Here is a 72089-nt window from a genome sequence, read left to right as displayed (position 1 = left end):
ACAATTAAAACTAAAAGACATAAGGGATATAAAGATAACACCAGAGATTTATCATGATTTATTCTGATTTGGTTTAAATCACTTGACTTACTCCAGTCCCTCAATAGTTTTTTTTGTTGTTGAAATTTTCACTAAAACAAACTTCAAGTATCACAGGATTAACCCAAACAATCTTCAACAATAACTTGAGCTTTTGCTTAGGACAAACCTTCAAATAATAAACAAAACTTTTACACGGGTTATCTCAAGAATATTATCCCAAGCATTTTTTTCCAAATTTATCTTGTAACCTTACAAAGATATTACACAAGAGAAACACGCTATTGAATAAAATAAAACTCAACACAACACCAATACAACACAACTCTCAGAAGAATCTTGTTTACTCTCTTGACACTAAGGTAAATCTAATGAAAAAAATTATAGAGGAAAAGATAATAACAATGATTTCATTCAGAAAAGTTGTGTGAAATAAAATGAGGATAAGCCTCCTTTATATAAGAAAATAAATATGCCTAAGAAAGGAAACAATCCACATGCCTCTTTAGATGATTAATCGATTAAATATATGTGATAATCGATTAATCAACTCAAATATGGAAAGTTTGAGTTTCCATGTCATCGAATTGATTAAAACCCCATTTAATTGATTAAAAGGTGTTACAATTAAGTTTAACTTATTAGAGGAATTCCTTAATCGATTAACCACTGTAAAATACCTTCATAATCTATTAATCAAGCTAATAATTAATTAAGTGTGCATGTGTTTGAAAAGTTTTGAAGGTATTTTATCAAAAGAGAATAGATGTTTTGAAAAAACATTATGTGTGTGTGTGCGCATTGCTTTAGTACTTTGAGACTTACTGTGATATCTTTTATAATTTGATTGGTCAAACTACACTGCTAAGCACAAAACTAAATGAGCTTTCACACTTTTTCTCTTTCACAAATTCAGGTCTCCAAGTTCCTTTGCTTGATTCGTCATTGACTAACACTTTAATTGGAACTTGAACACATCTTACTGATGAGGCTTGAGATATCTTCTTCTCGATTATATGCCATCATCAAAACTCACTGTATGTTGCAGTCAACTCCCCTTTTGATAATTGTCACTAAGAACTTCACCAAACGTTGTTTGAATTAAGGTGTTGTCATCATTAAAATAGTTTGCGGTTGTCATCATTGAAATTTTTTGACAGTTGTCGTCATCAAAACCAACTTATTGTTATACCTACATAACACATAAATCCATATTTTCCCATTTTTAAGTAATGCCAGCGCATCTCTTAGAGAGGTGGTAAAATAGACTACGATAGATAAAAATATTTGAGTGATTAAAGTAATGCCACTTTCCCATTTTTAAGTAATGCCAGGAGACAAGTAAGTTACCAAGTAAGTGACACATACCACTGGTACTTTTTTGGTCCAATTTCCAACTAGAGAAATTGGAATCAGAGTACACAACTAAAGAACAATTTATTTATTTGGGGTACCATAAACTCATAAGTTATGTGCAAGTGAGATATCTCATAATGCGTTTGATTGCAAAGAGATGTGTTTCTTTTGGGTTTACTGAAAAATGAGCACACAAACAGAAGCCAAACATGATATCAAGATGAGATGCAGTAAGGTAAAGAAAAAAACTTAAATTACCTTAATACTTGCTTTCTTCAAGTGCTTTTCCTTCCATGTCCTTATTGCATTAAGTGCTCATTGGTGTTGATATTGGTTTTAATTTATCCATATTGAATCTCTTAAGTAACTCTTTACAATATTTGTCTTGATTGATGAATGTGACTTCGTTTGATTTATGAATTTGTAAGCCAAGAAAGTATCCAAGCTCCCCCAACATGAACATTTCAAACTCATTTTGCATCATATCAGAAAAGTCTGGTTAAGGAAGTGTCGAGTTATGACTCCCTTAGAAATATTCCCAATGATGTTTTAGATTGAATGATCTTTTATGGTCCTCGATTCCTTGGGAAGATCCTGATGATTAATGTTTGATCCAATAAATTTAAATTTGTTGTTACTCTACAAAGAACCTTCTCATCTTGTAGGATTAAAGTCATATGATTTGAACATCCACTGTCACTTTTTGAATTCGAGCTGTCAAGCATATATGTATCACAATTTAACTTTTTGACCTCTGATACCTATTTTTTTTTGGATCATTTAGTGTTAGTAGATTTAAGGTGGCTTAGCCCATTAGATAAATCTATTTGACGAATTTAAATCTTTCATTTTGCAAAAATAATAAGCATTAAATTTACCAAACTTTCAACAGTAATTTCATTTATAAACAAAGCGATTGGCTTTTTTAGCATGAATTATACTTATAAAAGACTTAGCATTACTCAATTGATATCTTAAATCTTCTTTGTTGTATAAAGCTCTTTGATTAGATAAGATCATATCAAGGTTATCTTTTTTCTTAGTGAACTTACTTAATGTTTCATGTAAATATTCAATTTTAGTTTTTAACGAATAACAAGTTTCATATTTTTTTTGTTTTCAAAACTTGTTTCGAATATGTATTTATTTCATTACTAACTCTATCATTTTCTTCTTAAAGGGCTTTCACATGATTCTTATACATTAAAATATTTCTTTTTACCACATCATTTTCTTTACTGAGTTTGGCACTTAGATCTTACATTTATTTATATGAAAGAGTGGTTACCTATTTTTCTTCGTGGTATGACATGGGACATAGGTGAATTTCTTTCTCTTTTCAGATTTATTGGAGGAGCCCGTGCCATTTTCGTCTTGCGCATTGTAAGCTTTCTCTGAATCATTTTGTGGTCTTTTGTATCTTTTAGATTTTCTTTGATTTTACGGACATTCTAACTTATGTAACCTTTATTCTTGTGTAACCTTTAATTTTCTCTGAAGGTTGGTCTTTCTTTACTCTGCTTTTGTAATTTTGAAGTTTTATTTTTGTGCCTTAAGAATTCCTTGAATTGTTGAAACATGAGATTCATGTCTTCATCACTTTGACTTTGAAAGTCTTCATCTAATGACTTCATATCTTTGACATTTTGTAACTTTTAGAGCAAGGCTTTTCTTACTTTTGTCTCATTTTCCCTTCTTAGCTATCCTTTTTAGTTCCATTTCATGTTCCTGCAACTTTTCAAATAATATAGTCAAATTCATAGAAGATGAATATTTAGATTGATAGATCCCTGTAACTTTAGATTGACAACTATAGTTTAAGCATCTAAGAACTTTTATCCAGATCCTGATTTTGAAAAAAATTACCTAAATTTATCATATGATTCACAATATGAATACAACATTTTTCCATATCCTGAATGTTTTCTTCAGGTTTCATTCTGAAAAGTTTGTATTGATGGGTCAATGTGTTCATTCTAGCCTTTTTTTAGCTTGGTTGTACCATCACGGGTAAGTTCAAGGGAGTCGTACAGTTCTTTGTCAGTATCACAATTAAAAACATGCTAAAACTCATCAATGCCTAAGGCAACTATAATGATAAATTTTTCTTTCAAATTCCACTGCACTTTTTCCTTATCCTCTTTGGTCTAAATTTCTATTCTTTTTTTCACAACACCATTAACTTGATGTGTAGGAATAAAATGATTATTTTAACAGCTTTCTAAATATCATAATTCATCCCTTTTATAAATAGTATCATCTTGTTTTTCCATAAAGCATGTCATTCTCCATTGGTGAGCGTTTGGAAGCATTCGAAAACACCCGGATGATGTTGGACGTGTTTGGATAGACCTTTGTTACTTTTTTAGCTTTCTTATTTGCATTTGATTCCTTCACAAAAATAAAAACTTTCCCAAAATATCAAATTACTCTAAGAATATCCTTAATCATTAGAAACATCATAGAAGTGATAAAACTTGCAAAATCAACTAAATTTAATTTTCAAAACACTAAACAATTATCGACTTTTATGAAAATAAGAGGGTAAACCATAGTAAAATGATGACTAATCAGTGTCGGAGGAGGTCGACATTTCATTTCAAAACATTTAATAATTGTAAACTCATGAATTGAAGAGTACATACGCCCCCCTTAAAATAAGTATATACCATATAAACTAATTATTTAACATGAAGAATGTCTCTATCAAAGTCAATTTTATCATTTCGAAACCTGATATTATTTCTTGTGTGAAAGGTTTTCCAAAGAATTATTATGATGAGAGTCATGATAAGATTGTGAATTTGAGAGCTTCAACTTCTACCAGTAAGTTTGAATAAACTTTCATAATTAGTTCTATCAATGTTCAAGCCAAACAATCACTCCATTAAATGCCATAAAAGTAAGGTATATTTGCATCTAAGAAATATATGGTCTATAGTTTCCACATCATGATTGCATAGAGAGAACCTCAAAACCATATTTATTCCTCTACAAATCAAGTTGTCTTATGTTGTGATAACATTAGCATTAGCTTTCAAGTCACTAATGACTTGGCAAAAGGAACGTAAGGATGCCAAATGAATTTCATCCAAGAAGGATCAATGTGATCTCTCTTGATACATTTGTATCCTAATCAATCATCATTCCATAAATAAATGCCATTCCCATTACCAACCATTCATTTACCATGTTCCTCGAGAAAGTAAAAGGAATGCTTAATATCATGCCATATTGAAGAAGAAACATGATGCATGATTGATTTTTTATATCTGAAGTATTTATTACTAAGCCTAGAAGGCCGTTGATTATTAACAGTCAACAAATTCTGACAAAGAGATAAATAAGAAAATTTGTTATTATCTTAATATCTCTTATTCCAAGACCTTCTTCAAACAAAGGTGATCAGATAAGCTTCCAAGATGTAGTAATCAAGTTTCTAATGTCTATGCTAGATGTCCACACAAAGTTTCTGATGCAAGAATCTATTTTGTTAAGAAGATTGATTGGTCATTCATAAATCCTAATATTATACATAAGTATGCATTGTATGACTGACTGAACCAATTGAACTCTACCAATCACATAAAGAAGGTATCCTTTCTAAGTAGCTAACATGGCAAACACTATATTTGCTATGATATGAAAATAATGAGTTCTAGGTCTACATTTGAATATATGAACACCAAGATAGTTAAATAGTGTTTGTCTCACAGTGAATCTATGGATATCTACAATGCGCCTCAGCCTAGATACAAAACTACCTCCACCATAAAGCTTACACATAGTTGGACTAATGTGTTGACCAAAATTATTACCATATTCTAAAACGAGATGGTTAATAACTTGAGAATTTTTATTTATAGCTTTGCAGAACATCATAAGTTCATATGCAAAAAAATGTGGCTAGGAATGGTTGTCTTACCAACAGATATACGTGCCAACTTACCTTGATCCATTATCATAGATAACTACCTACTAAGTTCCTCTTCAGCAATGAAAAAGAGTAAGGGATACAAAGGCTCTCCTTTCCTCACTCCTCTATAGAAAGAAAGAAAAAATCCCACAACTTTCCCATTTATCATGATTGATAGTTTGGGTGAGTGGAGAGTGGTAAGAATCCAATAAAAAATTGATAAAGCCAAATTGAATAAGAAATTTAATAAGATATTATCAATCTAAAGTATCAAAGGCTTTTTTGATGTCTATCTTCAAATCCATACCTCTGAAGGATTTCTTGTCCAACATTTTAATGAGTTCTGAAGTAACCCCAATGCACTCATAAATATGCATGTCCCTAATGAAGGATATTTGGTATTCTAAAACATTTTTATGAGCTAAGATGGTCAACCTATCTGCAACGATCTTAGTGGTGATTTTGAAATGAAAATTTACAAGTGCAAGAGGTATATACTTTTTAATCGAATATGCTCCATGTTTTTAAGGTATTAAATTCGCATTGACTAAATTGAGATTAAGAAGGATCCAACCTTGTTCAAAGAATTGATTCACTGAGTTAATCATACCAGTACCTTACTATATTCCAATAGGCTTGGGAAAAAAATCCCCAAAAGCCATCAAGGTCTGGAGCAGAATTATCATCCATATTGTGCACATCATTCTTAATTTCTTACGATTGAGGCATTCTAGTGACATATTCATTATCCATGTGAGTTGTAAGTCTTCGGATAGTTCTGTCCACCAACCAGTATAGCTGCAATTGTTTTATGAATTAAACAAATTTTTGTAGAAGTTATTAATATGATTATCTAATTCAATGCTCTCCTCCAAAAAAAATATTACATCATTCCCTCCCTTTGGTCTAAATGTAACAACTATCATTAGTGTAAATATGTATAAGTTCATCATGATTAATCCAACTAAGAAAGTCATTAGTGGAAGTTTTTTTGGAGGGTATCTACAAAATTTCTCATGGGAACCAATAATTGCATTAAATCATCTATCATGCACCAAGGGATGGGATTGGCATGTTGAAGATTAGTAACTTCATTCCATAATTATCTTTGAATCACATGGGAGTTACTTGCATATACAGTTGCAATGAAGAATTTAGTTTGGCCCCCTTCTATAGAAAAAATTACATGTTGTTCAGATAAACTTGACACAGAGGTAATCATATCTATTGTACAAAAAGACCATAGGTTTGAATCATGACTCTATCTAAAATTTAATGCAAATATCTTAAGTATGATTTATTTAAGACGCTCAGTGGGAAAATGAGCATAAGAAATCATTGGTTCAACAATCAAAAGCAAGTCATGCTTTTGTTGATCACAAATATTTTTAATAGTCAACCTAGTATCAAGATATCATACTCCTCTAGAATTCTAATAAATGGCTTTCATTGAGTGGTATTATATTTACCCGACATAGCTCAGGTGTAAATTTCCATTCTAGGATGAGTAAGTTTATGTATTCCCTACCCTTGTTCTTAACCAAAGTAAATTCTTCCTAATGTGGCCCAGGAGAATTATCTTCATCACCTCAAAGATTATTATTTTTCTCCAAATGCAAACCATCACAGTGATTTCTCACTAAATTACTACCATTATTTTCTATAACCATAGGGTCGAGATTAGGATGCTCCCTTATATCATCTCTCATATATTTATCAATCACCAAATTCTAATTCAAATCAATAGCAGTCTCTCATAATATTTCTTATTCATTCAGAGAGTTTGTTTCTGATAAATACTCCTCATTAGCATTAACCTCATTCTTTAGATGAATAGCCACAACAATATCACCCTTCTCTATGTCATTATCAATAGTATGATTTATTGCCTTATTTAAATATACAGATTCATCATTCACTATGACATTTACGGATTCATCATTATATTATGCCCTTCACCCTGGCATTAACTACTATAAGTTGTTTTTGACCTTTTAAGAACATTTCTTGTAGATTATTTAATCATAGGCTTCTCAACTTTCTTGCCTTTCAAATTATAAAATTTATTAATACTTAATCAACACGCACACAAAATGATCACAAAGAAGAGGTAAACCCCCGTACTCCAATTCAACATAGAACGCATAACTCTCTCATTCCACCAAAATATGATCATGCACTACTACAAATAATTAAACTTTCACCTCACCTAACAAAAAACCGAGGTGTAAACCATAAAAGTGTCATATTTTAATTTATTTTTTTAAATACCATATATTCCTTTAGTTGAGTTGGAAACCGAGGGGTAAAGTATTTAGAGGACACACCTTCGAATCCCAACAACTATATTTTAGCATCTTTTAATATTTTTAAATTTTTTTTATGACATATTACCCTAGTTTTGCTGAAAATCGAGGGATAGAGTATTTGCAGGACACGTCTTCGAATCCTAGCAACTATATTTTATCACATTTTAATTTTTAAACTTTTTTATGACGTATTACCTCGATTTTATTGAAAAATGAGGAGTAAAGTAGCGTATTCTTTTTATTTATGACCAATTTGATGAAAAATCAAGTAACAAATCTTTTTTCGTCCATTTATACAAATTGATGGTACATGGTTGTACGAGAAATATAAAGGAACGTTACTCATGGCAGTGGCACAAGATGACAACAACAACATTTTTCCAATCGCTTTTGCCCTTGTTGAAGGGGAGACTGCTGAGGGATGGAGTTTTTTCCTAAGAAATCTCTGATTGCACGTTGCACCTCAACCTAACTTATGTTTGATCTCCGACCGACACCCTTCAATCATCAGTGCATATAAAAACATTGATAATGACTAGCAGGATCCTCCTTCGATGCATGTCTTATGCGTTAGACATATTGCTCAGAATTTTATGCGGGAGATCAAAGACAAAACGTTACGGAAGAAGGTTGTCAACGCAGGTTATGCATTGTCAAAACCTTCTTTCAAACAATACCGCGAAGAAATAAGATTGTCAAGCGCAGATGCAGTACGGTGGATCGACAGTATTCCATTGGAGAAGTGGACTAGGGCATACGACAACGGTCAACGTTGGGGCCACATGACAACAAATCGTGTGGAATCAATGAACTCTATCTTCAAAGGCATCTGAAACCTACCTATAACTGATTTGGTGCAGGCAATATATTTCAGGCTAGGGGCGCTGTTTGAGACCATGCGTTCCAAATGTTGTTCAGTGTTGCAATCTGGGCAGTTGTTCAGTGATGCTTCAATGAAATTCATTAGACACGAAGTTGCCAAAGAAAACACACACGTGGTCATGGTGTTTGACTGTATTAAAGATTGATATAGTGTTGTTGAGTCCATGAATTATAATGAGGACATGCCGATGGGACAATACATAGTGGAACTAGATAGAGGTTGGTGCGACTGCGGAAAGTTCCAAGTCTTTCGTACGCCCTGCTCCCATGTCATTGCGGCATGTTCAAAGGTTCGAAGGGATCCATCCTACTTATCATCTGACATTTACAAAGTCATAAGCCTATCAAATGTTTACAAAATTAGTTTTTCAATAGTGGCAAAAGAGAATTATTGGCCAGAATATCAAGGGGACATTGTCTGGCACAACGAAGTTATGCGAAGAAAGAAAAAGGGTCGCCCAAACAGCACCCGTATTTGAACCGAAATGGATACGGCGAACAAAATGATTAGATTATGTAGTTCATGACGTCAGTCAGGTCACATTCGTACTAACTGTCCTAGTGTTGGAACGAGCACAACAAGATAAATTTCATGTACCTCTTTTGCAATATATAAAAAACAAAATTTATTTTATATTATAAGTTTGTGAGAAAATACCATTACATAAACAACAACACAAACAACTAAAAGAATTAAAATACCATTACAATAACTAAACTATTACAACCATTAAAACAATTTTGAACATATTATGCATCATCATGCGAACGTCTCTGTCAGTCTTAATATTCACTTATTCACGCACTTCTCCATTTTGGTTGAACGTGGACTCAAGCCATTGAATCCTTCTAATCCTTTCATCATCCGCAATTTCCCCTTCTAACCAACGATCCGACGTCCGATTAAGACTTTCGAACGAATCTATATTCCGTAGTCGAATCTTTATCGGAGACGCGACGATGAAAAAGATTAAATCGACATTTCTCTTGTGAATGTGAAAAGACATGGTTAAAACTCAAAAACTTGAAGGAGATTGAAGTTGAATGAAAGAAAATGTGGTTGTAAGGTAAAAGTTGTGTGAAAAATATGGGTGAAGGGCGAGTTATTTATAACAGAAGTATGAAATGCATGCGCCAAAGGGCTATGCGCCACACATGTGATCACATGCATGCGCCAGAAGCATGGGCGCAAGCACATGCATGCGCCAGCAGCCTTGGCACCTCCATGCATTGCTTTTAAAGCATGCGACAATGGTGTCGACACCTCCTCTTGCTTTTGAATTGATGCGCCAGTTCATCTAGCGCAACTGTTTTGAATGGTGGTTATTTCGATAATTTTTTTAAAATATTGGTTATTTTAAAAATTAATTTAAAAAAAAATGATTATTTTTTTAAAAAAATCGAAATAACAAATCATGAATTATATTAGAAGAAGAAGAAAACTTTTGACATAAATTTTTATTGATTAAATCATTTTTTAATAGAGTTTTACATAAATCATTTTTACAAAACGGCTTGTAGTATGAGAGGTATTATTTCCATACAATTTTTTTTTAAACTTTATATTTAATTAATATTAAAATGGAATTTAAAATCTTTTTAATATATTCCGTAAATACTTATTTACACCCAACACTTTTTAATTGGTGCACAAATATAAATAATAAATAATTTATAGTTTGATTATGATAACATATTAAAATTTAGTCAAACTCATAGTTATAAAACTAATTTATAACATGAGTTGTAAAACCAATTTATAAGTATCACTTTATATAAAAAAATTAAAAACCCTACGTTTAACCAATATAAAAATCTTCTCACTTAAACAAATATCCTGTTTATCGGATGTAGATGTAAGTTGCAATTATATTATAAGTTATATGACAAAAGATTAACATCAACCTTTTACTGATAAAAGTTATAAAGAATTTAAAAAGTTTTGGAAAAGGAACATCTACATCTACTTCCATAATGAACCGATAGAATACTATTTTGAATATCATCAAAGATTCATCTTAATCTAATCTCTTTCATAATTTAAATTAAATAAACAAAAAAGACAGTTCATCTCTTACAAAATCACGTGTGGAAATAGTTGATTTTCATTTTTATTTTTATATAAACAAGGACAAATAATTGTTTTAAAACGCAGTTACGGTAGTAACAATCAATTTCAGTTTAAAATAGCATAAATCAATTGTCAAGTAAAGCAATCCAACAAAACTTATTATAAATAATATTTTTTTTTAATATTTTATGTCACGGCGGTACCATCATCTTTTATTTATTCATAAAAAATAAAAAAAATAATGATAAAATCTACAAATTAAAAGAAGAGATTAAGGTTCCGGAATAACTAAGGGAAAGTTATTAGGTACTTCTCACCTCTATTGTATTTAATGTGAGCTTTCTTTAATTTTAGGGTTACTATTAACAATTGATTATTTGTTTACTATTTTATTTATTTATTTATAAGAGAATTATTTTTATTAATTTTTAAGAAAAATATTTCATCATAACAAGGATAAAATAGGATAAAATAAGATTTTTTATTATTGTACTCGCTAGAGTGTTACAACTCCATGTCTACGTACCCTAAAGTTTATTGAAGAATCAGAGTACTCTAGTCCGTCTAACATAGTGTTTGTTGGTTGGTTTTACGGGATGAGGTATAATCATTCTTGCGTTTAAACACTGACTTGTGTGCTCGCACGATGGAGGTTTACATACTTATTTTTGTTTTCTATCGAAATGACCTGATCTATTCTTTTATGAAAATATTTTGAATTAGTGCACAGAGGCACAATAGACATTTTGATAGGTTATGTTGATTTTAAGAGTTTTGAATTTGGGATAATGATTGATATGGTGAACGTGAATCAATCAATTGTTTCAGAGATAAAGTGAATGCACAACCCCTCATCTATTTTTATTATAAAAAAATGTTGAGTTAATTTGATTTATAAAATTAATTTGATTATGTACATGTCCATGAATTATTCATCATTGAAAGGATTGATTTATTTATAAAAAAAAAGATTGAACTAATTTGATTTAAAAGAAAATCAAAGTTATGATTTATGTACAAAATTATATAAGATATGAATTCTTTTTGGTCTTTTTTGAATTAGATAGTAGGTATCTTTAGATATTTTGCATTTAAATGAAAAGGGGATTTTTTTTTTGAATTAATAGAGAAAAAATAATATTTTTGGTATTTTTGAATAAGAGGAATGTTTTTGTATATTTTTTATATTTTTGGTGTTTTATTAGAATTAATCAAAGAGGTACATTTATATACATGTGGTAAACAAATTAGGATTTTGGGAATTAAAATTAGACTAGGATTTTAGACCTAAAACTAAATGATTTTTATTTACAATGATGTGTAAAAAAATAAATTAGTGATTTAATATTTTTTTGTATTTTTAGTATCTCTTAAAATAAAATAAATGCTCTAAATATTTTTTTTGTATTTTTTATAAGTCAAATAAACTAAATTAAACAATCAAATAAATTAGAAATTACATTATATTAATCAATTAGAATTAATTAAATCAGGGGTACTGATAGTAAAATTTATTTTTAAAGTAGAAATTAATGGAATACATATATTTAACATTTTTTCAATTAAAGTAAAAAACAAACTATATTAAAATAAAGGAAGAACAAATGACAAAATAAAATAGTAAGGAGAAAAATCAATCCTGCAATATGCATCCAACAATAACAACACAAAAATCCAACAAAAAATGCAAGCCCTGTCCTAAACATAGATCACAAAAGTCTATATTTTTCGCCATTTAAAGAGGATAAAAGGGAACACCAACCTAGAGTTTTGTAACCGCGTAAGCTGTCTTCCTCCCATCTTTCTTTCTTCTTTTTTTACTTTCTAATTTTCCGTCCTATAACCCTTTTTTCCTTTCCGTATTTTTTGTGCAATGTGCCTTGGTGATGAATGTTGAGTAGCAAAGCAAAACTTCAAAGGTTAAGGTTAGTGTTTAAGTGTTGATCTTCTTCGATGTGAAGAAAATCAACTTGGAATTTTTGTAAGTGTCTTTGTGAGTTATTGGTAGAGTGATGGATGTTTGTACATGAATAAATGGTTCTTTGTTAATGCCTAAAATGTCACTTATTTATATGAAAAACTAGGTTAATTAAAAAATGAAAAATATTAATTTTGATTCAAACAATTAATTAAAACAATCAAAAAGTCCAAAAAATCATATTTAATTTAATTTGGATTTCAATTATTTTAATTAATTAAATTGGATATTTCCTAAAATTTTATATTTGTCTTTAAAGATATACGAAAAAATGATAAAAATAAAACCAATTAAACTAATGAATTTTTTTAGTTTTTTTATTAAAATACATAAAAGTAAAAAATAAAAATAAAATTTTAAATTTCCTAGAGCACTTATGAGTAAGTCATCAGACATTGGTATAAGATCCAGTTTCCTTTGTTGTGATTGATGAGGCTCATGGGGCAACAACTACAAATTTTGTTCTGGAGGCATCATCCAAGGTTGTTGTATTTGAAGCATTGGGTAGGCATGTGGCTGGCATGGCAAAGGGTTATCCTTTATCTTGAATGGTACTTTCCTCTCTTGAGTCCCTCCATAGTTTCTTGAGACAATTGGCAAGTTCCCTTGTGAGTATCAGGAACTCTGCTAGTTAGCTAGTTGGAGGAAGGTCGAAAGTGGAAAGGGTATGCAAATGTATGTGTATGTATGTAAATGCATGGGTATGCAAAAATATTTGTCCTTCATTTTTTAGGTATGCTAAAAGTAATTTTTTTCATGGAGATGCAATACAAGGTTAGGATAGAGATAAACCTAAGGAAACCCAAACGGGTTTAGGGATAGTGACAAACATATGGAAACTCATATGGGTTTAAGGATTGCGACAAATAAAAGGAAACCTATACGGGTTTAGGATAGTGATGGATATATAACCCACATGTGGGTTTAAGGATAATGTCGAATATAAGGACACCTTGTTTAAGAAGACTCCTTGTAGATATGGATAATGATCGGCATGGGAAACCCAAACGGGTTTAGGGATAGGTAAGGGTAATATGCAAGTATGACTTAGTTAAGGTAGTCCTCTTATAATAGGTTAGCTCTACGGTTAGACTACTTGATCCCTCACTTGTGAGATCTAAGTTTAAGATAACAACCCTGAAGACATAGACTATACCCTTGTTTTACCATGAGAAGAAGCAAGTCTCCATATGGTTATCCTTCGGGGTAAATCTTATATGGGCAGAACCCTAGTAACAACCCTTGAGGGTTGATAACATAAGGTCACCATGGATAAAGTAGGTTCTAGACAAATGATTCTCAGAGTCATGGACCACATTCAAGTTATCAATATATTAAGGGTTAGCCCTATTATGAAGATATCTTTGGGGGGTCTATTATGTGTGTAGCTTCCATGTATCTTTGAGATGCGAAACCTCACATAAATTTGGGGATAGGTAAGGGTAATATGCAAGTATGACTTAGTTAATATAGTCCTCTTATAATAGGTTAGCTTTACGGTTAGACTACCTAATCCCCTCACTTGTGAGATCTAAGTTTAAGATGATATCCCTGAAGACAGGGATTATACCCTTGTTTTATCATGAGAATGGGCAAGCCTCCGTATGGTAATCCTTCGGGGTAAATCTTATTTGTGCAGGACCCTAGTAACAACACTTGGGGTTGATAACATAAGGTCATCATGGATAAAGTAGGTTATAGACAAATGGTTCTCAGAGTCATAAACCACATCCAAGTTATCAACATATTAAGGGTTAACCCTACTATGAAGATACCTTTGGGGGGTCTATTATGTGTGTAGCTTCCATGTATCTTTGAGATGCGAAACCTCACATAAAACATTTTAGTTCTACGTCTTAACTAAGGTTTCTCTCAAGTCGGGGGTTTGGCTTCTCACATAGTAACAATTCCTTTCAATGACATATCAATATGAATAATATGATAATAATATAATAAGAATAAAAAATAAAACATAAGAATAGAAGAAGAAACTATAAATAAAATAGAAGAAACCAAAAATAGACAAAAAGAAAACAAATAAAAAATATACAAAACCCTAGAACTAAAGGTTAGGGTGGACTCTCTTTAGGAAAGCAGGACTCCACATCAGAGTCGCCAGTTGTCGCGATTGGAAAATTGACAAAGACGTCATCATCCTTTATCTATTCGAGATAATGATAAAACCTATAAGTTAATGAGAGAGACTAAGGTTTGGGATTCAGTTAAGTAAGGGGAGTGTATTAGGCACCCTTCACCTCCATTGTACTCAACGAGAGCCTTATATAATTCTAGGGTTACTATGGGATGTCTATTTAATTATTTATTATTTGCTTACTATTTCATTTATGTATTTACAAGAGAATTATTTTTATTATTTTTTAAGAAAATATTTCATTATAACAAGGTCCAAAAAAAGATTTTTAATTATTGTATTCGCTAGAGTGTTACAACTCTATGCCTACATACCCTCAAGTTTATTGAAGGATCAGCGTACCGTAGTTCGTCTAAAATAGTGTTTGTTGGTTGGTTTTACGGGATGAGGTTTAAGTCATTCTTGCGTTTAGACATTGGCTTGTGTGCTCGCACGATAGAGGCTTAAGTGCTTATTTTTGTTTTGTGCCGAAATGACCTAACCTATTCTTTTATGAAAAGATTTTGAATTAGTGCACAGGGGCACAAAAGACATTTTGATATGTTATGTTGATTTTAGAAGTTTTGAGTTTTGGATAATGATTGATATGACGAGCGGGAACCAATCAATTGCTCGGAGATAAAGCGGATGTGCATCCCCTCATCTATATTTAATATAAAAAATATTGAATTAATTTGATTATGTACATGTCCATGAATTATTCATAATTGCAAGGATTGATTTATTTACAGAAAAAGATTAAATTAATTTGATTTAAAAGAAAATAAATGTTATGATTATGTACAAAATTATATAAGATATAAATTCTTTTTGGTCTTTTTTGAATTAGATAGTAGATATCTTTAGATATTTTGTATTTAAATGATTTTTTTAATTAATAGAGAAAAGAGAATATTTTTGGTATTTTTGAATAAGAGAAATATTTTTTTTTATATTTTTGTGTTTTATTAAAATTAATCGAAGAGGTACATTTATGTACATGTGTAAGCAAATTAGGATTTTAGGAATTAAAATTAGGCTAGAATTTTAGACCTAAAACTAAATGATTTTTATTTACAATGATGTGTAAAAATTAAATTTGTGGTTTAACATTTTTTATATTTTTAATAGTCTTCTAAAATAAAATAAATGCTCTAAAAAGGTTGTTATTTGTATTTTTTATAAGTCAAATAAACTAAATAAAACAATTAAATAAATTAATAAAAGAAATTACATTACATTAGTCAATTAAAATTAATTAAATCAGAGGTATTGATAGTAAAATTTATTTTTAAAGTAGAAACTAATGGAATACATATAAGTAGCATTTTCCAATTAAAATAAAAAACAAATTATATTAAAATAAAAGAGGAATAAATTGACAACACAAAATAGTAGGGAGAAAAATCAACCCTACAACATGCATTCAACAATAACAACACAAAAATCCAACAAAAAATGCAAGCTCTAGCCTAAACATAGATCATAAATGTCTATATTTTTCACGATTTAAAGAGGATAAAAGGGAACACCAACCTAGAGTGTTGTGACCGCGTAAGCTGTCTTCCTCCCTTCATTCTTTATTATTTTTACTTCCTGATTCTCCGTCCTATAATCCTTTCTTCATTTCTGTATTTTTTGTTCGAGATACCTTGGTGATGAATGTTGAGCAGCAAAACAAAACTTCAAATGTGGAGACTAAGGTTTAATTGTTGATCTTCTTCAATGTGAAGAAAATCAACTTGAGATTATTGTAAGTGATTTCTTTGTGAGTTGTTGGTAGAGTGAGTGATTGTACAGGAATGAAAGGTTCGTTGTTGATGTCCAAAATGTCACTTATTTATATGAAAAACTAGATTAATTAAAAAATAAAAAATATTAATTTTGATTCAAACAATTAATTAAAATAATAAAAAAAGTCCAAAAAATCATATTTTATTTGATTTTGATTTCAATTGTTTTAATTAATTAAATTGGATGGTTCCTAAAATTTTGTATTTGTCTTTAACGATATGCGAAATTTCTAAAAATAAAACCAATTAAATTAATAAGTTTTTTTTTAATTTTTTTTATTAAAATACATAAAAGTAAAAAAAATTGCCTAAAAAGAAAAACGAAAATTAAGCAATAAACTCAATTTTTTAATTTTTTGCTTTATTTAATTTCTCATGTTGATTATTTCTAAAAAATGAAAATATTACCCTAATGAAATAATCTAAAAAAAGAACAAAATCTCTAAATATTATTTTATATTAAAAAGTAAATTACTATCCTAAAATGAAATCTTAAATCACATTGAATTACTATCCTAGAATAAAATATTTCCAAATCTTTTTATTTTATGATATTTTAACTATTTTTTAGTAAAAAGTGAAAAATAATTCTTTTAAAAAAATGTCTATTTAAAAATACGGAAATTAATAGAAAAATACAATTTTTTTTTTGGCAAATAAAAATAGAAGTAAAAGTATAAACTAATAAAAGAGAAAAATATATATAAAAAAAATTGGGAAAGATGAGATTTGAACTCATGACCTATTTTTTATACTCTTTAAACAAACTCTTTCACCAAATTGACTATTATCTTCACTTGAAATTTAATGGAACCCAATGAGTAATATGCAAATAAGAACTTGATTTCCATTTTTGACCCTTTTATAAATGAAACCATATTTTTTTTTCTCTTTTTTATATGTAAATACATACAAATATTATTTATCTAAAAACTTAAAATAATTTTAAAAATACAATTTATTTATTATTTTTCTTTGTAAAACCCAAAAAGGTAAAAAATAAAAATGTGATAAAATAATAGTTAGGACTTGAACCTAAGACCATATGATCATGCTCCTTACACATGCTCTCTTATCCAATATGACAGATCATTTATTCAAGCTAAAGTGGCACTAGAAAACATATGAAGGGTGTGCAAAATTTAGGGTACGACACTTTAAGTAAGAAAAAAATTATTATCTTTTCAACAACAATTTCTTGGTTGGGCTACGACTCTTGTAAATTTCCTTTTGTCAATCTTACTTGTCATATTGCTTCACAATGTAGGTTTATCTTTGGGGTTTCCATCTTTGTCTTTTATGTGACTTGTATTGTCTTTTTTCCTTAGTTTTTTATTGGTTTATGTTGGTTAAAACGACTTGTTTTCTTGCGCTTTGAACTTTGTTGTAATGGATTGAAATACTTTTTATGTAATATTTTTATATAATATATTATATTCATTAGTTTTACAGTCACTCTGATGCTCTTGCCACTCTTGAAAAGAGTGCTCAAGCTCATTAAAGACTACATCTGTATGACCTCATAAGCAGTCAACCTCATTCATAACAAAAGTCTTTTATGAAACTTAGCCATGAAGATAGATATTTCAAAAGCTTTTGATACTCTTAGTTGGAGCTTTCTTCTCAAGGTGCTAAAGGCTTTTGCATTTAATGATAAATTCTGTTAGAGGAATACAACCATTCTCAACTCTGCAACTATCTCTGTTTCAATCAATGGAGTTCAAAAAGGCTACTTTTCATGTCAAAGTGGAGTCAGATAAGGTAACCTTTTGTCACCTTTACTCTTCTATCTTGCAAAAGATGTTTTTAATAAAGGAATCTCCCATTTAGTGGCTAATAATCACATTAAGCTCATCAAAGTCACTAGAACAGATGTAGTTCCATATCATGTCCTTTATGCATATGACAACATGGTCTTCTGGAGAGGTGATGTCAATTCAATTGATGCTATTAGAAATTTATTCATTAGATATGCCAATCTGTCAGGCCAATAAATCAATCCTGCCAAGTTCATAGTCTATGCAAGTTTTATGTCTCTTCAGAGACATTTGAATATTGCCTATTCTTTTGGCTTCATAGTTGGGACTTTTCCATTCATATATTTGGGAGTGCCAATGTTCAAAGGAAAGTCAAAGCCTATTCACTTCCAATTTATAGTTGATAGAGTCATAGTGAAATTAGATGCTTGGAAAGCCTGCCTACTTTTAATAGCTGGAAGACTTCAACTTGTGAATTTGTCATATACAGTATGTTGTTACACTACCTGCTCATATACTCTTGGCCTACTTATGTGATGAAAAATATTGAAAAATGGGTTAGAAAATTCATATGAAGTGGGGAGATGGATGGGAAGATGATGATTATTATTGCTTTGCATAAGTGTTATAGTCCTGTCGAGGAAGAAGGCATTGTCATCAGATATATCAAGACTTTAGATGAGGCAACTAACCTAAAATAATGTTGGGACATGGTGAATTTTGAGGACTATTAGGCCAGGCTTCTCAGGGACAGAGTCTTAAGAGATAAAGGACACATTAAACACCACATCTTCTCTTTCATTTTGTAATGGTACCAAAGGTTCTTTTACTGAGCTTAGGCATAACACGAGTTGGCTGATTGGGGATGGCGGAAGAGTAAACTTATGGCTAGATTGTTGGAATGGTGCCCCTTTGGTGGAGTCTCTGAACATACCAGATTGGATACACTTGAAGACAAAGTTCAACTCTGACATTCTCCATCATTAGTGGAGTTTACCTCAAGATATTCAACTTGATTTTCCTTCTCTTCTTCACAATGTTAACTAGATCACAACTCCTTTAGATGATGTGAAGGACACAAGGATTTAGAACCATATTGATTATAGGGAAATCACTCTTAAAATGGCATACAATTTCAAGGCTAACTCCTCCCATACTGTTCATTGGGGAAAGAGATTTTGGAATGCTCGTATTCCTCCCTCAAAGTCTATGTTGCTTTAGAGAATGATCCATAATAAGCTCCCTACATATGAGAATCTTGCAGCCAGGGGTCTTCACATTCCCTCCATATGTAGCCCATGTATCAAACATTCTGAGTCCATACATCACTTAATTTTCCAATTCTCATTTGTAGCTTAATTATTGAATCACCTTTGCTCAATTCTTCAAGTCAATAAGTTTTTGTCTTTGGAGGATATTTGGAATACATTGAACAAATTATGGTCCTCTTAATGTTAGGTTGTGTTGTTATCAGCCATCATCATCATTGTCCATTCGATTTGGAAAGCTAGGAATTTATCAAGATTCAAGGAGATCTTATTGGAAATCATCTTTTTCTGATGTCATCTATGATGTTTCTCTATCAGGTAATGCAACAAGGAAAGCAACTTCTAACTTGCTGCTAGAATTCAACATTCTAAAAAGTTTTAACATTACCATTCATCCTCCAAAAATTCAGGTGACAAAATGATTTATCTGGCATCCTTCTTTTGTAGACTAAGTCAAATGCAATATAGATGGCACATATATTGGGGTTCTAGATGTGGTTGCATGCAATGGGATTTTTAAGAGTCATTGTGCTCATCATTTGGAAAGTTTCTCCATGAAGATTGGTTCGGGTAATGCTTTTGTTGTAGAACTGACTGGGGTCATGCTTGCCATTGAAATTATAAAGAATAGAAACTGATATAGCATTTGGTTAGAGACTGACTCTAAGTTAGTTGTTTTAGCTTTCATAAAGCCTTCTATGGTTCCTTGTAGACCAATGAATAGATGGGCGAATGCATTACATATCACTAGATATATGGATTTTTTGGCCATCCATATTTTCAGGGAACACGTGAAAAAATAAGACATATTATTATTTTATGTTTTTAAATGTGTTTTTACTTGGTTTTGGACCTAAACTTAGTTCAATAAAGAGGAATTCAATACGATTATTGTTTTGGGTCATTCGCAAGATCCACAATGAACGGTTCAAGAGTATGTGTCGCACAGAAATACGCATGGAGCATATGAGACCTCTATCATGCCAAGGACATGTTATTCTGACCTAAAACATATTTTCCATTGTTGGATCTAATTGAACAACAACCCACTTAAAGCGACGAATCACATATGGACAATTTGAACCATTAAACTATATAAAGCCTATAACGCGCATACATACATAAGGTATTTTATTCTCTCTCACCCTCTAACAACTCTTTATTCACTCATTGACTTAGACGTTGGAGTGCTAACTTTGCAGGTCCACCGCCTCTCCTCCGTACCAAAAGCTCACTCAAATGCATGTGAATTTTATCTCACTCCATCATCATCATTTTCTGGTTCCCGAGTAGAACAATGACATTGTGTATGTGAATTGACATTTGATTCATGCGAATTACCATAAAAATCATCATCTTTTCACCAAAGGTTTGAATCACCGATTTTCTTCTCTCGAAGCATCAATTTATTTATCACATGGATCGACGATCAAGCTCATAAAACCATGGTGACATCAAAAAAATCACTCAATCCACTTCTCAACGCCAAGTTGTTGGTGAGACCATTAATGCAACAAAAGCTTCTCATATTCCTTTGGTCGAAGATGATCTAGTTCTGGTAAAGTCATAAACTAAGTGTTATATCTTTGTTGTATCAAGTAATGGATCTTGGATCTTCAGAATTATGAAAGAGAGGAAGTGTGAAAGCTTGCTTTATCCATGCCGAGTGATCAATATATGTATATGTATAAGATTAAATCTTGAATTACTATGGAAAATAACACACACACACACACAAACACACACACATATACACATATACACACGCACACACACGCACACACGCACACTTTTGAATGATCAAAATGCCTATATGATTTTATTAAAACTGCCTGAATTTTTTTTGTATCTAGCTAATGGATTAAAGACTCATTATAATCAATTGTAGCTTATGGGTTATAAGCTAGTGTTGTAGAAAACTTTGTCGAAGTCGAAGAGGTAGTGTAGCTGTCAAAATATGCTAAGTTGTTAGCATGTTAAATTGGGCTAGTCTGTTGGGATAATTATTTAGTATGTTAGTTGAAATCTAGAGTTTAGTTTTATTATAAATAACATACTAGTTCTCACTTATCCATCAATCCCTGATAATCCTAATCCGAGGGATAAAATGGTGTAGTTGATATTCAACTGTAAACATTGTTCCCTAATGTTTAATTGAATCAAGAATCCAGTTTTATACCACTTTGAAGTGTCTTTCTCTCTTTCTTATATTTTTTTTGTTACTTTGTGGTTTTATTTTTGATCAAGAAACCATTCATACTCTGTTTTTCAGGCATCACTTTCATAACAAATTGGTGCGGTGAGCGTGGAGGAGATAATGTCGTCAACAAAGTATGAGATTGAGAAATTCACTTATGTGAATGGTTTCGGTTTGTGGCACTTGAATATGCAAACCCTACTGGTTCAACAAGGTTTGTTTGAAGCGTTGAAAGGATTAGAGAAGATGGATGATTCCCTAATAGAGAAGTAGAATACAATGATGATTTAGAAAGTCCACAGTGCAATCATATTGAGCCTTTGTGATAAGGTTCTCTGGAAGATCTCGAAGGAGAAGACGACAACGAGTGTGTGGAGCAAACTCGATGGTTAGTATATGACCAAGAAAAGAGTGGATTATGGATTCATGTTGTACTTGGAACATGACTCAAAATAAATACGTGTTTGAGGAATTATGTAATCAAGATGATGGATTAGTGCTGCTGAGAAACAATAAAGCCTGCAAAATTATGGGTATTGGATATGTAAGATTCAAGCTCCATGATGAGTCAATAAGGCTATTGACTAATGTAGGTATGTACCTGAACTTAAGAGGAATTTGATTTCTCTTGGTGAATTCGACAAGAAAGGATATATTTTCAAAGGAGAGTAAAGTATCATAAGGGTAATGAAGGGGTCGAAGGAAGTCTTTAGAGGCATCAAGAGGTAAGACTTGTATACCATTGAGGATGAGGTTATAAGTGGTTCATCAGATGTGGCATCCATAAAACCCGTGTCAAAAAATGAACTATGGAACAAGAGACTTGGCCATACCAGTGCAAGAGGCGTGGTCGAATTGTCGAAACAAAATTTGTTATGTGATGACAAGGTCGAAAAATTGGACTTTTATGAACCTTGTGTATTTGGTAAATCCTGTAGGGTGAAGTTTAACAAAGGTAAATAAAGAACACATGGATCCTTTGATTACATTCATGCTGATCTTCGGGGCCTACAAGAAATCCTTCACACTTAGGTGTAAGATATTTTCTATCGATAATTGATGATTACTCATAAAAGTTATGGGTATTCATTTAGAATGTTAAGGATGAAAATTTTGAAATTTTCAAAAGTTGGAAGACCCTGGTCGAAAACAAAATTGACAGGAAGGTCAAGAAGTTAAGGACAAACAATAGTCTTGAATTTTGCAATAAGGCTTTCGATAATTATTATGTTGTGTCTAGTATTGCAATGCACATAAGTACTGCAGGTATTCCCCAACAAAATAAAGGTTTAATCAAACCATTCTGGAAATAGTGAGGTGTATGTTGGTTGGTGTTGGATTGAAGAAGGTGTTTTGGGTTGAGGTTGCTGCAACTGTATCATACTTGATAAATATGTGTCCTTTGACTGCCTTGGAGATGAAAACACTTGAAGAAGTCTGGTCGAGACATCCACATAATCACGATAGACTTAAAGTATTCTGATGCTTAACCTATGCTCACATTAGGCAAGACAAGGTTGAACCTAAAGCTCTGAGATATATGTTTCTTGGATACCTTGAAGAAGTCAAAGTTTTTAAGCGTGGTGCCTAAAGCCAGGTCATATGAGGTGTATTACAAGTCGAGATGTAGTTTTTAATGCAACATAAATGACGTTCAATAAAACTGATGTTGCTGGTTGAAATGTAGATATCTCTGTAGAAGAGTTGGAACAAGAAGAGATTCATGTTGAGGTGGAGCATGGTGATGCTGAATTGCATAACCCATATGAACACGAGGAAGAAGAATAAGTTATTGATAAAGATGAGCATACTAAAAATGACTACCCGATGGTAAGAGATAGGTCGGGAAGAGTCATCAAGCCACCTCAGAGACTTGGTTATGCATATCTCATAGTGTTTGCCTTAATCCCTGCGAGTGAGGTTCTTGATGAAGAACCTATTGAAGGTGAGAAAAACAAGAAAGGGGGGGTTTGAATTGTTTGGAAAATAAGCGCTTTTTCAAAAATGAAAATCACACAAGGATTTTTATACTGGTTCGCTTATAACACAAAGCTACTTCAGTCCACCCGGCCAAGGTGATTTCGCCTTCAACAAGGACTTAATCCACTAATCTTGAAAGATTGATTACAAACAACGTCTAAGAGAAAGATCTCTTAGTCCTCTCAAGTATACAGACTGCACAGAGTCACTTGAGGAAATACAACAAAGATAAAAACTTATGTAATCTAGAGTGCTTCTAAGATAAGCAAATATTACAACAGTAAGAACAAAAAGTGTTTCACGTTTTAAGCAAAAGCTATTTAAAGATTGAGAGAATAAAACGTTTTTATGAGTGTTGATGTTTCAGTATGTTCTTGTTGTGTTGTTGTACTTGTATGTTCTACACCCAATGTTGATTTGCAGTCCTTTATATATAGGAGTGAAGTAGTCGTTGAAACTGATGGTCAATGCTTTGAAATAATGCCATAACTTATATAGCTTCTTGCCAAAAATGACGTTCTCTCCTTGAATGACTACTTTCCAAATATAGTTCCTTTTCATTTGAATTTGGAGTTTAACGTCTCTTTCTGCATTAGGAAATCCATTTCCAAAACTTTATTTGAAGTTAACGTTACTCTTCCTTATTTAGCAATTCCATAATCAGAGTCTTCGTGTTTCTGGAGATCTTGGAATCTTGCTATCTAACTTCTGATGTTGATCTCTTTTGAGTTCTGATGGTTTCTTCAGATAGCGCTGAGAACTTCTGGAGTTTGACATACCGTTGTTCAGAGTCAGAACTTCTAGAGCGTACTTCTTGTTCAGATGCTTCTGATATTTTGCTGTTTTGCTCAGAGTTAGACTTTCTTGAACGTGTTTCTACTTCAGATGCTTCTGGTCTTCTGATAATTTGTATCTGATATGATTCTGTATCTGATGATTTCTTCCTTCTTTCCTTAGAACCCTGCATACTTAGAAACTTTTCGTTAGGGTGCCATTTTTGGTTTCATCCTTTGTTATCATCAAAATCATGGAATCTGTTGTAGAACAATTTTTGTTCTTACAATCTCCCCCTTTTTGATGATGACAAAACAAACTTAATTAGCAGATGAAACATAAACAATATCATATCAGATAGACAAGAGCTCCCCCTGAGATAGGCCAGGGAGTTCAGAAGTTCTTACCAGAGCTTCCAAGCAATGAGGTTTCTTGATACCTTCTGCAATTTCTTAAGTCTAGTGTTAGATAAAAAATTTTAAGAAAAATATGTTGCAGAGTGCTTAAGGTATTTAGACAGTATTTTCATCAGAGCTATTAATGACTTCTCCCCCTTTTTGTCAGAATCAAAAAGACATAGCAAAAAATAATAATTATTCAAGAGAAAAACATTGTATTCAGATAAAAAACAAAAAGAAAACAAGTAAACATCAGAAACAAGAAAAACAAAACAACAAGCAAACAAAATCCTAAGTGCCTAGGGGTTGGGAGGCGGAGGCATTCTCTGAAGCAATTGAGCCAGCATGTTCTGAATGTTGTCGTTGACAGTGTCTTGTTTATCCATTCTGGCACGGAGTTCCTTCTGATCTTTCTTCAGTTCTTCCAGCGTCTGGAGAACCATAGGAACAACTGATGAGGACTCCCCCTGAGTCAGAGCCTGCTGTGCTTCAGCAGCAGCCTTTGCTTCAGCTTTAGCAGCAGCTTGTGCTTCAGCTTCGGCAGCAGCAGCAACATCGGCCAGAGCTTTAACTTCAGCTTCCTTTACCCTTAGGATTTCAGCTTCCCTTGCTCTTTCTTCCTCCAGCCTTCTGGCTTCCTCTTCAGCTTCTCTTGCTAGTCTCTCTTCCTCCAGCCTTCTGGCTTCAGCTTCTCTTGCAAGTCTTTCCTGGAGTCTTGCCTCAGCATCTCTGATGTAGCCATTTCTGACTTGCTCAGAGATGTTCTTCAGCTTAAAAGCCTCAGAGGTCATCCAGCCAATGACTATGTTCCAATGTGTCCTTACAGAGTCAGGATCATCACTGACTTCAGAGTTAATGGTCAGAGACTTGACCTTTTGTACTGAAGCCCCTGCGACCAGCATTATGGCTTCCTCAAGGGTAGGTACGGAAAGGTTAGGTTCAGAGGTTTGAGGTGAAGAGGTTGGAGGGCTGAGATTTAATGTTAGAGGTTCAGGTTCAACTTCAGGTTCAGGTTCAGCTTCAGTGGAGGTGTTTGGAGGGATGATATCAGAGGTGTGGAGGTCAGAGGGTTGAGTTTCAGAAGGTTGGTCTTCAGAAGGAATGTTGGTTGTTTGTTCTGGGGGAGGTGAAGTTGCTTCAGATTGTGTTGGTTGTTGTGAAGCAAGGTTTTGAGCCTGAATTTGGGCTAAGGTTGGAGAGTTAGGGTTAGAGTATTCTGGGTCAGAGGAGAGGTCAAGGTATGAAGGTGATTCTGGGGCTGAAGATGATGAAGAGGAAGTGATAGTGTGAGCAAGATTAAAATTGGGTAGAGGTTGTGAGGTTCTGGTTGTAGAAGGTGGGGTTTCAGAGGATGTGTATATAGGTGGTGTTGGGAGAGGATTAGAAGAAGCCATAAGTTGTTCAGAGGGAATAGAGGGATCAGACTTACCAGTAGATATTTGCAGAGGTGTTGGAGATCTTATTTCAGAGGTTTCTCCTATCCTTGCTCTCTTTGCCTTTGAAGACTTATTCTTAGAGGGACCTCTTTTGAATCTGACAAAGTCTTCTTCTGAATCTAGACAATCGTCCAATCTGAAGTCAGATATGTCGACTCCTTCATCCTTCAAACGCTGCAGATAGTGGAGGATTGCATCTACGAGTTCATTCTTGAAGAACCTTGCAAGACCATGGGGCAGCTTCCTCTGATCTTTCAAGGCATCCCAGGAGGTGTCCATAGTGGGTCTGACTTGAATCTTCTTCAGAATTCCCATGCTTTTCAGATTTCTGGCGTTCAGAGGCTTTCCAGTATCTATCGCCAGATCTTCCATCAGTCTGTTCTTCTCCAGATGATCTACCAGCCCATTTTCTATGAAGACATCAGACAAAAGCCTTCCTAGAGGGATGTAGGCTCTGGGTTTCATGTGGTTTCTGGTCTCCCTTACAGAGTCTCTGAGATATCTGAAGAGAAGTGCAGGAAAGCAGAGCTTTACACCCTTGTGAATGCAATACAGAATGCACTTCTGATCTGTATTGATGTAGTCAGAGGAGTTTGATGCTGGGCGATGATGAATGGTTCCCAGAATGATCTTGAGCCATACTCTGAGGTTCTGATGAAGTTCTTTGTTCTTTGAAGGATTTCCTTCAGTGTTGAGTTTGAAGATGGTTGGATTGATTTCTTCAGCAATGCGCCTTGACCTAGGGTTGATGTTGTAAATCCTTTTTCCTCCAGTTTTCTCCATGTTCAGTAAAGAAGCAATTGACTTTTCAGTAATCACTATCTTTACCCCCAATACGAAGGAGACGATGAAATGGTCATCAGCATCAGCAAATCTCCAGAATTCTTTGATGAGATTTGGGTAAACAGGGCCATAAAGCCTTTGGAAGTAGTTTTCCCACCCTTGTAGACGAAGTTCTTCAGTAAGATCTACTCCATTTCTCCTCATGTTGTCGAAGTCCACCAGTGTTTCACATAACACTTCCAGTCCCTCAAAGGGAGTTGCTAGGTTAATATGAGGTTGACGATCAAGAACATGGGGTTCCTTGTATACTGGAGTAATGGAAACGCCTGTAACCGTTGGAGTTGGAATGCTTGAACTTTGGGCAGTGGTGTTGGATTCCATTTGTTGAGAAAAGTTGAAAACTTGTTGTTGTTGAGCATCCATAGTTGATGAAGAAGAAGGTGAAGATGAAGTGTTTGCAAAAATGCTTCAGAGAGGGTTTGAGAGTGAGTGAGAGTGATAAGTGTGTGAAATGTGAGAAAAATGTTTAAATACCCTAAACGAAAACACATGCAAAACGACACACTATTCAGCGTTAGCACAAAGCACAAGTTAGCACGCTTGGGGGAAAAATGATTAAGGCTCATTAATGAATGTCTAATCCCAACAGTATGCACACTGCTCGAGGAGATCTTAATCGTCTGACCTTTGAATTTCTTCTGGACAGTTGTCTAGAAGTTCTAGGGTTAGATGCTAAGTGCTCCACGTGTTTTGATGTATCTGATCTTTAGGAATACCAAAGGATTGGTTCCTGGAGATTTCTAACTCAGATATCTTCTTAACTGGTAGAAGTATCAGAGTCAGAGGCAGAAACACATTTGTTTATGTCAGAGTCTCATTTTACATCTTCAGAGCCACACTTCATTCAGGGCAATTTTGAATGTTCAGATTTTCTAAGATAAAAAGAAATCTATCTTCAGCTAGAGGCTTAGTAAAGATATCTGCCCATTGATGATCTGTATCAATGAACTTCAATGTTACTATCCCTTTCTGAACATAGTCTCTGATAAAATGATGTTTTATTTCAATGTGTTTAGCTCTGGAATGTAGAATGGGATTCTTACTTAGACAAATGGCAGCAGTATTATCACAGAAGATAGGAATGTTACTCTCGAAGATTTGCAGATCTTCTAACTGATGCTTCATCCAGAGCATCTGAGTTGTGCACAGTGATGCTGAGATATATTCTGCTTCTGCAGTTGATAGAGCGATAGTTGACTGTCTTTTGCTAGCCCAGGATATCAGATTGTTTCCCAGAAGCTGGCAATTTCCAGATGTGCTTTTTCGTTCTAGTCTATCTCCTGTATAATTTGCATCACAGTAACCCGAAAGTCTATACTCTGATGTTTTCTTATACATCAGGCCCAGGTTAGGAGTTCCTTTCAGATACTTGAGAATTCTCTTAACTGCTGTTAAATGAGATTCTCTAGGATCTGATTGGAATCTGGCATAGAGACAGACACTAAAGAGAATATCAGGACGAGTAGCAGTCAGATAGAGAAGAGAGCCTATCATACCTCGATAGAGCTTCTGACAAACCTTTGCGCTTACTTCTTCCTTTTCAAGAATGCATGTCGGATGCATGGGAGTTTTTGCAGAGTTGCAGTCAGCCATGTCAAATTTCTTCAGAACATCTTTAATATATTTGCTTTGATGAACATATGTAACTTCTGAAGTTTGGTTAATTTGAATTCCCAGAAAGAACTATAGTTCTTGCATTAAGCTCATTTCAAATTCTGCCTGCATTAACTCAGAGAATTCTTGACAAACAGAGGCGTTAACTGAACCAAAAATAATATCATCAACGTATATCTGGCATATCATGAGATCATTGTTAAGGTTCTTACAGAAGAGTGTGGAGTCAACTTTCCCTCTGATAAAATTGTGTTCTAGAAGAAAATTGCTTAAACGTTCATACCAAGCTCTGGGAGCTTGTTTAAGTCCATATAAAGATTTTTTAAGTTTAAAAACATGTTCTGGAAAATTTGGATTTTCAAAACCTGGAGGTTGGTTGACATACACTTCTTCTGATATATAACCATTAAAGAATGCACTCTTGACATCCATTTGATATAATTTAATAGAATGGTTAATAGCAAAAGATACAAGAAGACGAATAGATTCTAACCTTGCGACTGGAGCAAAGGTTTCATTATAGTCAATACCTTCTTGTTGACTATAACCCTGAGCTACCAGTCGAGCTTTGTTTCTGACGACTTCTCCTTTCTCATTTAGCTTGTTTCTGAATACCCATCTGGTTCCAATAACGTGAGTGCCTCTGGGCTTTGGAACAAGATCCCAGACATCATTCTTTGTGAATTGATCTAATTCTTCTTGCATGGCTGAAACCCAGTCATTATTTGAAGTGCTTCATCACAGGACGTAGGCTCAATCAGAGACACTAGTCCCAGAGGAGTATCTTCAGAGGTCCTGAAGGTAGATCTGGTTCTGACAGGTTCGTCCTTGTTTCCCAGAATCAAATCTTCAGATACGTTAATACGACTTTTAACTTTCTTTGGGATTTCTGGGGATTTAATTTCTTCAGAGTTCTAAGTGACAGTTGCTTCTGGAGTTTTATCAGATCCTGCAAGAGTGATTTCTAAATCTGCAAAATTTTCAACTAGCTTTGACTTTTCAGGGTCAAGCTTATCATCAAATCTGACATGAATTGATTCTTCCACAATTTTGGTTTCTGTGTTGTATACTCTGTAGCCTTTAGAGCGTTCTGAGTATCCTAACATAATACCTTTCTGTGCTTTGGAATCGAACTTGTTCAGATGTTCTTTAGTGTTTAAGATAAAGCAAGAACATCCAAAAGGATGAAAATATGAAATGTTTGGTTTTCTTCCTTTACACAGTTCATAGGGAGTCTTTTCCAGAATAGGTCTTATAGAGATTCTATTCTGAATGTAACACGTTGTATTTACAGCTTCTGCCCAAAAGTGATTTACCACATTAGTTTCATTGATCATGGTTCTGGCCATCTCTTGGAGTGTCCTATTCTTCCTCTCTACAACTCCGTTTTGTTGTGGAGTTCTAGGGCAGGAGAAATCATGGGATATTCCATTAGAGTCAAATAATTCCTCAAAATATTTGTTTTCAAATTCTCCACCATGATCACTTCTGACTCTAATAATTTTAGAGTCAAATTCTTTTTGCACTTTGGAGTAGAAACTAGTGAATACAGAGTGAGACTCACTCTTGTGCTTTAGGAATTTCACCCATGTCCAGCGACTGTAATCATCAACAATGACTAGTCCATACTTCTTTCCATTGACTGATGCTGTTTTCACAAGACCAAATAAGTCAATGTGGAGAAGTTCCAGAGGCTTAGAGGTAGAAACAACATTTTTCTTTTTAAAGGATGTTTTTGAAAATTTTCCTTTCTGACATGCTTCACACAGAGCATCTGAAGAAAACTTCAGTTTAGGTAGGCCTCTGACTAACTCGAGTTTATTTAGCTGAGAAAGTTTCCTCATGCTAATGTGGCCCAAGCGTCTATGCCACACCCATTGCTCTTCGTGAACAGTCATCAGACATTTAACATTTTGTTCTTTTAAATCAGAAAGATTGATTTTATAAATGTTGTTTTTCCTCTTGCCTGTGAATAGGACTGAACCATTGTTTTGATTTATGGCTTTACATGTTTTTTGATTAAAGATTACATCATAACCGTTATCACTTAATTGACTTATGGATAACAAGTTATGCATTAATCCTTCTACGTAAAAGACATTAGATATAGAGGGAAGAGTACCATTACCAATAGTTCCGGAGCCTCTGATCCTTCCTTTCTGATCTCCTCCGAAACCTACAAATCCAGCGTCTTTAAGTTCCAGACTTTGGAACATAGACTTTCTTCCCGTCATGTGTCGCGAGCATCCAGAGTCCAGGTACCATGACTGGTGTCTGAACTTTGCTGCATAGGATATCTGCAACATAAACAATCTTATCTTTCGGTACCCAGAATCTCTTGGGTCCTTTCTGATTAGTCTTCCCAGAGTTTCTTATAACTTTGGGTTTTCTAGCATTTTCAAATTTTTGTTCTTATGTGTGTGTATAGTGATATGAAAAAGGAGATTTAAGTTGGTCACTAGAAGAAGTTTTAACTTCCTTAGGATCATACCCAATTCCCTTTTTATTGTTCTGACTGACTCCATAAATCATGGATGCCATAATACTCCTACTTATTCCATTTTTCAGAAATTCTTGAAAGGCTTCTTCGTATTCATAAATTAATTTATTTGAAGTTTGTGGTGCTTGAGACAACGCTTCTTCTAATTCTAAGCTTTTTCTTTTTGCTCCATCTCTTTCTAATGTTAAAGATCTTATTGTATCTTCCCGCGCTAGAATTGTCATCTCAAGCTTGCCACATTCTTCAAATTTTGCTTTAAGACAACCTTTTATGTTTTTAAGCTTTTGTTTTAATTTCTGATATGAGCTAAGAGTTTCTGACAAGCATGATTCTAGATCAGATCGAGAGAGTTCAGAAAATACCTCTTCAGATTCTTCATCTGAGCTGCTCCTGGATGTGGTAGCCATAAGTGCCACGTTGGCCTGTTCATCAGAGTCAGATTCTGATGACCCAGATTCACTATCATCCCAGGTAGCCATTAATCCTTTCTTTGTCCTGAAGGTATTTTTCTTGAAGCTTTCTTTTCTAGAATTGTCTTTCTTTAGCTTGGGGCATTCATTCCTGTAGTGACCTGTTTCTTTACATTCATAACAAGTAATATCTTTGTTAGTTTTACCTTTTGAGGTTGATTCTGATCGATCCCCTCTGGGTCTTGGTCTTCTGAAGTTGTTGTTCCTCTTTTTCCAGAGTTGTTTAACTCTTCTGGTCAGGAGGGACAATTCTTCTTCATCATCAGAATCTTCTGGTTCAGAGTCATCAGTATCTTCAGTTTCTGCCTGAAGAGCTTTGGTTTTGTCAGGTTTGCGTCTTTCATATCTGGACTTTAATGCTACGGACTTGTTCCTTTTCTGAGGCTCATCTTCCTCTAGTTCTATCTCGTGGCTTCTGAGGGAACTGACAAGTTCTTCAAGACTGATATTGTTCAGATCCTTTGACAGCTTTAGAGCAGTAACCATGGGTCTCCATTTCTTTGGCAGACTTTTGACTATCTTTTTGACGTGGTCTGCAGTTGTGTATCCTTTGTCTAGAACCTTGAGACCCGCAATCAGAGTTTGGAATCTAGAGAACATTGACTCTATGGCTTCATCATCTTCCATTTTGAAAGCTTCATATTTCTGGATAAGCGCCAGAGCCTTTGTCTCTTTGACCTGAGAGTTTCCTTCATGAGTCATCCTCAGAGAGTCAAGTATGTCTTTGGCTGTTTCTCTGTTGGTGATCTTTTCATACTCGTTGTAAGATATAGCATTGAGGAGTATGGTTCTGGCCTTGTGATGATTTTTGAAAACTCGCTTCTGATCATCTGACATCTTACTTCTGGGAACTTCAGCTCCATCCTCTGTGATAGGAGGTTTGTATCCATCTGTGGCAATGTCCCAGAGATCAGCATCATAGCCTAGAAAGAAACTTTCAATTCTATCTTTCCAATAATCGAATTTCTCTCCATCAAAGACAGGAGGCTTAGCATTGTAACTATCCTTTTCATTTGTGTGGGCCATAGTTTTTCTCGTTCTGGATCTCTCTACACTATTAAGTGTTTGATTAGAAAATCAATAACAGAGCCGGAGCTCTGATACCAATTGAAGGTGAGAAAAACAAGAAAGGGGGGGTTTGAATTGTTTGGAAAATAAGCGCTTTTTCAAAAATGAAAATCACACAAGGATTTTTATACTGGTTCGCTTATAACACAAAGCTACTCCAGTCCACCCGGCCAAGGTGATTTCGCCTTCAACAAGGACTTAATCCACTAATCTTGAAAGATTGATTACAAACAACGTCTAAGAGAAAGATCTCTTAGTCCTCTCAAGTATACAGACTGCACAGAGTCACTTGAGGAAATACAACAAAGATAAAAACTTATGTAATCTAGAGTGCTTCTAAGATAAGCAAATATTACAACAGTAAGAACAAAAAGTGTTTCACGTTTTAAGCAAAAGCTATTTAAAGATTGAGAGAATAAAACGTTTTTATGAGTGTTGATGTTTCAGTATGTTCTTGTTGTGTTGTTGTACTTGTATGTTCTACACCCAATGTTGATTTGCAGTCCTTTATATATAGGAGTGAAGTAGTCGTTGAAACTGATGGTCAATGCTTTGAAATAATGCCATAACTTATATAGCTTCTTGCCAAAAATGACGTTCTCTCCTTGAATGACTACTTTCCAAATATAGTTCCTTTTCATTTGAATTTGGAGTTTAACGTCTCTTTCTGCATTAGGAAATCCATTTCCAAAACTTTATTTGAAGTTAACGTTACTCTTCCTTATTTAGCAATTCCATAATCAGAGTCTTCGTGTTTCTGGAGATCTTGGAATCTTGCTATCTAACTTCTGATGTTGATCTCTTTTGAGTTCTGATGGTTTCTTCAGATAGCGCTGAGAACTTCTGGAGTTTGACATACCGTTGTTCAGAGTCAGAACTTCTAGAGCGTACTTCTTGTTCAGATGCTTCTGATATTTTGCTGTTTTGCTCAGAGTTAGACTTTCTTGAACGTGTTTCTACTTCAGATGCTTCTGGTCTTCTGATAATTTGTATCTGATATGATTCTGTATCTGATGATTTCTTCCTTCTTTCCTTAGAACCCTGCATACTTAGAAACTTTTCGTTAGGGTGCCATTTTTGGTTTCATCCTTTGTTATCATCAAAATCATGGAATCTGTTGTAGAACAATTTTTGTTCTTACACCTATAAACTACAAATAAGTTATAGGGAGTCGAAATAAGACTTAATGGTTGAAATCTATGGGTGATGAGATGAAATCTCTTAATGATAATAACACTTAGAGCTGATCGAGAAACCTGTAAGGGCCAAGTTAGTTTGTTGTAAGTGGATTTTCAAAGTTAAGGAATGAGTGATGTCGAAGCGATTTAAGGCAAGGTTGGTTGCTAAGGGGTTCACTCAGAAAGAAGGTGTCGACTTCAATGACGCGTTCTCACCTATTGTAAAGGACAAATCCATTAGAATGTTGTTAGCCATGATGGCAAAGTTCGACTTAGAACTTGAATAAATGGATGTAAAGACAACCTTCAAAATAATCCTGATGAGGCAACCTGAAGGGTATGCAGAAAAGGGAAAGGAAGATTTTGTGTGCAAGTTGAATAAGTCATTATATGGCTTGAAACAATCTCCTCGACAATGGAATATGAGATTCGATAAGTTCATGGCACACATAGGTTTCACTAGGAGCCAATTTGACCATTGTGTTTACCTTAGATTTTGACCTGGAAGTTCACTTGTTATTTTGTTTCTTTATGTGGATGACATCCTCATAGCAAGAAATAATGTCAAAGATGTTATGAAGGTGAATGCTGAACTAGATAAGAAGTTCGACATGAAGGATCACAGAGTTGCCTCTCGGATTATTGGGATTAACATCCAAAAAGATAGAAACAATCGAGATTACGCTTATTTCAAGCGACATACCTACTGAAGATTCTCGACAAGTTTGGTATGTCGAATTCAAATCCTGTTATGACTTCGACAAATCCTCAATTCAAGCTGAGTATAACTCAGAGTCCCAATACTGAGGTCGAAAGATCCTATATGAATAGCATTTTATATGATAGTATAATAGGTTCTTTGGTGTATGTTATGGTCTGTACTAGACCAGACATAACATATGCAGTGAGCCTTGTAAGAAGATACATGGACAATCTTGGAAAGGTGCACTAGCAAACATTAAAGTGGATTCTAAGGTACGCAAATGGATCTTTGAGTAGATTCTTGATTTATGATGGAGCCTATGATGATGATAGCAAAGTGAAAATCAAAAGATTTGTCGACTCTGATTATGTAGGTTGTATGGATTCCAGAAAATCTATTTCTAGATATGTGTTCACAATGTTTGGCACATCAATCAGTTGGAAAGCAACACTTCAGAAGGTTTTTGCCTTATTACTCACTGAAGTTGTAAAAGAAGCATCGTGGCTTAAAGGTTTTTCTAAGGAGCTAAAACTTCAAGGTCAACCAATCACTTTTAAATGTGATAGTCAAAGTGCAATACACCTGTCTAAGAATTCAGCCTATCATGAACGAACCAAGCTCATCGATTTGAGGATGCATTTCGTCAGGGAGATAATCGAGCATGGAGAAGTTTAAATGCTGAAGGTTTCTACTAATGCAATTGATAGGACTGCATGATAACAACTAGTTGGTTTCGTGGTTCAGAATTTGTTCCAAGGTGGAGATTTGTAGCATATATGTTATAAGCTATTGTTGTAGCAAACTCTGTCGAAGTAGAAGAGCTAGTGTAGTTGTCGAAATATATTACGTTGTTAGCATGTCGAATTGAGTTAATCTGTTGGGCCAATTGTTTAATATGTTAGTTGAAAGATAGAGTTTAGTTTTCTTATAAATAACATACTAGTTCTCACTTATCCGTCAATCCCTGATAATCCTAATCAGAAGGATAAAATGGTGTGGTTGAGATTCAATTGTAAACATTGTTCCCTAATATGTAATTTAATCAAGAATCCAATTTTATACCACTTTGAATTGTCTTCATCTCCTTCTTATCTCCTTTTTCTTACTTTTTGGTTTTCTTGTTGATCAAGAAATCGTTCATACTTTGTGTTTCCAGGCATCACTTTCACAACATCAATTAAGAGAGTTTTTAAGTGGCATAATTGTTAGACTATTAAGGTTATTCAATTATAACTTTTGTAACCCTACTAATAGATTACTATGTCTTTTAATCGATTAGTGATGATGTCATTTAAAAACCTTTCATTTTTTGTCCTGTATAATCGATTATGTGATATGCACAACTTCTTATGAGCATTAAAAATCCCATGGATTGTTTCCAATTTTTTGACACACTTTGTCCTGCAAATATAAGGCTCATTTCTCGTTTCATTCACACACTATATATATATATATATATATATATATATATATATATATATATATATTTTTTTTTTTTCTTCACTTTTTCCCTAGTGGTTTGAGAATGAATTTTTACGTGAGTTATCTTGATTCTAGTGGGGAGAATTATTGTTATATCTCTCTCTTGTGGGGATTGTTGTTATAAATCCATATCATTATGGCATCATCATCATAATCAATCTTTAAATGTAAGAATGTGAAACTAATAAAACACAAAACTAATAAAACATGAGAAGAACAAAAACAAACTGCAGGAAAATGAGAAGAACAAAAATAAAATGAAGTAGAAAGGAGACCATATTGATTCTAAAACCATTACATTATACTTGTTGTTCAAAATAGTAAAAAAATTACTTCTTTAAATATTTGGCCTTCAACTTGAACAAACCTACAAAACTAACACAAGATAAAAATAGACATAAAATATATGTTAGAAAATTATATAACAAAAGTCATCCTATAAACAACATAAAAAAATATTAAGAAACTCACTTCAAATAAACATAGAACACGTTCACAATTTTCATAAAAAAAATTAAAAAACAAAAGCGATAAATCTAGCATAAATGGTTAGAAGGAGAAAATAATTTGTTCATTAAAAAACTAAAAACTAAATCTTATTCATGGTTATGTGAGAAACAAAAACAAACACTGAAATAAAAAATTAGAAAGAAACAAACAATCAATGATTCTTTGGTTTCAAAAAAAATAAGAGGAAGAAAGACTTAAGATATATGTTCTTACTTGAAGAATAAAAAGTGATGATGAGTGACTGGAAATGGGGAAAATACATCTTCTTTCATTTTCAACAAGAGCGATGATCATCAATACAATATCTCATAATTTGTCACTTCAGCCAATAAAAAGATAAAGAAATCGAGAGGTGTTAATAAAACCTTAATCACTACTCCATTAAGTTGGAGTGTCTGAGATTTGCTTGTCAAACCTCTTTGTTTCCATAGATTTTAATCTAAACAAATGAGTTCAATTATTTGAAGAGAGAAAAAAGAATCTGATTGAAAAAAAGAATAAAAGATGAATTGATATAGTATTGTGAATGAAGTAAAACATGGAAAGACAAAGATAAATATGGTAATAGTAGATGAAAAAGGAAAGGAAAAAAACAAATTTTTGGATTTTTTCCATCCCATGAGAAAAGACTGAAAATGAAAAAGTATGACAAAAACGATAAATGAGATAAGAATTTAAAATTTGAATTTAATTTTCCCCTTTAAATTCTAAATTGTGATGTGGCAATTGAAAAAGTTATTACATTTGTAATAATTTATTAATTACAAATAAGGACTTTTTGAAATATAATGTTTAAAAACAAACAGAGGAAATTAAAGAAATTATATCTATTTTATTAAAGGGTTTCTATATTGACAACAAAGATCCAACACCATATGTTTACACCATATGAAATACATCATGATCCTACGTCTTTGTTTGTGTCAAAAGAAAGAAAAAATAATAATTAAACATTCTAAAAAAACAAAATCGTATATAATACGGGTATAAGTGTTACATTTAGTGTAAAAATAACATTTTCCATTTTATTATCTTTTATATATATATATATATATATATATATATATATATATATATATATATATATATAGTTGATTTTTCAATATTTGATGCATGCATGAAATATCATGTCACATTTCAAAGATGTTATTCCACCGGTATCTTTTAGTTTATCAATTATGTAAGTAAATTTTTTATTGCAACTTCTATTTAAATCTACATAGTATCCGAGTATAGTATAGAGATACTAACACATAATATCCGAACACATGTGGTTTTTGCTACCAACTTAGAGAAAAACAGAAAAATAGTGAAAAGTTAAATAATTAATCAATATAATTTTAATTTTGACTTGCACAAATAGAGAGATCTTATGTGAGTTGAGTTGATCATTGACAAATCAAAGTCATTTAAGAATGTGCAATGGCTCACAATCATTCACTAAAAAAATATTTATGTACATCGGTTTTTTTATTGCACTTAAATGTATATGTTAGTCCCGTTAACTAAGTTAGTAGCTCTCGAGGAATATTAGATGCAGAAACATAAATTCGAACTCGCAACATCTTACTTGTTCACCTTTCCAAGATGAATTTCAACCACTAGACTACTGGACAAAAAAATATATCTTAAGTGTTGACCTTCATATTCTTAAAGAATATTTATAAAAATACTTATAAATTATCTACTAAAGAATTTTTTACATCAGGCGCGATAATTAAATCCATAATCTTTCTAAATCTTTATATATATATATATATATATATATATATATATATATTATATATATATATATATATATATATATATATATATATATATATATATATATATATATATATATATATATATATATATGAAACTCCTTATTGAGATCATCTACCTTAACACTCTTTATTTTTAAGATTGAAATTTTTTCCTTCTTTTTTATTTTAGATTTGTAATAGAAAAAACAACATAGTTACAAAGGGTTTTAATATTTAACCACAAGCCTTAAATTTTTTTTGAGTGAAAGAGGGAGTTTCGGTTTATCATCCGGTTCAGAAAAAAACCGGGCCTTGGGTCCAACCAAGCCCAATTGACATTTGTCTCGTGTATTTTAAAGATGTTTGGTAAAATGTAGTGAGGCACAAACAGGAGGCTGAGACGGTGCGGAGCGAGCGAGCGAGGGAGGAAGAGGGAGATAGATAGAGCGATCTAGCTAGCGAGATCTTCAATTTAGGGTTTTGAGTTTCGTTTTCATCAAGGTCAGTGAGAGCCTAATTCACCAAATTCTTTCAATTTTTCGCATTTCGTTTTTTCTATTGCTGTAGAAATCCAACCCCCAAAAGCACATTTTTCATTTGATGATGATGGCAATTTTTGTGTGTGAGAAAGAAGTGTGCTTGTTATGTGCAGGGAGGAGAAAGTGTGAGATTTTTAGAGAGAGGGGTGTGAGAACGCTGAGAGATACCATTACCCCAAGAGAACGAGGTGGATATAGTTTTTTCTTTTTCTTGTTAATTTCCCTTTCAGACTCGTGCATAGGGATTTTTTTTCATCTACAGCGTTTCAATCTATTTCTTTGCGCTTTGTTAAGTTTCAGATGGAGCAGAGAAAACTTGTGGTTAGTCATGCAGATTCAATTTGTTTTTCTTTATTTATTTGCTTTGTATTTTTACTTTTCAATTGCAATAATCAAAATTTTGACGTTGTTTCTTTACATGTTTTGTGTTTTTGTTTGTTTGTTTGTTTGTTTGTTTGATGATTTGTGTTCACAAAATTGCACTTTAGGTTTTGGGTATCCCTTGGGATGTTGACACTGAGGGCTTGAAAGAATACATGAGCAAATATGGTGAACTAGAAGATTGCATTGTCATGAAGGTTAATATTAACTTCCCATATTTCTTTGGTTTGATTAATTATGCAATTCATGATTGATTGTCTACCATATCAATAATGTTTGTATGTATAAACAAGCTTGCCAAGTTCATTATTCAATTACTAACTTAATAAACAAGCGCGTGTACCCATTGTTCAATTACTAACTCAATAAACAAGTGCGTGTACCCATTATTCAAGACTGCACGTTCTTGAAATATTGATGCATGAGTAACGTTGCTAACCCATTAGAGTAATAATCCGTTTTCATCTTCCAAAGCTATGCTATCAATTGCACTGTGTTAGACAGTTAGTTGCAGTCAGTTACAGGGCTGGGCTATTGTAATTTGTTCAGTTATAATCTACTCCTTTAATGCACTGTTAATGTCGTGCACAGTTGCTGAGTCATGGTGTGGGATGGAGCCTTGCAGCAATACGACTATCTGGTAGCATAGCGTTTTGCAAGCACAGCTGTCATATTTGCAAATTGCGTTGGAATCAATGTTTAAAGCTAGAGAGTTTACGCAGAATCGGTAGAGGATTCAAAAATTGTAACTCGACGATCGTAGCACGGATCTTAAGATCCTACTACTGGTAGAAAAAGAAAGAGAAAGTGCTGCAGCGAGTCGGTGTTGTCGACTGGCGACGTCTTGTTGAATGTAAGAGAAAGCTTGAATGTGAAAGAGGAAGAGGAAGTAATTCTGTTTAACGAGGAAGAAGAACAGTAACGGAAGAAAGTGAATTTATGCTGAAATAATTTGATAACGGTTGAGTTTAGGCTGCAATCGCGGAAGCTGGAATATTTTGCATGATATGATACATTTTGGTTTAAGAAGAGTTATTTTGATTGTCTTTATGAGTTATTTTAAAAAAATAATAAAAAATCAGAATTTAATAAAACCCGACCTGATCCAGGCACGTTTTAGAAAATTAGGGTTTTTTTCTAAAAAATTCCCTTAAAAACAGAATCGCCGCATCTGCAGAATGGAAACGAGTTAGATTTCCAACTCGGGCGAGTTTACCGAGTTTCACCATACGATCTTACCTGTGATCAGCACGCCGGCATTGGAATGTCAACTTGGGCGAGTTCGCAAGTCAACTTGCGTCATGCACTGGTCGGAATCATTCACAAGAGGAAAATCCAAAAGAAAAGAAGCATAACCTGGATTTTCTCACTGTTTCTGGTTACCTTCCTTTGTACTAGGACTAAGTCTACCTTGTTTATCATAAAAGGGAAACACAGCGAATGCATTTTGTTTTAGGTTAAAGAGCCGCCGAGGGATACTTATTTTGAGTTAAGGAGCTATTAAATAGTATTTGTTTTAGGGTTTTAAATTTATTTTTAATGTTAATGTTTATTGTCTTTGGTGAATGAGGGGCCCACTACATTAGGAAGTGGGCTTTGTTTGGATTGAGCTTTAGGCTTTGTTTGGATTGATGGAATCGGGTGGAGCAGAATATAATGGACTGGAATGATATTCCATTGTTTGGATTATTTAAAATTGGATGGAGCGGAATGGAGTGGTATGAATTCCATTCCATTTCATCACTTACCACCATATTCCTTCCCCTCCGTTTTGGGCTGAATGAATAATTTGCCTTGCCCCGTTCTAAAATTTCCAAACAATGGAATGGTATCTTCGTTCTGCCCCGCTCCATTCCGCTCCATTACACTCCGCTCCGCTCCAGTCTGCCCCATTCCGCCCCGTTCATTTCATAATTCCAAACATAGCCTTAGTGTTAAGGAGCCATAAGTTGGTGAATTGAGTTAAGGAGCCATAAGTTGGTGAATTGAGTTAAGGAGCCACTAGAACACAAACACATATAGAAAGTATTAATTGAATAATAAATATAAATATAAATATAATTATTGGAATAGTGGCCATCACGCTACACCACTTTTCCAGTTTGGGTCGACGGCTCTGCTCCAGCATCCAAGATGAACAACCCAGGATACATTTGTCATTAGTTTGGTCATTTAATGCTAAAAGCATCAAAATGGTCCTTTAATGAGTTTTTGATAGTTTGTATGCTTATTCCATCCATCTTATTAAAATTTGACCAAGTGCTACATTGGTGTTGCCTACCTAACTCTACCCTCTTCTATCACTTTTGCTTGGCATTAGCTATGTTAAAATTAGCTAAAATGAACTACACAGATAGAAATGCTATCATCTATTATGTACAGGAAACTCCCTGCACACTCTTTAGAGTTCATTTCTCATGTTTATTTATCTGAAATTTGAAGAGAAAAAGCAACATGCTTATATTAGATGTGAATAAGATCAAAATTAGTTTTATCACCCACACTGAATGTGAAATATAAATGTTATCTTATGGGATAGGTTTGATCTCCCCCATACCATTAAGTTTGCTGGAGATGCAATCTAATCTACTTATTTTAATTCAGGAGCGTTCAACTGGACGATCTCGTGGTTTTGGATATGTTACATTTGCTTCAGTAGATGATGCCAAGGTAACTTTCACCTAGATACACACATATTGCTGGTCACACTCACATCTACATGTATATCACGAGTTGTATGTCTTTCTGGCTGCAGGAAGTATTGTCAGGTGAACATGTTCTTGGTAATAGGATGCTTGAAGTCAAAGTGGCTACACCAAAGGTTACAAAAACATTTCTTTGAAACTTAAAATCTAGTGTGGTTCATTTCTTCTTTACTTGTAGAAAATATAAAACTGTGTGCTATAATTGTAATACTAATTTTTTGACCTTTACATTTTAAAGGAGGAGATGAGGGCACCAGCCAAAAAAGTTACCAGAATTTTTGTGGCCAGGATTCCACAATCAGTAACAGAAACAACTTTTAGAAGGTATATAAGTGTTGGTATCTTCATTAAAATAATCCGGACCTATGAGTTTTTTTCTTTGGTGATATACTCTTATCAAGAATATATGAGGAAATTTATATAAATAATCTTATGTCCTCTTTTTTTCTTCTTTTTATTGCAGTCATTTTGAGAAATATGGAGATATAACAGATTTGTACATGCCAAAGGTACTTTCCTCCTGTTGACTGTGCATTGCAGACTTATGCATACTTCACTCTTTTATTTATTATTAAATTTGAAATTTTTATCATATAATTTTTCATTTATTCCAACAGGATCAAGGCTCAAAGATGCATCGTGGAATTGGTTTTATCACTTTTGCAAATGCAGGTTGGGCCATTTATTGTAGCATATGCATGTGATTTACTTATAATATAACTATCTGCATATTTTAAATATATATGGTAGCATATTTTCCTACAATTTATCTTTGGTAGTTATGAAGGATCTTGATTATAACTTGAAAAAGTGAAGTTTTGACAGTGTTTGCTATCTGCACTATTTTCATGTGTACTATCTGCGGCATCCATGTTTTGCTTTATATTTTTATTCTTAGACTTTTGAAGTAAAGTGGAAAGGGTACATATCAATTTTGCTCTAACGAAGTTGTTCTATCTTGCAGAATCTGTGGAGAGTTTGATGTCAGAAACCCATGAACTCGGAGGTACTGCTGTAGTGGTTGATCGAGCTACACCTAAGGCAAGAGTTTGAATATCTTCTCATATTATGGAAGAATAGTTTTGTGAAAATTCCAGAATGGTGCTCCATGTCTAATGAAGAAAATTTTCAAAATAAAATAAAATAATACTAGTGGGTTTCAATTCCATGTTTAGACCTAACTAACTATTGAATGATATTGGATTGATTATTTTAATTTTTCTGTATTATAATTTTGTTGTACCATTTTTATAGGAAGATGACATTAAGTCGACTGGCAGGATGTCCCAGGGAGGATATGGTGCATACAATGCATATATTTCTACAGCAACTAGATATGCAGCACTCGGAGCTCCTACCTTGTACGACCATCCTGGCCCAATTTATGGAAGTAAGCATGGAAGCATCACTCACCTCTGTTCAATTAAAATAACTAATTTTGCTTCATACTGACAATCAAACTTTGTAAATTAGGGGGAGAGCCTCGTCGGAGAATTAGTAAAAAGATTTTTGTTGGTCGCCTCCCCCCTGAAGCAAATTCTGAGGATCTCCGTCAATATTTTGGAAGATTTGGCCGTATAGAAGATGTTTACATTCCTAGAGTAAGATATGAATCAAAAACCTTAAACCGGTATTTAAATCGGATTAACTCAACTATCTTTTCATGTGTAGGATCCTAAGAGAACAGGTCACAGGGGTTTTGGATTTGTTACCTTTGCTGAAGAAGGTGTAGCAGATCGTGTCTCTCGAAGGTCTCACGAGATCTGTGGACACCAGGTTGGCTTTGCTTCTGCATTGTTATTGTATTACTATTGCTTAAAAAATCCAAGGTGTTCAATAGATCTGGCTTTGCTTCGAAGCTTAATGAGGTGACACCTTCCATTAGTAGGGAACGAGTTATGAAAAGTTTGGATTCCTGGTTTATTGCTGTCTTTTTTTCACATTAGTTACATTATCTAGCAGATCTTTACATTTGATGAGATCTTTACCATTCGCACTTTTATGAACAATGTGAATTCTTTATGACATAAAATCATGTTGTGAACATCACAATGAACTCAGCAGTGAATGTTTTTGTATGCACATGTTTCAGAAGAATAAACTTGTGCAACCTTGTGCAGATATGCATGTAATTTCCCGTTGCTATAAGCTTTGGACTTGTATGTATGATTTATTGTTGAAGTATATGGTTTGATTGACAAGCAGCTTGTACCTGCAGGTGGCAATAGATTCGGCCACACCTGTTGATGATGCTGGGCCCAGTGAAAATTTTATGATGAGCAGTATGGAACCTTTTGGAGGATATGGTGGTCCATTGCGAAATTATGGGAGGATGTATGGTGGTTTAGACTATGATGATGTGAGTATATAGACACTAATGAGTTTATGTGGATAAATTGTCCAAAAATTGGCCACATCCATATCTTTGGAATTTAGGCATATAATGGTATATTGGTTCTTGCATTAGCACAAGTGCAGTATGTGCTGTATGGAATGTTTTGTTTTCTACCGGTCATAAAAGCATTGATGATTTGCATTGCACTAGTGCTCTTAGCTCATTGTTTATACACTGTTTTCTTTTGTAGTGGGGTTATGGAGTTCCCAGTGGGAGGCCATCAAGAGTAGATTATCAAGAGCAGCTCGGGAGGCCATCAAGAGCTGATTATCAAGAGCAGCTCGGAAGGCCATCAAGAGCAGATTGGAGGTATAGGCCATACTAGAATGGCACAGTTCAATTGGAGGTGTTGCTTTATGCTAGTATCGCTGTCTGGGAACTGTGGTGCAGGTCTTCTAGTATTAATTAATGGATTATGAAGTTGTAAGCATTACATATTGGATTTTACCTAATTTATTGTAATGCAAAAATTATTTATTTTCTTTTTCCTTGAACAATTAAAGTGCAGACTATGGCGTCAGTTAGATCTCTTCATTGAGATGATAATGGGTTGTAATTTATTTTAGAACTACCGGTTAAACCCGAGTTATGGAAATGTTCTGTGTTAAACTAGCAGTCTTGTTTTTCCATTATGTATCATTTGTTTTTCAGCCATGTTTTGCAGTGCATGCTATACAAAAACACGTTCCAACTGGATAGATATTGTATAGTGGATATTTTTTTTTTTTCCAACAACGATAATAGACATCTTAAATTGACAATTGGGTGGTTTATACCCGAACGATCCAAATTTTTTTACCTGTATAATTTGAATCACTTGCATTATGGATTAGTAGTGTATATCCATCGTGTTCCTAAATTTTTTGGGTCAATTGGAGATAAAAGAAAAGCAAGTTCTATGCAGGAATAATCCTGATTCTGATATAAGCACAGCACATATGGAAGGCTTGTTTCCTTTCATCATAGACAACTTTAAAATACAACAAATGGTATTAAGAAAATGAAGTTGACTATTTATTGATATATGTATTGTGCAAAAAGGCTATAATACGTGAATTGAAATATGATATTTCTAACGGGTTTTCCTGAAAAAAGCTATAAAAAACTACAATGAACATGGGGTGCGTATATGGCATTGATCACAGAGCTTGGCTGGTGAAGCAGCTGTTTGGAAACCATATTTTGCCATATTTTGCTGATGAAAATACTTTCCGAGTCTTGGAAACATGATGCTCCTGTTGTTCCGTAGTTAAGCTTCTCATTTTTTCAGCTTTCATCTGAGCCCTTCTCAGCTTGTTTAGAATCCTATCCATTGATGAAGATTTCTTCTTTTCCAATTTCATCTGTGTCAAACACTTCCATAATCAGGCAAGAGAACTAGAGATGCCTCTGCTATAGTCACTGACTAATGTATTATAGACTGTATATTCCCACATTTATGAGCTTTTCTAAATGATTATATGTAAATTCACTATACACACCTCAAGTTTTTGTATTGCAGCTTCAGCCTTTGCTTTCTGCAAGCTCTCCCATGCAATGATTTTGGCTTCATCTCTCTCAAACCTGCATCAAAATGAAGGTTCATCGATAAATACATTAACAGAATAACATAATTTTCGCTCTTAAACCCATTCAATGAACAAGATAGTATCTAATGTGTAACATACTTGGAACTGGAAGTGTCCGAACTTGACTCTGCAATATCCAAACCTGAAACTTTGCTTTCTGTAGCGCTTAGCTTCGATGCATATCTCTTAGACCCCTTAATAACATTAGCCTGACAGTCTACCTGAACATCTCTGATCTCTAACTTTTCTGAGTCACAACGTTTTTGATCCATGACCAAAATCGGGGAAGACGATTTCCGAGATGAATGGTCCTCATTTTCAGTCTCTGAAGAGCTCATTTGGGTCCCTCTATCGATTTTTGACATAGGAGACATCATAGTTCCATCATTCTTAGTTCCATCACATTTCTCATCTGGAACAAAAAATTATACAGCTTGTAATTCATTTATACATAAAAATAACATAGTTGTCGTAACTGAGAACAAGAACTTCATACCATGAGAATTAGGCGATGACGGGTCAGAAAGCAGTTCTGACCACGAAGGCGCGTTCATCCCAGACGAAACATCAACACCATTCTCATTAACCACTGAACTACTATCTTCAACATCATAACGCGGACCATAGGAATTGTCATGTCCATAATAATGAACAGAAACAACATCTGGTGCCAACACTCCAGTTGTAAAAGGAGAATTCATCATCAAGTTTTTCACCACCAAACCATTCCGCAGTGGAATCGTAGGCGAATAGTTCGAGTAATAGGCAGTTCCTTGAGGCAAAATAGGACCACTTTTTGATTTGGTTCCTCTCTGATGATGCACATAGCCTGAACCTGATGCTGAAACTGGACTACAAATCCATCTCTCTGCATCATCCCATTTAGAAGGTACTGTTCTTCCACTGTTGAAAGGTGAAAAACCAGCCACAAAGCCTTGTTTTCTGCCGCCACTGCTTGTTGTTGGTTGCAAGAAAACTCTCTCTGAATTCCAACTCTTTTGAGTCTCAATGTTTCTCTCTCTGTAGTTTGATTCCCTTGGACTTAGAAAAGAACCTAGCTTCTGAGATGAACCCGAACTCTTCTTCATTGCAGCTTGCAAAACTCTCTTGAGTAGTTAACACCATATGATAGAAAATGTTGAATTTAGAAACTATACAAAGATTGATTAAGCTGCTAAACGTGTGTTATGTGTAGATTAATCAATCTTTGTCAAGTGGCAATTATAGAAGTCGGTTATTAGTGACATGTTATGTTATCATCGAAGAGTAAAAAACAAGAGTTATGTGTGGACAAGTATAGATCGAGACATTTTCATATAAGTCCAATATCAATGAAAGAAGCGATTTTGTCAAAGATATGAAGCATTGCGTTGCGGTGGAATAATAAGCGCGGTGAATGTGAAATTACAAGCTGAATGGGACAAAGACATGAGCTGTGAGACATTGTGCATAATTGTTTAAAACATGTCCTTCAATTTGTCCTTCTAATAATCAAACAATTGAGTGGGCCTTAAATAATTTATTAAGCAATTTCAACCGTCAATTGAAACTTCTTATATAATCTATTGACTAATTCAACGTTTCAATTGTTTTGGCTATGTTTAGTTTATTTCTCACAACTATTTTAAATTATTACATAAATGGCTTAACAATTAAGGTTAGAAGAAGGTAGGATAAGACCACACGGTTCACACGTGCATAATGAAAGGAAAGTGGCACCAACTTATAATGGTTATTATTCAAAGTAGATACAGTATGAAATATAATCCACAAGTTTTTTGTTGGTATATACTAATCTACAAGTTATTTGAAGAGAAAATGTATTTTTATGCAAATTATTGTGTCGAGGTTCCCCAACATTAATAATTGTTCCATATAGCTGACAGTTCAATAAGGATTGTAGTTTGTGGGGTTATGACATATTCATAGTGAAACATGTTCTGTACTAGGTTAATGCTTACCACTGTTGAATTCACCCTATCTACCTATTGCAGGAGCTTAATTAATTAACTTACTTTTACTTCGCTGTATATACTGTGGATGAAACTATACCTCACATGAATGAAGATAGAGTCAATTATCTTTTATGTATAATAAATTAATTGTACATTAGAACAAATTCAAACTTTACCACTATAGGAGAGTCTGTTGAAAAAACTTCTATCATATTCAAAGTATAACACTAAAACCAATATAATTGTATATTTAAGATGATATCATCTTTTTCCTTATTTTATCACGAGTCAAATGATTATCAATGGTCTTTATAATTGTTTCCTTACTACTATTAATATTCATAGCAGAAATTTCCATCTTAAATCGAGTCTTCTCTATCATAATTTTTAAAAGGTCTTTACTCTCCCTCCTAAGGGGACTCACTCAAACATTTGTGAATGATGAAGTTTAATCCTCCAAGTCCCACTTCCCAAAGCTTATAACCCTTCTCACCTTCCAGATATTAATCGAAGACACAACTCACAATTCTACCATTGGATAAATTTGATTTGCGCACTAGACAAAATTTTGACCTTCAAAACATTTTGGGTTATAATTTTCCTACTCCAAACCTCCATAAGAGTTAGAAAATTTATTCCTGTAAATGAACATCTGTCGATCATATAAGCTGATTTGACATCAATCTTACCATTGAAATTCAATGAAAATTTAGCAATCAAATGCGTTTTAATCCTTTATCTTATGCAAAGTTCATTAAAAGGCTATGAAACAATTTCTTATTATCTACTATGCACTGACCTCAACTCTCATAGGTTATTCTTGTCATAAACGTATTGACTAGCTCATGAATGAACAACAACATTGAAATCTTCTAAAATATATAAGTCACATGTTTTGGACCCTTTAACCATGACCACTTCACTATGTGAAATCTTCAACACTCCATGTTCAACTCTAGTGCAATAGTCTAAACCATCAACCATGCTTACAAATAACAAATTTCGCATGTGGTCTGATCGTACTAGTACCATGAATCTTGCAAGTCTTATTGTCTATAAGACGAACTACTCTACCTCATACGTTTTAAAGTATTTTTTCTTGGACACATTTGATAAGAGCAACCTGACTCCATAAACTAAGTATCTTTAGTCTCCAAACTCGACACCACTAGTGCACCAACACTCTTATAACTATCCTCGTTTGAGAGAACTACAATATGAACTGAATCATCATTTCCCCTCCACTTGGGAAATCCCTCATGAAATGGTTAATTTTTTTTTCAAGTGAAGCATTTTAACTTTGACTTGTCAAACCTCTTTGATTTGGACATCCCTCTAGCCAAATTCCTCCTCTTTCGACACTCATCCTTCATAATTATCGTCAAACTTCAAATCTTTCATCTTTGAAAATTCCATGGATCTTACAGTTGTCTAGACTACATCCAATATAATATACCTTCCTTGCCATGAAGAAATATGATCGCTTGACTTAGTAAGTCTATGGGAATCGTGACTGCAAGTGCACAATCGTATCACGTAGTTTTAAAGATTATCGAACCCAAAGTACTAATAATCGAACGTACCGTTATCTGATGTTACTATGTAAATCTAAGGCCGAGGATCTTTCTAAGAGTGGAGGGATGGAGAGAAATTACTATAACGTAAATAGAATATTAATAAAGATATTTCATAAAGGGATATCGGTATGTAACGCATTAAATTTCGGGGATTCGATAGATAGTTGGTGTAATCTTAAGGATCAAAATATTCTTTAGTAGAAATTATTTATAAAAAGGACTTTGTCTCACACTCTCATTTTTATTGACTCTGACCATACTCTTAAACCAGAATGCTTGCCTCTCGCGGTCTCATTATGAATTTAAAAGTAATTTTTGAATATAAATAAAGTCTAATTAATCCTAAAGCGCTCTCGTTGTGTTTAGGATTAATGCCTAGTTTCAGCTATCCGGTTAAAATCTCAAACTCTCGTTCTTATTGACCGTAACCTTTGTTTGCTTTGTACTCTCGTACGAAAAACAATTTTTGAATAAAACAAGAAACTAAAACCCTAAAATAATATTTTATAAAAGCCAACACCAATTATTTACGAATCCCGTCGTTTCAACGGTCTTTACATACCGATACCTATGGTTTTAGCCGGACATGGATCCGGTAACATATATGATATTCAGATAATTAAGAATACAATAAGGCATAAGTAATTAAAATGACAATTAAAATAAAATCTGGAATATAAATCGAGAACTTGGAATGAATACTGATTCTTCAAATTAAACAATGTCGGTACACTTTGGCAATCGAGTACACCGTTACAATCAAATTCAGATGCTTAAACAATAATTGCAATAGTCTCCGATGTGGAGAATCTATTGCTTTTACAAGGTAGGAAACTGCCTAAGAAAAATCTAACAACAAGAATCTGACTGGAAAAATGCACCACCGTCCGTAAAAACTAACTTTCCCATATATATTCCTCACTCTCCTTAAAAGTAGCCTTGTATATCTACTAGTGGGGAGTGGTTGGTTGAAAAAGTAAGAGACGGTCCTGAAGTGTGGTGGACGCCACCTTCATGTAGTGTGGTGGGCTCCACCACTTCCTAAGCCCTTGTGGCGGGCGCCACACATCCAAGTGGTGGGCGCCATCATCATGAAGTGTGGTCGACGCCACCACTTCTTAAGGCCTTGTGGCGGGCGCTACGCATCCAAGTGGTGGGCGCCACCATTCATTTGGTGTGGTGGGTGCCACACTTCCAAGTGTGATGGGCGCCACCATTCCTATTTTTGCTCCATTTTCTTCTCTTTTTCTTTCCTTTTTACTATTTTCCAATTTGCTTGCCTATACATCTCTTATTCGATAATTACCTAAAATAAACATAAAATACAGCATAATACTATGGAAAATCAAGTAAAAAGCAATGCTTATTAAGTCAAATATATGATACGTTTTCGCGTTATCAAACTCCCTCATACTTAAACCTTTGCTTGTCCTCAAGGAAATGTCGCGTACATGAATAAAAAAAGTTTTGTAAAATCTCTGCAGCATACAGTATCAAGACTCGTGAAAGACACAGTTGCATTCAGATACTCATTCTAGCCTATAAACTCTACTTTGGTCAGAAACTGCATCAACAGGTACTAACTTCTACACTAAGGGTATCGTTGGAACACATAGTCACAATAGTGCAACCACAAGCCTCCCTCCTATACATACCAATCCGAATCATGTCATCATGCCTAAGCCTACCTTTCTAATCCTTCTTTTTATCCTTTTTCATTCTGGCGCAATCACATTAAGCTCGTTATCTTTTCACATTCATAGCAAGATAATCTGTTAGTGACTATGATCTCATCATTATTTATTTCTTTCTTTTCTCACACTTTGGCTCAAATACAACTAAAGATGGTTATACCGTTGGGTTAAATGACCAGGTGAGGGTCACCTAACTTAGAAGGAACAATATTTTTCATAAATTTTGTCAATCTTTTTCTCTTTTAAGCCTAAGATCATACACTTATTTGCATCGACTTCTTGCATAATATGTGCTTAGGATGGTGCCGACTGCTAGATAAACTACTTAAGGAATATTAAATGGTAGAATTTAAGGTTATAGCATGGCAGGTACTCAATTTGATCTTATACTTTGGAGATTTAAGGTGTTAAAACGATACCGATCTTGTAAAGTTTTTCTAAATCTCTATAATTCAACCTCAGTTTTATTTATAGTTTAGAAATTTCAAAAGATGTAATGTATTTCTAAGTCTAGACTTTTGCAAAAAAAATTGTAGGACTTAAGCAAATGGGAGAATTAGTAAATAACGGAAACCACGCATAAAGACTCGACAACATATTGATATTTGACTCGACTAACACTTAACAAAAATAAAATAACAAAAGGAGATAACAACAATTTAAATCTACCTAGAAAGCGATAAATAAAAGCGGTAAAGCTTCCTCCCCCATACTTAAACTGTGCATTGTCCCCAATGCAACAACATAAGATCGGAAAGAAAGGAAGAACCTGGGTAGCTTGCTACTGGCGCCTTCTGCCATGTGTTCGTGCACCTCCACCATTTCCAGGTTGGCAGGCGGCGCACCCACATAAGAGGCATAGTCATGTAGATCTTCCACACGCACTATCAATACTTCCATTTCATCGATCAAGCCAGACATGTTCTGTTCGATTTTGTAAGCGTAGTCATGCTGGTCATGCTGCATCTGGCGAAGGATTTGCATTATTTCTGTTTGTTGAGCTTCCGTGTTTTGGATTTGTTGGCCGCGCTGAGCGTCTAATTTGCTACACTACAACAGTTCAACATATATCTCATAAAGAGTGGCAGGTGCCACATTTCTTCTTCTGAGTCTTTGGCTGGATGATGTACCTGTAACATTTTCAGAAGACATGTGTGTGGTGTGTGGGTGTGTCTCAGTAGCGGGAGCAACTTGCTCCTGAATATATTCCTCGTCGGTGTCCCCGCCAGCAGCTACATTCTCAGGATTGTGACTGCAAGTGCACAGTCGTATCGCGTAGTTTTAAAGATAATCGAACCCAAAGGACTAATAATCGAACGTACTGTTATCTAATGTTACTATGTAAATCTAAGGCCGAGGATCTTTCTAAGAGTGGATGGATGAAGAGAAATAATTATAACGTAAACAGAATATTAATAAAGATATTTAATAAAGGGATATCGGTATGTAACGCATCAAACTTCGGGGATTCGATAGGTAGTTTGTGTAATCTTAAGGATTAAAATATTCTTCAGTAGAAATTATTTATAAAAAGGACTTTTTCTCACACTCTTGTTTTTATTGACTCTGATCATACTCTTAAACCAGAATGCTTGGCTCTCGCGGTCTCATTATGAATTTAAAAGTAATTTTTGAATATAAATAAAGTCTAATTAATCCTAAAGCTCTCTCGCTGTGTTTAGGATTAATGCCTAGTTTTAGCTATCCGGTTAAAATCTCAAACTCTCGTTCTTATTGACCGTAACCTTTGTTTACTTTGTACTCTCGTACGAAAAGCAGTTTTGAATAAAACAGGAAACTAAAACCGAAAAATAATATTTTATAAAAGCCAACACCAATTATTTACGAATCCCGTCGTTTCGACGGTGTTTACATACCGATACCTATGGTTTTAGCCGGACATAGATCTGGTAACAGACATGATATTCAGATAATTAAGCATACAATAAGGCATAAGTAATTAAAATGGAAATTAAAATAAAATCTGGAATGTAAATCGAGAACTTGGAATGAATACTGATTCTTCAAATTAAACAATGCCGGCACGCTTTGGCAATCGAGTACACCGTTACAATCAAATTCAGATGCTTAAACAATAATTGCAATAGTCCCCGATGTGGAGAATCTATTGCTTTTACACGGTAGGAAACTGCCTAAGAAAAATTTAACAACAAGAATCTGATTGGAAAAATGCAACCCCGTCCGTAAAAACTAACTTTTCCATATATACTCCCCATTCTCCTTAAAAGTAGCATTGGATATCTACTAGTGGGGAGTGGTTGATTGAAAAAGTAAGAGACGATCGTGGTGAAAAGAATGGAGAAGAATAAGGAGGTCCGAGTTGATGGCGGCTGCCATAACCCTAATGTGGTCCACGTGGAGGGCACCATATTGTGTGAGGTGGGCGCCACCTTCATGTAGTGTGGTGGGCGCCACCACTTTCTAAGGCCTGGTGGCAGGCACCATGCATCCAAGTGGTGGACGCCACCATCTTGAAGTGTGATGGTCGCCACCTTCATGTAGTGTGGTGGGCGCCACCACTTCCTAAGGCCTTGAGGAGGGCGCCACACATCCAAGTGGTGGGCGCCACCATTCATTTGGTATGGTGGGCACCACGCTTCCAAGTGTGGTGGGCGCCACCATTCCTATTTTTGCTCCATTTTCTTCTCTTTTTCTTTCCTTTTTGCTATTTTCCTCTTTTCTTGCCTATACATATCTGAAATAAACATAAAATACGACGTAATACTATGGAAAATCAAGTACAAAACAATGCATATTAAGTCAAATATACAATACGTTTTTGCGTTATCAAACTCCCCCTTATTTAAACCTTTGCTTGTCCTCAAGCAAATGCCGCGTACATGAATAAAAAAAAGTTTTGTAAAATCTCTGCAACATACAGTATCAAGACTCGTGAAAGACACAGTTGCATTCGGATACTCATTCTAGCCTATAAACTCTACTTTGGTCAGAAATTGCATCAACATGTACTAACTTCCACACTAAGGGTATCGTTGTAACACATAGTCACAATAGTGCAACCACAAGCCTCCCTCTTATACAAACCAATCCGAATCATGTCATCATGCCTAATCCTACCTTACTAATCCTTCTTTTTATCCTTTTTCATTCTGACACAATCACATTAAGCCTGTTATACTTTCACATTCATAGCAAGATAATCTGTTAGTGACTATGATCTCATCATTATTTCTTTCTTTCTTCTCTCATACTTTGGCTCAAATACAGCTAAAGATGGTTATACCATTGGGTTAAATGACTGGGTGAGGGTCACCTAACTTAGAAGGAACAACAGTTTTCATAAATTTTGTCAATCTTTTTCTCTTTTAAGCCTGAGATCATACACTTATTTGCATCGACTTCTTGCGTAGTGTGATTAGGATGGTGTTGTCTGCTAGATAAACTACTTAAGGAATATTAAAGGGTAGAATTTAAGGCTATGACATGACAAGTACTAAAATCGATCTTATACTTGGGAGATTTAAGGTGTTAAAATGATACCGATCTTGTAAAGTTTTTCCAAATCTCTACAATTCAACCTCAATTTTATTTATAGTTTAGAATTTTCAAAAGGTGTACTGTATTTCTAAGTCTAGATTTTTGCAAAAAAAATTGTATGGCTTAAGAAAATGGGAGAATTAGTAAATAACGGAAACCACGCATAAAGACTCGACAACATATTGATATTTGACTCGACTAACACTTAACAAAAATAAAATAACAACAGGAACTAACAATAATTTAAATCTACCTAGAAAGCGATAAATAAAAGCGGTAAAACTTCCTCCCCCATACTTAAACTGTGCATTGTCCCCAATGCAACGACATAAGATCGGAAAGAAAGGAAGAACCTGGGTAGCTTGCTACTGGCGCCTTCTGCCATGTGTGTGGACGTGTGTCAGTAGCGGGAGCAACTTGGTCCTGAATATAATCTTCGTCGATGTCCCCGCCAGCAGCTACATTCTCAAGAATGTGCGCGGGGACTTGTTCAGGTACCAGATCATGTATATAGCGATAATTTTCCTAGTTACGCACATTTGTGCGAGTTGGGTTTGGGAGGATGAAATCTTGTAAAACATTATTTGCAATTATTAGGTTACACTTACCGTCTCGCATTTGTTTTACCAATTTCATGCTCCTCGTCATGTCAATGTCAATGGCACGAGACGGGAGCGGAGTTTTCCGGGAGAATTTTTCTTCGAGTCCTAGGACTCTGGCTAATGAGGTTATTAAACCTCTAAAAATAATTGGCCCTCTCCTCGCGTTGACAATGACCTGCATGTGAGAGAACATAAAAGGGACGATATTTACGTTTTGTGGAAGAAAAGTGGCGAACAGATAAAAGAGTTCTTTTTCGTTCACCTTGTTAGAGTTGGCTCGACCAAAAATGGTGCATGCCAATATTTGGCGGAAATATCGAATAGCCAGATTGTGAATTAAAGTGGCTCTGTTTCCCTCAAAATTGTGGGTTACCGTACCTGTTATTACCCTCCAAAATGTTTGAAAGGCATGCTGCCAACCTTCAGTATCTGGGACCTCACTTACTACGTTATTCCCATGGGGGAATTGTAGCAGGTCCGCTACTTGGGCAAAGGTAAAAGCATACTCTATATTGAACAAGCAAAACCGGACAATCCCACTAGAACAGTTTGTGTTGGGTGCGGGACTAAAAATTAGAGAACTAAGGAATTCTAGTGTTAATTGGGCATATACCGGGTCTTTAAAAGATAGGAAATAATTTAAACTTAAAGTATTTAGCATATGATTAACACTATCGAGAATTCCTAAGGCTATTAAGCAGGGTTCATCGGCGTATCTTGTTGATTCGATTTCTCTTGCGCTTAGATCCGTGTAAATTTCTTCCTGCAATTCCCCTGGTTCGCCATTTCTGAATAGTATTTTGTATTCTCTCATTTGTGCCATGACTGAAGTTCGCACTACTCGTGTAATATAGTAAGAATGTAGCAAGGAAGATGAGAATTACGTTTATGAGAGGTATGCTTTTGTGAGGTCATATTGGTGGTTTATATAGGGGTGATGGTGGTTGGTGTAAGACCCCAATTTTGATCCTAAGATCCCTCATGGCATCATAACATTGCATTTGCATTGCCTCAAGGATCTTTAGCATCTTGGTTCCCTTTGCCTTTGGGTGGGACTCCTTGTGATTGGTTTGAGATCACCAAGCATGCTTGAATTATACATCATTGTTTCTCTTACTTTTGTTTACTAACCAAAAGCACAAAAATGTGTCACTAACATCTTTTGTTTGAAGCTTGAGTATCATCCAAGACACTTTGTGGGTTCTATTTAGATGATCAGTCAACACAAGGGAATGGCTTGAGATACTTCCAACAGGTTCAAATGGGGTCTATTCGTCAGTCAAAACATTAATCTTGAAGGAGAAAAAGTTTGTTCTTGAAATGTCATGCTCGCTAGGCGAAGCCCACGTGTTTAAAACAAAAAAAAAAGAACAAAAAACGGAAAAAAAAAATGAAAAACGAAAAAAAAAACGAAAAATAATAATAATAATAATAATAAAAATTAAAAATAAATAAAAAATAAATAAATAAAATATAACAGAAAATTTTTGGACTTGGGCCTCTCTCATTTGAGCCCACAGGTCCACAAAAATCAGGTTATAAATTCAGAGTTTCAGTGAAACAAAAGGCCATTCTATTCCCATTACTCTGGCAGGGAAAAAGATAGTGAGAGAAGAGCTAACAGAGTTCAGAGCAACCTCCAGAGACTGAAGGGAACTCATCTGCAAAGAACCAATTCCCTCTCATATAAACCCTAAGAGTGCTTTGCAAACCCAACCGGGCAATTCAATTTCATTCAATCTCTCCAGTCAGGTTTGCCTTATTCCCATTACTTTATGCTTTTAATTTGAATGCTCTGAATGTATGAGGTATTATGGGTGAATTTGATACCCTTTTGATGCATGTGTTTGACAAGAGGTTTAGGCCTCCTACCCTTGGTTGCTTTTTGTGAGCTTTTTGTGAATTTTAATGGCATGATTCATATGGTTACATTTTGATTTAGGGGCAACTCTTGATTACCCTATCCTGTTTGCTCTAACCTGTTTTGTGTTTGTTATGGCATTGTTTTCTCCTAATTCCGTCATATTACTCTAACCTGTTTGTTGAGTTTTTGTGAGGGCTCACATACTCTTGCAGGGATAGCTTGCTTGGTGTTCCACTTTATTTGTGGGGTACCACCTGGAGGTCTATTCCGATTACTTGTACTGACTCGCTTTCTTTGATGGTGTTTAGCTTGGAAGAGTCTTTGGGTTTCTTATTTATCTAATTGCTGTTACTTCGGATCTTTATCCGTACGGTAGATCTCTCAATCCCTTTACTTTTCCCGCATGTTACCGATTTCTTAGGTTTCGTATAGCCTCTCGTGGCATGTCATTTAAGGTAGCGCGGTTCCTTCATCTAGGACTGCCTTTTTGCATGAGTATCCCTAAACACCCCAAACTCATTGATTTTTCTTCTCCTAAGAACACGTTATCTCCTTCTACTACAGGCGAGTAAGTCTCCAAAGGTCGAGCATCCGGTAGATTGCGTAGTAACGTCGTTCATCCCAACCCTTACCCCATAGGTGGTCGAACTACGTTTTGCTCTGATTTTCATCCCAAATGAGATACGTAGGCATAAGACGCGATGTCTTAGCGAGCACACTCCTCTTTAACCCATAGGTAGCCGAGCTACGAAGACTCTGATTATCAGATTCAGATGAGATACGTATGCAGTGGATGCGACGTCCGTGCGAGTAATTTTCTTTTGACCCTTCTTTTAGTAAGTAGTACATTAGATAAACATACACGCTTTTCTCATCCCTTCAATCATGTTTGCACAAATAAATTTTCAAAAAAAAAAAACAACCTTTGCAACAAATGTGAAAAGGGCTCCCTAGGAGTACCTAGGATGCTTTGGGTGCCTAACACCTTCCCATTGCATAACCAACCCCCTTACCCAGATCTCTGACATTTTTACTAGTTTTTGATTCGATAAAACTTTTAGGTTTTTGTTCGCTTTCTAACCATTCCTTTGGATAAATAGAAGTGCGGTGGCGACTCGACTTGTATGATTTACCTTGGATTTAGTCAATATCTCTAATGGTAATGAATACCCCGCTACAGAAAAGTGGCGACTCTGCTGGGGACGGAAAATCCTAGTGGGTTTTGCCTACTTTTCATATTTGTTGTATTGTATTGTATATTTTTTTTGTGACATATTTTTGTGCAATTTGGGATTACTGTATTGTATGTAATGATTGAATTGCTTGATATTAATTCCTTGTATGCTTGGTGATCTTTGTGAGATGAGTTCTATACCCGGACTCGAGTGCACTTAGGATAGGAGAATGGCATAGTCTTGTCGACTTGTGTGGAGTTATTCCTTAGCAAGTTGACTTGCAAGCCCATTCACTTGGTGGAGGTCATGTTGGGATCAATAATGTCACACAAGTAAGTTGTGGTTAGACATTACCTTTTCCAATATAGACCTTAGAAGCCAAGGACCTTAGTTTACCAAACCCATCTTGGCCTATTCGTAGGATGTAGTGCGAAGGTCATTCAAGTGTAAGATTTGATACGATTGTTACGCGATACTACACTCATAAGAGTCTCTCTTGAGAATATTTTTGGAATACGAGTAGTCGTTTCTCCGATAATATCCAAAAGATGGGATGATGACTATGGGAACCTTTTGTAGAACATGTTTGGCAGGTTTAAACCCTAGTACACTCCCTTTTGGGTGGTTCTTAACCTAACTCCATGCTCGTGACTTACAACAAACCCTTGATTCATGGTTGATCTGTTCATGAATCCTTAATATCAATGGGACTTGGGTGTTGATAAGGTGTAAACCATAATCCACCAAAATGGATGATTGATATTAAGGATAACATGATCCATCCCATGACCTTTGTTTGGTGTGCTTTGCTTGATCCTCGAGTGTGATTGTTGCATTCATGCATTCATGCACCCATTTGCATCCATATCATCAATAAATAAGAAAATTTTCAAGGAACTTAAGGGGTTTATTTGCAAAATTTTCAGACATGGAAATACAAAGAAGGAATACAAAGAAGTACAGTTTCAGACAACCAAACTTGAAAGAGTTAAGGAATTTGACATCTTATGTATTAGATCCCTTGGGTTTCAAAGCTCGTTTTGGGAAGCTTCTTCCTCTTCTGACTACTCAGGTGGATGAAGGATTGATGAGTGTATTGGTGCAGTTTTATGATCCTTTGTACCGTTGCTTCACGTTTCCGGATTTTTAGCTTTTGCCTACACTTGAGGAGTATGCTTATCTTGTGGGTATACCTGTTCTGGATCAGTTGCCATTCAGTGGCTTGGAAAGGGTTCCTACTTCTCAAGAGATAGCTGATATATTACACATAGATGATTCTCTGGTTGATGCTCATATGACTACCAAAGGGGGAATTCAAGGTCTCCCTTCTGAGTTCCTCATCGCTCAAGCTACTATGTATGGGAAGGCCACGAGTGAGGACGCCTTTGAGGCCATATTTGTACTTCTCATTTATGGGCTAGTGTTATTCCCCAACATCGACAAGTTTGTGGATGTGAACGCTATTAGGATTTTCTCTACTTTTAATCCCGTTCTGACTCTGTTGGGCGATACCTATTTCTCTTTGCATATGAGGAATGCGAAGGGTGGTGGCGCCATTGTGTGTTATTTGCCTCTGTTGTATAAGTGATTTATTTCTCACTTACCTCAGACGGTCGCTTTCAAGGAGAACAAGGAATGTCTACGGTGGTCCACGAGACTTATGTCTCTCACTAATGATGATATCTTTTGGTACAACCGTGTGTATGATGGTGTGCAGATTATTGACTCTTGTGGCGAATTCTCCAATGTACCTCTTCTTAGTACATGTGGTGGGATTAACTACAATCATGTTTTGGCACGTCGTCAGCTTGGGTTCCCTTTAAGGGATAAACCCAATAACATTCTGTTAGAGGGTGTATTCTTTCAGGATGGTAAAGATCCCCAAGGCTTGAAAGCTAGGATGGTCCGCGCTTGGCGCAAGATTCATAGGAAAGGAAGGAAAGAGTTGGGTCCTAAGAATTGCATCGCTTTGGAGCCTTACACTGTTTGGGTTAGGAAGAGGGCGTCTGAGTATCTTATGCCTTACGAGTATCCGAGACCTACACCTAGGATTATGGCTAGGCCTTCTGTTGAAAGTATATTTCGTGTCGGGTTTTTGTTATCGTATCCACAGGGATTGTAAGATATCACCGCCGTTCGATGGTTGTATTAATCTTAGCTCAATGTAACAATAGGGTTTTGGTTTTAATCAAGTTATCTTGCATAAAAAGTAATAAATTGCGGTAAAAGTTTTGGTTTGAATAAATGAGAAATATTGCCAAAGTTAGGTTTCAATGATCACTTTGCATGTATTTGCTCGGTCAACAATCTTATAAACTCCTTTAGATGATAAATCATTTCACAAAGTCCTCTCAATATGTTTCTCTCGAACACACATTGTGAGTTTTGCCATTTTGATCCATTGTTTCTCTCGAACACAATCTATCAAAATGACAACTTTTTGGTTCAACCTTATGGTGAACAAAATCATTCATTACTATCTCTAGCTAACAAACAAGTTTGGATGAAAACCTAGGTCAAGAGTCGGTAAACATCTCTCGATCATAAACCAACACAAAGAGTTTTAAATAGAAACAAAGTTTTCATCATATATTTACCATTAAAGAGTTTACATATGAGGATCCTTACATTTACACACAAAGCTAGTAATCACCTACATCTAACCTTGACAAATGGATGACTTAGCTACTCATTTTCATGGTAGCTTGGTCGGCAAGTAAGGAAAGAAGGTTGATCAACATCCAAGTCGGATAATCGAAGTTGGATGGGAATCCACCTTCTTTTTGTAGAAGATGGTTCTAAGATGAAGAGAAAATGAAAATTAGGGCATAAAAGATCCCCTAGAACAATGCTGTAAAATATCTCTCCAAAGTACAAAAGTGGAAAAAGTTGGTAAAAATGAGGTATGGTGCTCAAAAGTGGCACCTGCTACTTATAGACCTCTGCTGGGCTGTCATGCTCGCTAGGCGAGCAGAATGGCTCGCCTAGCGAGGGTCTAATATGGGCACATAAGGCACCTGCGCCCAGAGAAACAGGGTCTGCTGAACTGTCATGTTCGCCTAGCGAACATACCTTCGCCTAGCGAAGGACACGCTTCAACCTTCTCCCCAGCGAGGTTGAGAGGTTTTGCTACTGGAATGCTCGCTGGGGACTCGCTAGAGCTTCGCCTAGCGAGTGAGTGCTGGCTGCGCTTTTCACCAAAACAGAACGAACTCGCTACCACCTTCGCTGTCAGCTCGCCTGACAAATTTATTGACAATTTACTGGAGCTTTTCGCTTGGCGCTCGCCTAGCGAACCAGTGCTTCGCCACAGCCCTCGCCTAGCGAGCAGGCTGATGAATGCTTGTTTGCTTTGGTTCCTTTGCTAACTTTCTTGTGTCTTCAATTTCAATTATTTCATGCCTTCTTTCTGCACAATAACACACAAATCAAAGGCACCAAGCTTGTTTATCAATGTAATGCATTTCATCAAAAACCAAGGTGATTTTGACAATTTTAGCAGGGAAATAGAGTGAAAGATGCCCACATATGGTAGCTCAAATAAGCACTTTTGGGCATCTAACAACTCTCCTCAACTAGATTCTTGCTTGTCCTCAAGCAAAGTATGCCTCTTGAAGGATAAGAGGATTTGCTTTAAGAAAATGGTTTCTCCGAAGTTGGATAAACGGCTCAAACACAAGCGAAATCAGCAAATACAAGTTTCCAACGGTTTGAATAAAATAATACACAAGAACTAAAACTTAAATAGCAATGCAAAATATTTATCTATCTACAACAATACTATTCTGAATGAATCATCCTATCTCTCCTCTTCGAATAAGGAATGAAGATTTTACGTGTTTGCAACCGCGGGATTAATCTCACTCTCTAACAAACAATGAAGAAATCAAATAGATTCATACAATGTCTAACAATTATAAATGGTACTGTGGAAGCATAAAGATCACTAAGGGCTTTTCGGTTGAAACTTGGTTAGGTTAACAAACAAGAGTCATTTCTAAGGCCATTGAAACGAAAGTGCCGATGCAAAAGAGACATTCACAGTATTATTCACACTACTCGACTTTGTTTCATTTGTTTCTTATTTGAAACCTTCACAACACATATTCCACAACTCAATTTTTATTTTTCACTATTTTTCTTCCAAGCAAGCATTCATTTTCATTCTTTCTATTTTTGTTCTTTTCTTTCACATCAAATATACAAAACAGATGTTTCTTTTCTATATTTTCTATACATATATTTTTTTATGCTTGCTCGGTTTTTCTTTTCTTTTTCAAGAGTTGTGGTACTTACCGATTCTTTTTCGTTCTCCCCAACTTATTTCTTCCTCACCCTAAGTGAATGCTCTTAACTTTTTACGGCAAAAGAACAATAATCAAGATTTTCCGGGTTGTAAAAAAAAAGATTTTTGAGATCTCGCTTTATTTCAAGCCGAGATTCAACTGTTTAAGCTCAAAGGGGTTAACAAATACTCTCTCTGCTCACAGGTAAGTTGTTTTTGGATGTAGTTGTGCTCAAAAGAAAACAAGTGCCTTGATCATTTCTAATTGCTTCCACAATTTCACAATAATAAAAGACAAAGCATGAATCACATGAATCAACAAAACTTATTAGAATCCAGCATTTAAGTGTACAATGGAGGTTTCCTCACAATTTGTGGTTTTAAGTTCTAGATGAAACATTCATTCAATTATGTTGCAAAAAGACAATATTCAATTTACCAAAAAGAGTAAAGTTCCTAATGCATTCTAAAATTCTAGCCGAAGGTAACCATGTACCTTAGCTTCATTCACTTGTTTATTCTTATCATTGCCATCCAAGCTCGGATGCACCTTCATTGGGTACTTCTTGAGGAGCAACCAATCTAGAAGGGTTTGCCACTCAATCAACCAAAAATTTATTAAACACACAAAATTAAAAACATAAATAAATAACATTAACTGAAAATATAAATTTGTTCATGGGGGACAAAACACCCCAATAGTACAACACCAAAATCAAGATACAAAATCCGAAAGTACAAATAGAAATGACATAAAAACTGAAAAAATACAAAAACTTAACCCACTAAGGGCTCAGGACTCCTCCTTGCTACCGGCCTCAGAACCGGTAGCCTCATCATCAACATCATCATCATCATCAGCATCATCAGCATCAGCGCCCACCCCCTCACTATACACTGGCGTGTCCACAGGCCAATTGGCGTGTAGCAGAAACTGCTCACGCGTCATCAAAGCATGAGCACCACTTCCTTGCAGCTGCAACCGCTGCATAGAGTCGTGCATATCCAACATGGCTCTCTGGGATGCCGCCATCCATTCCAAACTGTATTTGCACACAGCTTGGACGTACGGATCAATTCTAGGAGTAGAAGTACCAGGACCATCAGAAGCCCGAGTACTTCCTGAGGCAGCACTGCCACTGGTAGTCTTTGCTCTACAATATTTGGCCACATACCGATCATCGATAGGTGACGGGATCCTTACCTGCCCACGAGACGGAAGTCTCACCCTTGCCTGAACGCATAAACTCATGATCAAACACGGGAAAGCTAGGGGACAATTAACACGAGCCCCCGACTTAAGCCCGCTCTCGACCACGGACTTCAGCTCATTTGCGATGATCCTCGCCATATCGATCTCGACATTGGTGAGGATGGAATGGACCAAATGTGCCACTGGGATCGGCACAGTAGAGGTGTGGGATTTAGGCTGGATGTTGGTCAAAACCAAGAGCAGTATCAGTTGAGCCATGGGAGTCATGTCCTCCCGGTGATACCTCATTGGAACCCCAGATGGGTTCAGCTCAACAGATTTCCCTGGTAACAGCAGGGCGACAGTAATGGCAGGAACATCACGGTGAAGCCTTAGGTCAATGTGGTATTGGTCTCTCTCTTCAGCTCCCAGCTGGAGCGGTTCCCCAAGGATTCGGTTGATAGCATCCCGGTCAAATGGAATTGGACGCCCGACAACTCTAGATACCCAAGTAAAGGGCTCGTCGTCGTCGGGTAGTGCGTTAGCATAAAATTCACGCACTGTCGCTATGTCGTAATGCTCTAAGGGATTAATCAACCGTGCAGCCTGTTTTGGACCGACAAACTTGTCGGTATCGAATTGTATAGGCACGGTCCGGGAAGTAGCTGCTCCCTTTCTTTTCTTACCCGCTCCAGACCTTGACTCCATTCTGCAAAATATGAGAGGAAACAACACACACCAAACAAACAGATTAGACATCAAAGCATAATTTAAAAGACTGCCATGCTCGCTGCTGCTTCGCCTAGCGAAGTGGCAGCGAACGCTCGCCCCAGGCTCGCCTAGCGAGTGCTAGCGAACCTTACGGGTTTTGGGGTTTTTCAGCATGTTCAGATGGTTCTCCCCCAAAACCCATACTCAATTGGTTCCAACATCAGAACCTAATGATATATCAAGTAAATAATCGTTCTATGCTATTGGGGATTACCTATTTGCATACAAAACCTAAAAATCCCCAATTCCTAAACCTAAAATCCCAATTTGCAAAACCCTAAATACCACATGCAAAGCTAAAGTTTCCCATACTCCACTCATCCTAATTGCTATTCATATTGGAAATTTAGAATTCAAACAACAAGAAAAATGTAGTAGGGCAAACCTTAGTTACACGGATTCGGAAATGTGAAGAGAGTAGAGTTTGCAAATGACCGAATAGAGCAAGTGTTGGTGATAGAGATGCAAATGAGAGAGTGTGAAGAGCTTATCAAAAATTCCTCAGCAGAGCCGTACAATTTTTTTTTTGAGTTTGGGGCAAAATGGTTGCCCTGCTGAGATTTAAATACAAACTGTCATGCAGCGCTCGCTGCTGCCTCGCCTAGCGAGCAGCTAGCGAACCTGCTCGCTACTGCCTCGCCTAGCGAGGTGCTAGCGAGCATGACAGCAAGTGCTTTTTTCAAATGCAGCACTTGCAAGTTCATACAGAAAAGTTTTAGCACAAAGAAACTCAACACAACACAACACAAAAACAATAAATACTTACAATGTTGGGGTGCCTCCCAACTAGCGCTTGTTTAACGTCGGCTAAGCTCGACGGTGCGATGCTCACAGAGGAGCATCGAGCGGTAGAGCACAGCTCTCGCGATCCACATGACCGCCGAGATAAATTTTCAATCGTTGGCCATTCACTGTCCAACTATCTTTCTGGTCTATGTCTTCAATGACAATAGCCCCATATTCCTTTACTTCTTTCACCCGAAATGGCCCCGACCATTTTGATTTCAACTTCCCGGGAAACAATTTCAACCGGGAGTTGAACAATAGGACCAATTGTCCGGGCACAAATTCTTTGTTATGGAGCTTCTTGTCGTGATACTTCTTTGCCTTTTCCTTGTACAACCAACTTGAGTGGTATGCGGCATTGCGCATCTCCTCCAACTCCAGTAGTTGCACTTTCCTTTTTTCACCGGCCAACTCATTTTCAAAATTTAAAAACTTTAGGGCCCACAAGGCCTTGTGCTCCAATTCTACCGGCAAATGGCAAGTTTTACCAAATACCAATTGAAAGGGAGTTAGGCCAATTGGAGCTTTAAAGGCCGTACGGTAGGCCCATAATGCTTCGTCCAGTTTTTGGGACCACTCCTTTTTTGAATTAGACACGGTTTTTTCGAGGATTCTCTTAATCTCTCGATTCGAGACCTCAGCTTGCCCGTTAGCCTGAGGGTGATACAGAGTTGTTACCCTATGCGATACACCGTAATGTTTTAAAATAGTTTCCAAAGGTGCATTACAAAAGTGTGACCCTCCGTCACTTATCAACACTCGGGGGGTTCCGAAACGGGAAAATATGTTTTTCTTCAAAAATTTTATCACCGTTTTAGCATCCGCCCGAGGTGAGGCAATCGCCTCAACCCACTTAGAGACATAATCGACAGCAACAAGCATGTACTCGTTCCCATAAGAGGGTGGGAAAGGTCCTACGAAATCTATGCCCCAACAATCAAATACTTCCACTTCTTGGACATTTTGGAGAGGCATTTCATCTCTCTTACCTATCCCACCGCTTCTTTGGCAACTGTCACAACTTTGCGCATGGGTATGTGCGTCTTTGAAAATAGTGGGCCAATAAAATCCCGATTGAAGGATTTTAGTGGCCGTTCTAACCCCATTATAGTGACCGCCGTAAGGCGAGTTGTGACAAAGCCAAAGGATGCTCTGGGCTTCATCACCAGTTACGCATCTCCTTAATAGGTTATCACTACCCAACTTAAACAAGTATGGGTCATCCCAAACATAATACTTCGCATCCGAAAGGAACTTCCTTTTTTGGTTCGAAGTTAGGTCGGCAGGCACAAAACCACTAGCCTTGTGGTTCGCAAAGTCTGCAAACCACGGCCTAACTTGAACTTTAAACAGTTTTTCATCAGGAAATTCTTCCCGGATTTCCTTTTCAGATGCGGTAACCTCCACATTCACTAAGCGGGATAAATGATCCGCTACCAAGTTTTCCGATCCCTTCTTGTCTTTGATTTCCACATCGAATTCTTGTAACAAGAGGATCCAACGGATGAGCCTTTGCTTCGAATCCGGTTTGGTTAGCAGATATTTAATCGCCGCGTGGTCGGTATACACAACGACTTTAGACCCTATAAGATAAGACCTAAACTTTTCTAGCGCATACACTATTGCAAGTAATTCTTTTTCCGTTGTGGCATAATTTATTTGAGCCTCGTTAAGAACCTTACTCGCATAATGTATCGCATGAAAAGTTTTGTCTTTTCTTTGGCCAAGTACCGCTCCAACAGCATAGTCACTCGCGTCACACATTAGTTCAAAATTTTCATTCCAATCGGGAGCGACTATTATTGGAGCGGTAACCAATTTTTCTTTTAAAACCTCAAAAGCTTGCAAACAATCTTTGGTGAAGAGAAATACCCGGTCCTTGGCGAGCAAATTGCTCAAAGGCTTAGCCACCTTTGAGAAGTCCTTGATAAAGCGCCGGTAGAATCCCGCGTGCCCCAAAAAGCTACGGATGCCCCTCACATTTACCGGAGGGGGTAATTTTTCAATCACTTCAACCTTAGCTCTATCCACTTCAAGCCCCCTTCTAGAGACTTTGTGGCCTAGCACGATCCCCTCGGTCACCATGAAGTGACACTTCTCCCAATTAAGCACCAAATTGGTCTTCACACATCTTTCCAACACCGTCTTCAAATTTGCCAAGCATAGACTAAACGTCCCACCAAATACCGAGAAGTCATCCATGAAGAATTCCATTGTTTTCTCTATCAGATCGGCAAAAATGGCTTGGACACATCGTTGGAAGGTCGCCGGTGCATTGCATAGCCCAAAGGGCATTTTTCGGTATGCGAACACTCCAAACGGACACGTGAAAGCCGTCTTCTCATGATCAACCGGGTCAACTGTAACACCCCGATTAAAATAAGAGAATTATTTAATTGAGTTAATATTATTTTATTAATTTAATTAAATAAAGTTGAATTATTGGATTATTTTATTATTATTATAGATGTTATTTATTTTAATAATAATTAAATAATAAAATAAATGGAATATGAAGAGTGGAAGGGTAAAAGTGGAATTGATATAAGAAGCCAAGAGAACTCAGAGTTGGGTTTCACGTGTTTTGCTTCAGAGTCAGAGAAAGGGGGAGAAACGCTAAGAGAAGGAGAAGGAAGAGGAAAAGGCCGAAGACTGCTCAGAGTTTCCTTCAATCCAAAGAGGTAAGGGGTCTGAATCTTATTAAATGATAATATGCGAGCAATTCCATGATATGTGTTGGATTGTCGATGAATTTTGGGGATTTTAGGGAGATGGGAAAGTTGGGGTTTTGATTAGAAATTCCCCGACCTGTGAGTTGTTGAGTTAGATGCATGATAATCGAAGTATGTGTGTATATATGACTGAATAATTGTGTGAGTCGCGTTTTCCCGAACGCGTAGCTTTTTACGGAAGTTGAATCGGAGGTCCGGAAGTCCTCCGACGGCGGAAAGTGCGGAGAATTCTGCATTCTGCCTTGTGTTAGCGCAGGAACTACTGTTTCGTCTGTGTTAACCGGTTAACCCAGGGTGTTAACCGGTTAACACTGTTATAACTTGAGAAAATGTTGAGTTTTGCCTGCGTTAACCGGTTAACCCATAGCGTTAACCGGTTAACACTGTTGCGTTTTGCCTGTATGTGTATTTTCCTGCGTTAACCGGTTAACCTATAGCGTTAACCGGTTAACACTGTTCCAGTATTGAAAAATGACTAATTTTTATGTTGAAATTGTGATTTGGCCTATTGTGGTTGATTGTGATGAATCCATGTGTTAAGATGTAATGTTGTTGTTTTGTTGAGTTGTATGTCATGCTATTAATGATGAAGATAACATGATCATATGATGTTGTTGTTGCGATGTTGAGTATGATGCATGTTTGGTGTGCATGCATTCATGAAAGGCCGATGCCTAGTGATGAACGGACTGAGTTCCAATGATGTTGTTGACTCCGGGCTTGTTGAGAGGCTTGGTTCCTTACGGGGAACTCAGATTCTATGGTGATGAATCTGGGAGTGGTGATCCTGTAGTTGGTCACCAAATGGGTATACCGAGTCGTGTTGAGTCATGCATGGGTGTGTGCATTGCATTTGATATGTTGTTTCGTTGATGTTCATGAGTATGTTGATTATGTTGATTTTGATGATTATGATGAGATGTGTTGGCATATGTGAAATATATTTATGTTTATATTTCTGTCGTTATATTATTATTTAATAATGTAATTCTCACCCCTTCTGCATGTGTTTATGTTCATCTATGATGAGCAATGTGCAGATAAAGAAGAGTAGCTATTGTCGAGGTTTGAAGAATAAGTGTAGAGTTATTCTACAAGTCGAGTCAAATGCTCTGGTCATGTGACACCGGGGTTATGGGATTCGATAGAGAATTGATTATTATTACGTTGTTTATGATGACTATTATGTTGAAATGGTTGTTGAGACGATAATGAAACATTATTATGAATTGTTATATGTTGAAAGATTATAATTGTGTTGTTGTCCGCTGCGAAGTTTTAATAAATAAATAATATGTTTTATGTTGTGATACGATAAAAGTGTTATGTTGAAAGAAATGTAAACTCTTCTACATGTTGTACTCTGATAATCTATTTAATTATGTCGTTTGGGGTAGAAGGGTGTTACATTAGTGGTATCAGAGCATGGTCAGTCCAGTCGGGTCATAATGTAGTGTTTTCCCTGTTGGTCGATTAGTGTAAAGGACACTGTCGATATTTGACGGTTGTGGTCGTGTTGTGCAGAGAGTATGGCTGGAGAAAATGACCTTGCGATTGCTGAGGCTTTGGCTGCTATAGCGCAGGCTATGCAGGCGCAGCAGAATCCGCCGGTCGACGAGTTTAAGAATTTGGGAAGGTTTCTGAAGAATAACCCTCCTACATTCAAAGGGCGCTATGATCCAGATGGTGCTCAGATTTGGCTGAAGGAAATTGAGAAGATTTTCCGGGTGATGACGTGTACTGAAGCACAGAAGGTGCAGTTTGGTACGCATATGTTATCTGAAGAGGCTGAAAACTGGTGGGATAACACTCGCCAGAGGATTGAAGTACCAGGTACTGAGATGACTTGGGAAAGGTTCAAGACGGCCTTTCTGGAGAAATATTTTCCTGCTGATGTGCGATGTAAGAAGGAGATGGAATTTCTAGAACTGAAGCAGGGTAACATGTCTGTTGCTGATTACGCTTCGAAGTTTGAGGAGCTGGTGCAGTATTGCCCTCATTATAATGGTGCTGATGCTGAGGAATCCAAGTGTGTCAAGTTTGAGAACGGGTTGCGCCCCGAGATCAAACAGGGCATTGGTTACCAGGAGATTCGTAGGTTTCCTACACTGGTTAATAAGTGCAGGATATTTGATGAAGATAGCAAGGCTAGGACTGCGCATTACAAGAGTCTTAGTGAGAAGAAGAATAAGGATCGTGGTAGTCCTTATGCATCTCCGAATGGTAAAGGTAAGCAGAAAGTGATAGATGAGAAGAAGCCAAGTGGGGGAGGATCTTCCATAGCTGGTAAATGTTTCAAGTGTGGCGAGCCAGGCCACCGTGCTGATAGCTGTACCAAGAAAGTGTTGAGGTGTTTCCGATGCGGTCAGACTGGTCATAGAGTTACTGAATGTAAGGATGCTGGTCCGACATGCTTTAATTGTGGCGAGAAAGGCCATATCAGCTCGCAGTGCTCGAAACCGAAGAAGGCGGCTACTGCAGCTCATACTACTGGTAGGGTGTTTGCTCTGAGTGGGGCTGAAGCTCCTAAAGAGGATAATCTGATTAAAGGTACTTGCTTGATTAATAATGTTGAATTGCTTGCTATTGTTGACACTGGTGCTACCCATTCGTTTATTTCGTATGAGTGTGCGACCAGGATTGGTGTGATTATGTCGTCCCTAGGCGGAAGTATGGTGATAGATACTCCTGCTAATGGTTCTGTGAAGACTTCTGTTGTCTGTCGAGGTTGTCATTTGACGATCTTTGAGAGAGAGTTCGTGGTTGATTTGGTGTGCTTACCCTTGCACCAAATTGATATTATTCTGGGAATGAATTGGCTAGAATTCTATGGCGTGTTTATCAACTGCTATAGGAAGACGGTGCGGTTTTCTGAAGTTGGTGAGAATGATGAGGCAAGATTTCTATCTGCTAGGCAGGTGGGGGATTTTGTGAAAGAGGAAGCTCAGATATTCGCTTTATTTGCGTCTCTGCAAGCGGATAAGAAAGTGGTGAGTGTAGATTTGCCCGTTGTTTGTGAATTCCAGGATGTGTTTCCGGGGGATGTAAGTGATTTACCTCCAGAACGTGAAGTCGAATTTGCCATTGACTTAGTACCAGGTACGAGTCCAGTGTCGATGTCTCCTTATAGAATGTCGGCAACTGAATTGGTTGAATTGAAGAAGCAACTTGAAGAATTACTTGAGAAGAAGTTTGTGCGTCCAAGTGTTTCTCCTTGGGGTGCACCAGTATTGTTAGTGAAGAAGAAAGAAGGTACGATGAGGTTGTGTGTCGATTATCGGCAGTTGAATAAGGTGACTATCAAGAATCGGTATCCATTGCCGAGGATTGATGATTTGATGGACCAGTTGGTTGGAGCTCATGTTTTCAGTAAGATTGATTTACGGTCGGGTTATCATCAGATCCGAGTGAAGTCAGATGATATTGCGAAGACTGCTTTCCGTACGAGGTATGGTCATTATGAATACACTGTGATGCCGTTCGGTGTGTCTAATGCTCCAGGTGTGTTTATGGAATATATGAATCGTATATTTCATCCGTACCTTGATAATTTTGTTGTGGTATTCATAGATGATATATTGATATATTCTAAGACGGAAGAAGAGCACGCAGGACATCTGAGGATTGTTTTGCAGGTGTTAAGAGAAAAGAAATTATATGCAAAGTTATCTAAATGTGAGTTCTGGTTGAAGGAAGTGAGTTTCCTTGGCCATGTGATTTCGAGGGGTGGAATTTCTGTTGATCCTGCTAAAGTTGATGCCGTATTACAGTGGGAGACTCCGAAGTCTGCTACTGAGATACGCAGTTTTCTGGGGTTAGCTGGTTATTATCGCAGATTTATTGAGGGCTTCTCTAAGTTGGCATTGCCGTTGACGCAGTTGACTAAGAAGGGCCAAGTGTATGTGTGGGATGCAGCTTGTGAAGCGAGTTTTGTTGAGTTGAAGAGGCGGT

The 72089-nt window shown here is 35.7% G+C and overlaps 2 protein-coding genes and 1 long non-coding RNA gene across 5 annotated transcripts; 1 reads left to right on the top strand and 2 right to left on the bottom strand.

The window, feature by feature from the left end:
- Positions 1–36381: 36381 nt before the first annotated feature.
- Positions 36382–37250, bottom strand: LOC127120393 (uncharacterized). The gene is made up of 2 exons (XR_007803197.1): positions 36867–37250; positions 36382–36518 (listed from the first exon to the last, which is right to left on the bottom strand). It is a non-coding gene; the product is annotated as an uncharacterized LOC127120393 (long non-coding RNA).
- Positions 37251–38736: 1486 nt separating this feature from the next.
- Positions 38737–45030, top strand: LOC127120392 (uncharacterized). 3 transcript variants are annotated; one of them, XM_051050806.1, is made up of 15 exons: positions 38737–38899; positions 39051–39125; positions 39238–39258; positions 39426–39515; positions 41923–41988; positions 42074–42139; positions 42262–42347; positions 42487–42532; positions 42641–42695; positions 42988–43064; positions 43278–43413; positions 43497–43624; positions 43695–43799; positions 44242–44382; positions 44609–45030. In XM_051050806.1, the coding sequence occupies exons 3-15, from the start codon at positions 39238–39240 to the stop codon at positions 44741–44743; spliced, it is 1152 nt and encodes a 383-aa protein (XP_050906763.1). In that variant the 5' UTR covers positions 38737–38899; positions 39051–39125; the 3' UTR covers positions 44744–45030. The 3 variants fall into 3 exon arrangements, with proteins under 3 accessions (XP_050906763.1, XP_050906765.1, XP_050906762.1); XM_051050808.1 differs by having other exon boundaries at positions 39232–39258; XM_051050805.1 differs by having other exon boundaries at positions 39200–39258.
- A 380-nt stretch (positions 45031–45410) lies between these two features.
- Positions 45411–47336, bottom strand: LOC127120391 (uncharacterized). Its single transcript, XM_051050804.1, has 4 exons — positions 46483–47336; positions 46086–46398; positions 45900–45981; positions 45411–45761 (listed from the first exon to the last, which is right to left on the bottom strand). The coding sequence occupies exons 1-4, from the start codon at positions 47072–47074 to the stop codon at positions 45558–45560; spliced, it is 1191 nt and encodes a 396-aa protein (XP_050906761.1). The 5' UTR covers positions 47075–47336; the 3' UTR covers positions 45411–45557.
- Positions 47337–72089: the final 24753 nt, after the last annotated feature.

The sequence above is a fragment of the Lathyrus oleraceus genome, chromosome 2 (genome assembly GCF_024323335.1).
Source record: "Lathyrus oleraceus cultivar Zhongwan6 chromosome 2, CAAS_Psat_ZW6_1.0, whole genome shotgun sequence".
Lineage (NCBI taxonomy): Eukaryota > Viridiplantae > Streptophyta > Magnoliopsida > Fabales > Fabaceae > Lathyrus > Lathyrus oleraceus.
This window is presented reverse-complemented; position numbering and strand designations above follow the sequence as displayed.

What these genes read in the sequence shown, in the direction of transcription:
- LOC127120391 (XM_051050804.1), bottom strand. Translation starts at nt 47,074, where the DNA reads ATGAAGAAGAGTTCGGGTTCATCTCAGAAGCTAGGTTCTTTTCTAAGT. An exon ending in GTCATCGCCTAATTCTCATG is followed by an intron (nt 46,399 to 46,482) that starts GTATGAAGTTCT and finishes TTTTTGTTCCAG; the next exon opens with ATGAGAAATGTGATGGAACT. An exon ending in CTGCAATACAAAAACTTGAG is followed by an intron (nt 45,762 to 45,899) that starts GTGTGTATAGTG and finishes TGTTTGACACAG; the next exon opens with ATGAAATTGGAAAAGAAGAA.
- LOC127120392 (XM_051050806.1), top strand. Translation starts at nt 39,238, where the DNA reads ATGGAGCAGAGAAAACTTGTG. An exon ending in TGGAGCAGAGAAAACTTGTG is followed by an intron (nt 39,259 to 39,425) that starts GTTAGTCATGCA and finishes ATTGCACTTTAG; the next exon opens with GTTTTGGGTATCCCTTGGGA. An exon ending in CAGATTTGTACATGCCAAAG is followed by an intron (nt 42,533 to 42,640) that starts GTACTTTCCTCC and finishes TTATTCCAACAG; the next exon opens with GATCAAGGCTCAAAGATGCA.